The 66,294-nt window shown below is 53.8% G+C and overlaps 1 protein-coding gene across 1 annotated transcript; it reads right to left on the reverse strand.

Annotated features, from left to right (window-relative positions):
* Window positions 1–234: 234 nt before the first annotated feature.
* Window positions 235–50,707, reverse strand: LOC133358284 (electroneutral sodium bicarbonate exchanger 1-like). Its single transcript, XM_061576520.1, has 23 exons — window positions 50,596–50,707; window positions 40,350–40,521; window positions 39,787–39,946; window positions 37,940–38,100; window positions 30,885–31,106; window positions 30,097–30,185; window positions 28,835–28,994; window positions 27,630–27,718; window positions 26,921–27,067; window positions 22,275–22,375; window positions 20,229–20,403; window positions 18,364–18,497; window positions 16,740–16,985; window positions 14,943–15,048; window positions 13,002–13,163; window positions 11,966–12,079; window positions 10,874–11,035; window positions 10,108–10,359; window positions 9,488–9,556; window positions 7,318–7,491; window positions 4,616–4,756; window positions 3,335–3,429; window positions 235–316 (listed from the first exon to the last, which is right to left on the reverse strand). The coding sequence occupies exons 1-23, from the start codon at window positions 50,683–50,685 to the stop codon at window positions 235–237; spliced, it is 3,303 nt and encodes a 1,100-aa protein (XP_061432504.1). The 5' UTR covers window positions 50,686–50,707.
* Window positions 50,708–66,294: the final 15,587 nt, after the last annotated feature.

Genomic DNA, 66,294 nt, shown 5'->3' on the forward strand with positions numbered 1-66,294 from the left:
ACCACACTCCCACCCCAACCACACTCCCACCCCGGCCTCGCTCCCACCCCAGCCACACCAATCCCACAAGGCCGTAAATCGACCCCCCCCCCTTACCCACATCCTCCAATAGCAACATCGCTACAGAGAAAGCGCTGCATCTTATTGCAAATACATTCGGTGGAAGATAACGGGGAAACACGCAGCAGCAGGTCCGTGTGCGCGCTTCGCGGGCATCACGTTGGGTGCGGAACTTCACGCCGTGGCCTTGCACGCTGCCCGGCAGTCCTGGTCACCTGAGTTTGATACCAGGCTGCGGCACACATCAGCGCTGCCGCTAGCAGGAGGGGTGGGGCTGAGGTGGGCCTTGTGCCACCAAACATCCCCCCCCCCCCGTTCACTCTTCTTAGTGGGGTATCGCTGCTATAGTGGCCCCCCACACACCTGTATGGATATTGAACCTCTTTTTCACCGTACGCAGCCAACCGTGCTAATCGGAGGCACGGTGTGTGTACGTTGAACTTCTCTCGCACCGTACGTAGCCAACCGCGCTAATCGGAGGTGCGGGACCTGCAGCTTGACTGGGCCCCCTAATCCGAGAGGAGCTGCAGCGGGGCCTCATAGGTATTTGGTCATCGCTACCCGAGCCGAGCCTAGGTACGACTCCACTCTGGAGGGCAGTGGAATCTCATGGCTCACGAGGTTGAGACGGCAACAGAATTCACTGCTTTGTTTTACAATTTCGCGGTGCCTCGTGTGGGTGAATACAATGCACTGGGCTCGGGCTTCCTCGTGACAGTCTGAGGACCGCCGTCTCGTACTCGCGTGCACTGCGGCTCTTTGAAATATCGAGGTTTTTTCCGGAATTCGTAATAAAATGTCAGACCCCCTGGTTGAATTCTCATTTATGAATACGCTCGTTAACCCGGGAAGTCTGAGTCTCAAGTTTTTTCCAGGAGGGTCCTGGAAAGTTCTCCACGTAGTGGGGGAGCGACGTTGCTGTATGTGATCCCAATTTAGTCACTGCAACAACAACAACAATTGCCACCATTGGGGATGTTCAGGCCGAAATACAGTTTGGACTGCATGCCTGATTTCACTTTGGGTGCAAACCAGAGAACCCGGAGAAAACCAGTGCAGAGCTGCATGGCGTGATGGATCGCTGCGATGCATCGTGGAGAGGAGCAGCAGCAGGAGGAGCAGGAGGAGCATGAGGAGCAGCAGCAGGAGGAGGAGGAAGAGCAGCAGCAGGAGGAGCAGCAGGAGGAGGAGGAGGAAGCCGCAGGAGTGGGGGGTGAATGGTGAGCGGCGCTCGGTCCCGACTGCCGAGACAGCGCCGCGTGATGCTGCTGCTGCTGCTGCTGCGGCTGCTGCTGCTGCTGCGGCTGCTGCTGCTGCTGCTGCGGCTGCTGCTGCTGCTGCTGCGGCTGCTGCTGCTGCTGCTGCTGCGGCTGCTGCTGCTGCTGCTGCGGCTGCTGCTGCTGCTGCTGCGAGCGGCGTCGCTAGAGGCCGCTCTCCGCGTGCCGTGCGGCGGCGGTGACGGCGGCCGTCCCGGGGGCCGCACCGTGCCGAGCCAACGTCCCCTCTGCGCAGGAGTCGCTGCTCCTGCTTCTGCTGCTCCTGCTGCTGCTGATGGTGATGATGATGGTGATGATGGTGGTGATGATGGTGATAATGATGGTGATGATCGTAGTGATGGTGGTGATGGTGATAATGGTGGTGATGATGGTGACGATGGTGACGATGATGACGATGATGATGGTGATGATGATGGTGATAATGGTGGTGATGTTGACGATGGTGATGGTGATGATGGTGATGATGGTGATGATGATGACGATGGTGATAATAGTGGTAATGATGATGAACGCAAAGAAAAGCCGCATCAAGTTTCAAGTTATTAGCGTGTAACCGGGTGAGAACTCGAGAGAGAGCAGGACGAGTTCGATCTGCACGATCGATCTGGGCCATCGAAGTAACAGAAACAAAACTGGAAATGAAATAAAGCAGCACCGCGACGAAGCAAGTAGCGATGTGGACAAAAGAACACAAAGCACCCAGAAGAGTGCACGTGAACCGCAGCCAGAGATTTCAACCATCTCGGCCGCCGTCCCTCGCAACGTCTGTCCCGACAGCCTTTTGGTTTCTGGGCACCAGGGTGGCGGCAGTGGCTGCCAATGCTCGCGACTCACAGCAAGAAGGGGTCTGAGTTTGATTTGCCAACTCGCGCGGCTTTCTGCGTGGAGTTTGTACTTTCTCTCTCTCTCTATCCCTCTGCCCTGCATGAGTTTCTTCTTCATGTTCTCCGGGGTTCCTCCCGGAGCTAAGAAAACATTGCAGTCGGTATTGGATCAAAACATTTCCTGAAAATGACTCAATTGGCATCACACAGAGCAGCAACATCGGCCCCTGTACTTGCGAACACCTGGCAGGACCCTCCTGAACAAAGGAGTCTTGAGACTCGGTTGAGGCTTTCATGCGTCACTCTTGCAAAGGAAACTTCTATCCTGGTCGCTTGAGAGTTCTCACGCTTGCGTACGGACTACGAGAGCTCCGTATCCACGACACGACGTCCAAAAGAAGCCAAACGTAAACAACGTTAGGAAAGGATCCAATCGACAAATAACTAAATAGGTAAATGTGAATCTGAATAATAAGAATAGGTTTTACCCTTTAAGTTTTGCAGCCAAGAAGGCTGCTGTCTCTGGTGTAGGCCAATCAGTCTCAACGACAATGCCATCTATTATCAGAGCATGTTTTTTGCATGTTCACCACACGGAGTTGTGGTTAATGCAGCAACGTGATTCCTTGCAAAAGGTTTCTATTTGCTGTTTGAACATCTTAACACCTGTTTTATTGCCAGAGAGAGTAATCACCTATTTTTATTTTTTATTATTTGATACTGGTAAAACGGCCCCATGCTATAAATGCTCTGACACGTGCATTGTCTTTGTCCTATCCGCCTTTTGGCGTTCTCTGGTCTGACACCGGTGAGACATGGCCATAAAGAAGGCTGCTGTCTCTGGTGTAGGCCAATCAGTTTAAAAGACAACGCATTCACTATTTTCAGAGCATGTTTGTTTGCATGTTCACCAAAAGTACCGTGTGGTTAATGCAGACTGATTCCTTGTAAAATGTTTCTCTTTGGTGTTTGAACATCTTAACTCCTCTTGTTTTATTGCCAGAGAGAGTAAACACCTATTCTTATTTTTCATTCTTTGATACTGGCAAAAAAGGTCCCATGATAAATGTGAATCTGCGGACATTTACAGGATTTAGAATATCACCGTCCAATATTGCGACTACTGCCCCGACGTGTACACACATGGGCAGACAGCCGGCAAGCCTGTGGTACCTGTCATTTATGTGCTGCTGGTGGACTTGCTGGGATTTCTCTCCGCTCCAGACGTCCGGTGCTATGACCGTCACCCCCACGACCGGCTCAGGAACCTGCCAGAAGCAGCGTCAGGGCGACAAACGCAGTAACGCAGGAGCCCATAGCATGACCAGTTAAACTTGCTAGAAACTCTTACGAAGAATCATTTTCATTGTTACCAGGTAAGGGCCCACTGAGCTATGTAGCTCTTTTTCAGAAGCGACCTGGCAATCACAAATGATAGCCAAGATAGGCGGTTAATCACGTGGAGATTTCTAGTAGCCAAAAACTCTAAACACGTGAAATGGGGAGGGATAAACCGGAGACCCAGAGAAAAATCCACGCGATTACGGGGAGAATATTCAAACTCCAAATATACAGGTGTCAGGGTTTGGCTTGAGCCCACGACCTCCTGTATACCAGGCGAGGTAGTTAACATCTCCTAGCCACCGCAGATTACCGGCGAGGGAGAGAGCGGTCCCTACCATCTACCTTGCATAACCGCGTCTCCTTCCATTCGCTCATACGCACTCTCTTGATCTACAGGAATGGCGCGAGACTTTGCCCAGCCTAGGAATTGTTCCCCCGACGTTAGGGGTGGGGGGGGGTACGAAGCCTTCTCGAGTGCAATCGCAATAAAGATGCCTGCCTGCCACCGGACGTCGGGAAAGCGCCAAGCGTCTCTCAATCACGAGGTCTGCACACGACGCAGCTGTTCACACTCGCCTTTCCCTAAAATAAACAAGGGGGAAAACAATATATACGTTTCTTGGCTTATTATTCATGTTCTTATCTTAACGGAATTTATATATAGCGCCTTAACCAAGACGCTTTACAAAGAATGTAAATGTTGGAGATGAGGTGAATTAACTAGATGAGAGGATGCAATGGGGGCGAATCTGTGATGATGCGTGAATTCGGTGAAAGCGAAATTGATGACCGTAAATGACGATGAATGGATTGGATCAATGGGAAATGAGTGATAGCCATTTTATTTAATACTTCACCGCTATTCGTAGCGCAACAGTCAACTTTATGTTGCCCACGATTTCGATTTACTTTGCTCGGTCGGCGCTAGCCGCTGAGGTCACGCCGAGTTTCTATCTTCATCCCCGTTTGCTGCTCCGTGTCCCCCCCCCCGGTATCGTTCACGTGTCTGCCGTAACGCGCACCGATGCCCCCTTTATTGAGGTGCAATGAGTGGCACACAGAATAAAGACCGACCGACCGACCGACTGAGCGAGCGATCGATTACCGTACCTTTCCCTTCACCTCCTGGCTTTTACCGTCGGCCGCTCTGCCGCTCGTGGTGCTCTCCGGCATGAGGTCGTCGATCCAGCCGAGTTCCCGCTTGGAGAAGCAGAGCTCCATGAGCTTGCGCACGAACACCAGCGCGACCACCTGCGGCGGTGGGGGGGTGCGGTGGGGGGGGTACACGGCACACAGCGGTACGGGGATTGGTAGGGCGCCGTACCGCACGCGTTGCTAATTGGATGTGCGGTGTACGTATGTTGAACTTCCTTCGCACCGTACGTAGCGAACTGTGATAATCCCCGGTTTACGCGCTTTAGTGGTACGCCCTTTTGGAATAACGTGCCGCTTTGTATTTAGATGTTTTTTGACATCGGCGAGACAAATTTCGGAGTAACGCCATCTCCATCGCGACATACGCGCCACCCTAGCCTGGCACCGCGACCCAATGCCACGGCGAGCAGCCAGTGCAGCGTGATACTGGTAGGAACCTCCTGGTTCCACCAGCCCACAGCGGAGTATTGTGTCCGTCCGTCCGTTGTGCATCCAAAAATGGGAGGGGTCGGGCTAGGTGGAGAGGGGAGAGTGGGGAGGGGCTGGGTGGGGAGGGAGGGGCAGGGTGGGGAGGATAGGGTGGGGAAGGTGGGGCTGGGTGGGGAGGGGAGGGTGGGGAGGGGCTGGGTGGGGAGGGTGGGGAGGGGCTGGGTGGCGAGGGTGAGGCTGGGTGGGGGGTGGGAGGGGTGGGGCTGGGTGGGGAGGGGCTGGTCACCCCGTGATGCCCTTATAAAACTCAACGTTTAACCTACTCACGCCGGCTTGTGCCCGCCCTCACAGTAGGGCATATTTGAAAAATACACCACGCCGCCGTTGACCCTGGCCATTGACCGAGCAACCCAACGTTCCTACCAGCTCCCTCCGCAGGAATGTGTTAAGTAGTGTGCTATACTGTGCAGCATCTCGCCGTGTGTACACCGGCGCGCCTCCCTTTTGTCTACACAACGCAACTCTGCCGTGCAGTAAGTCCCCGGGTTACGGAAGACCCGACTTACGGAAATCCGACTTTACAGAATTGCTCCGATAAATCATGTCAACAAATATTTAAATGTGTGGAAATGTATGCGTTAGTTACGTAAGCGCAAAGTAGTGCAGCGCAGTGAGGTTAAGGATGAATACCGCCGAGCAAGCATTCAGGTAAATGTAAATTTTTGTAGCGTTACGTAATTCTTATTCTTGCGTAGCGTTTCGTAATTGTTTGTTTTCTATCTTTTTTTCCCATGTTTCTATTGCTAGTTTCTTCATTTTAAGTTTATTTCATGAGGTATTGGCTGTATGTACTTTATTTAACACAATTAAAATTCGATTGCTTATAATCTCAGCCAACAGCGATCTGAGAAGTCTTGGCCGAGACTAATGCACGGTGAACGAACATTCGGAAGTGACTGCTTTCTGTTAACAATTAATATAAAAATGTTTCGTGGTATTCATAAACAACTGGATACAGTATATGCTCCATTAGTTTAATTATTTTGTAGTGTTCGGGTAGATATTCGATTAAATTAAATAATCATAGGAAGTGCAGAGCGTATGTACAGCGATATACGACACAGGGAGTGATGGAAAACGCGACGCAGTACAGAGAGAAGACGGTAGGGGAGGCACAACGATTCCCGGGGATGGGATTCTCTCGTTGATTTATGGGGGAAATTGTTCAGTTTCCGACATACGGAAAATGCGGGTTACAGATCGTTCTCGGGAATTGTAACCCTTCCGTAACCCGGGGACTGCCTGTAGTTACAATTGTAGGGGACTAAATGGAGAAGAATCGTTACACGGAGCTACTAAAGATTTATAAAATGTTAAGAAAGCAAGCGCTGAGAGAAGTTAGAAAGAGAACAGGTGGTGAGGGATAATGAGGAACACAGGTGGCTGGATGTCTCACATCCGGAGAGGAAGGGGCACAGGTGGTGAAGGGATAATGGATGAGAGAGAGGGGACTGTCGCAAGGGAAGAGGTAGTGAAGTAATCATTAATGAGAGGGTGCTGTAGCAAAGGAACACATGTAGTGAGGGGGTAATTAATTAGAGGATGCTGTAGCGAGAGAACCACAAGTGGTTAAGAATTAAGGGCCCAGAGGGAGATACAAAAGGGGAGTGTTGCTGGTAATAGGCCTATTGATATATGCTAGGATAATTTCGGTGATTATGTCTGCGAGTGCCAGTGAAATCCCCAAACCCCCTTCTTTACCATTAGTTCTTATGGGAAAATAACATTTGACATGCGCGATTTTTAAATACGCGCGTTTTTCAGGAACGCATCAATCGCGTATGTCAAGGTGTGCCTGTATGTGTTGAACTTCTTTCACACCATACATAGCCAACCGTGCTAATCGGAGGTGCGGTGTATGTGTGTATGTAGAACTTCTTTCGGACCGTCAAGCATGACATCGTCCAGCATGACATTGGGATCTCTTGTATTTCCATCGATTGCTGTTCCATACCTCCTCATATGGGCACGCACATGTCCAGCGCAACCCTGTTTGGGCATGACATACCTACTTCACATCACCATCACCACCATCATCATAATTTCTGCTTTGATATTTCACGCCCTCGTTCTATCACTTTGCAGCGGCGGGCCCAGTTCCCGCTATGGGGGAGGGGAGTTGGTGGTGCACCCGCCCCATCACCCCCCCACCACCCCCCCAACCTCACCATGATGGGGAAGATTACGGCGGCGGGGGAGGCCTTGACGGCCCAGAGCAGCGCGAGGCACGCGAGCTGGATGAAGGTGAAGAGGTGCACCTTGCGCAGGGGCACGTGCCGCAGGTAGGCCACGTCCGGCTGGTGCTTGGCCGGCATGCCGTACAGCTTGAGCCGCTCGAAGAACTGCACCGCCGCACGCCACGGTCACTCGAGTTCGATTCCCCGCCCATAGTGCACGAAACTTTTGTGTGCGTGTGTGTGTGCGTGCGTGTGCGTGTGTGCGTGCGATGTGTGTGTGCGTGTCTGTGTGTGTGTGTGCGTGCGTGCGTGCGCGTGCGTGCATGCGTGCGTGCGTGTGTGTGTGCGTGCGATGTGTGTGTGCGTATGTGCGTGTGTGCGTGCGTGGTGTGTGCGTGCGTGTGTGTGTGCGTGTGTGTGTGCGTGCGTGTGTGTGTGCGTGTGTGCGATGTGTGTGTGTGCGTGTGTGTGTGTGCGTGCGATGTGTGTGTGCGTGCGTGTGCGATGTGTGTGTGCGTGACGTGGACCCCCCTGGTGGAGCATCTTCGCCGGTTGGAAACATTTAGGCTGGCCTGCCTACGATCCATCCTGGGTTTAACCAGGCTGGATTGTGTGAGGAGCTCACAAATCCTTGAAAGATCTGGGCAAAGTCCCATCAGTGAGCTCCTCCGGCAGGCAAGGCTGCGTTGGCTGGGTCATGTAGCCCGCATGCCCAGCCACCGCATGCCTAAACAGCTTTTGTTCGGCCGGATCGAGGGGGCTAGACGGGCGCGGCACGGGCTGGAGAAGAGATGGAGTGATGTGGTACAGGAGGACGTGGAGCTGAGTGGACTTGCCGATGACTGGTACCAGCGGTGTCAAGATCGGCCTCAGTGGAGGAGGCTCGTGAAGGACGCTACTGGGCAGTTGGAGGCAGTCGCCCTCCAACAACAACGGAGGGCGGAGGAGCGACGCTCACAACAACGAGCGGAGCGCCGGGTGGCTAAAGCACAGCAAGTTGGCACAGTAGGGGGCACAGGTGGTGCATCAGCCAGTCATCTCGGTCATCTCGGTCAGTCGACCAGTGGCACCTGGGTCTGCCCCGTGACCTCCTGCCAGCGGGCTTTCGACACTTCACGTGGCCTCAAGGTGCACTTGGCCTGGCACAAGCATCGTGGTGACGTCACCGCCACTTAGTGGCGAATGGCGGTTGTTGATGTGTGTGTGCGTGTGTGTGCGTGTGCGTGCGTGTGTGTGCGTGTGTGTGCGTGTGTGTGCGTGCGTGCACGAAAGTGCTCCGAACCCGGCCATCCGAGTTCAATTCCCCTTTCACGGCCAACACCGGTGACAGTTATCTGAAGCGGTCCTGGGCATCCCCTAGGTCGACTCAGCCTCAAATGAGTACCTGGTGTAGTGTGTAAATATCGCCACTGGGGAGACAAAGGCGGCCGTGTGTGGGGTTGGCCACCTCTGTTATTTTTTGTGCGGTGGTGGAAACTTTCCCAACAAATATTTGTCCCAACCCCAACATCAATTCCGCATCTATTGCACTGCGTTGATTGTGTGTCGTTTTTGAAACTGAAAACCTGTGCGTGCACGTGGTGGTTTTCATTTGATTTCACAGAGGCGCGCGAAGCTCACCGGCAAGTGGGAAGGGCAGCCAGAACTGGACACCGACACTCCCCCAAGCTCTGTGGTCCTATATTGGGGTGCTTGGCCAACTCCCTTAACGAGTGCCCATCCACGAGGGAGGTAACCGGAGAACCCGGAGAAACCCAGGCGAGTGAGAGAGAGGGGGGGTAACACTCGATCCCCGTATAGATGGAACACAGATGGCGACTGCCATCGTGCTCTGGCAAGCCAGTGAGGACACGCACAATCCCTCCTCAGTGAGGAGACAAAAGGCTTCCCCCCACCCACTCCCTTGCGTGCCTTGCCCACATTAATAGATGCTCGCCGACAGCACCTGGACCCGTCTTGTGCCCAGCCACGTGCGGAGGGCCAGAGGGGGTTCACGCGTGTCGTGGCGTCTCTTGCCGTGCCGTGCAGTGCCAGACCATGCTGTGGCTCTGTCATGCCGTGCTATGCCGTGCCGTGCTATGGCGTGCTGTGCCGTTCTGCGCCGTGACGTGACGATGCGGCCGTGGCGCACCGCTGTGCACCACGGGGCGAGCGGCGGTACCTGAATGCCCTGCAGGGAGGAGAGTCCCATGTACATGAAGACGCCGTAGAGCACCGGCATGGGGATGAACTGCGGCAGGGACGTTACACAAGCGCGGTGTGAGCGTCAGCGGTCAGCGAGCGTCACTCTGAGCCCAGAGGGAACCCAGTGAGACCAATCGTCCCAGGGCTTCCTCATTTGCGATTCGTCTCTCCCGCAGAATTAGAACACCGACTCCCATAATGTGTATGCCTTGAACGGTGTGCCCGTCCCCTCAGCTACAGCTCCTCCACACAGACGACGCTTCTTCACTCTCCCCCCCCCCCCCCTACTTAACATCTGCAGCTTCGTCTCAGCCCCACCTCCCGGCCCCCATTCACACTCATCTAACCTCCCCCTCCCGCCCTTCTCCCCCATCACCGTTGGGGGAGAACGAGCCCCCCCCCCCAACGTACCGCCCACCCGGCCCCCCACTTGTAAAGCCGGGTCGCCATCTCTCGCGTGGTGGGGCGAGGCGGACCGACGGACGCCGCTCCACCCCGCTGCGCCCCCGCTGCGCCAAAACGCTTCGCTGCGGAGAAAGCGAAAAACCTCTCTGGCGAGGGCCTTCCCTGCCGGCGCCTCCGTACGGCGGCGCTCACCTTGAGCACGCTGGTCATGAAGACGGAGCAGCCCATGAGCAGGAAGATGAGCACCCCGGTGAGGCGCTGCTCGCGCACGCCCAGGAAGCGCGGCTGAGCGCCGGGCGCGGCGCTCTCCGACTCGAGCTTGAGGCTGTTGACGTGCGAGATGGACAGCACCGTGGCCGCCACGAACCACGGCAGCCCCATGACGGAGCACACGGCCAGCATGACGGCCACGCACAGCAGGTCCAGGTGGTAGCCGCAGCCCTTCTGCGCACGCACCGGCAACCCGCCACCACGGCAGTCACCGCCGCAGTCACCATCGCAGTCACCACCGCACCCACCGCAGCCACCACCGCAGCCGCAGCCACCACCGCAGCTACCACTCTAGCCACCACTGCAGTCACCAGCACACCCACTGCAGCACCCACCACCGTATCTACCACCGCAACAACCACCGCAGCCACCGCAGCCACCACCACAGCCACCACCACAGCCACCACCACAGCCACCAGCGGTGATGGTCACCCGGCGAAGATTCACACACGGTGGTGATAGTAACTACTACTACTATGACTGCGAATTTTTCTCTGTAAAGCGCCCTTCATACCATGATGGGTGAGGCCAACGCACACACAGACACACACACACACAGACACACACAGGGATGCACACACACAGGGACACACAAACACACAGGGACACGCACACACAGGGACGCACACACGCGCTCGTTCACTCGGGGACTGCGGGCATTAAACCCACCCGCCATCGACGGCGGTACCTTGAGCTTGTGCTCCTTCCTGTTGATGATGACCGCCGTGATCTGCTGGTCCATGAAGATGAGGATGGTGCAGAGCAGAGCCGGGGCGATCGCCACCAGCGACGACCACCAGGGGTTGGGCCCGATGGGGTCGATGAGCCAGCCTCGGTCGTCTCGAGTCGGCTGCCGGAGTCACGGAACACACACAGGGACGCACGTACACACAGGGACACACACACACAGAGACGGACACACACACAGGGACACACACACACACAGGGACGCACACACACGCACACAGGGACGCACGCACACACAGATTGCCCCCACCTCTAGGGAACGCTGTGCGTTGTCAACAGCCGGGGGACATCGTGTGCTCCCCCCTCCTTCCCGTTGTTTCAACTGCGCTCCCTTCATCCTTCTTGGAACAAAGTCGCCGCCGCGAGGGATACTCTTCGCGGGATAATCGCTGGTGGGGACGCGATTCGCACCCCCAGCCGCCCCCCAGCCACAGCCAAATAAAGTTAAAACACGGATTCCTCAAACACTGCGGAAACCTCAAATCCAAACTACATCTGATAGCGGTGCGGTGGCATGGCTGTGTGGCGGTGGGTGGTGTGGTTGTGTGGTGTGGTGGTTTGGTCGTGTGGCTGTGTGGTTGTGTGGTGTGGTTGTATAGCGGTGTGGCTGTGTGGTGTGGTGGTTTAGTGGTGTGGCTGTGTAGATGTATAGTGGTGTGGCAGTGTGGTGGTGTGGCGGTGTGGTGGTGTGGTGGTATGGTGTGGTGGTTTGGTGGGGTGGCAGTGTGGCGGTATGGTGGTGTGGCAGTATGGTGGTGCGGTGGGGGTAGGGTGTGTCTGGTAGTGGTGTGGTGGTGTGGCAGTGTGGTGGTGTGGCTGGTAGTGGTGTGGCGGTGTTGCGGTGTGGCTGGTAGTGGTGTGGTGGTGTGTCAGTGTAGTGGTGGTGTGGTGGTGTGGCGATGTTGTGGTGTTGCGGTGTGGCTGATAGTGGTGTGGCTGTGTAGTGGTGTGGCGGTGTAGTGGTGGTGTTGCGGTGTTGCGGTGTGGCTGATAGTGGTGTGGCAGTGTGGTGGTGTTGCGGTGTGGCTGCCACCTTGAAGGCGCTGGGCACGTGGAGCTTGGCGGTGGGGATGCCCAGCATGGCGTCCACCAGCACCATGCTCACGATGGTGAGGAACACCGCAAAGTCGCTCACCACGGCACGTACCTACCCCGCCGAGACGCACGGGCACCACGCTCACCCCCACTCACCCGCACTCACCCGCACTCACTCGACACGCTCATCACCCGCATGTCACCCCCACTCAATGCGCTCCTCGTCCCCTTCCGCACACACGACACTCACCACGCGCCCCTCACCGACACTCGCCACTCTTCCCACAAAGGCCATCGTCTCCCTGGGGGTCAACAAAACAAGTGCCACTGAGTGGAGAAGTCGACAGTGGTTGTCCTATGGTTAGACTCGTCCCTGTCATAGAAACGTGGAATTTACACCACTGGCTCAGGGCTGTCAATGGGAGATGAACACCGATGCTTCACTGCTGCTGATTTGAGCAGCAAATCACTCTGGCTTTGCCAGCGTGGCCCGGGTAGGTGTCTGTGTAGGTGCCTGTGTAGGTGCCCGTGTAGGTGCCTGTGTAGGTGTCTGTGTAGATGTCTGTGGGTGTCTGTGTGGGTGTCTGTGTGGGTGTCTGTGCGGGTGCCTGTGCGGGTGCCTGTGCAGGTGTCTGTGTAGGTGTCTGTGTAGGTGTCTGTGCAGGTGTCTGTGTAGGTGTCTGTGTAGGTGCCTTTGCAGATGTCTGTGTAGGTGTCTGTGTGGGTGTCGGTGAGGGTGTCTGTGTAGGTGTCTGTGTAGGTGTCTGTGCAGGTGTCTGTGCAGGTGTCTGTGCGGGTGTCTGTGTAGGTGTCTGTGTGGGTGTCTGTGTGGGTGTCTGTGTGGGTGTCTGTGCAGGTGTCTGTGTGGGTGTCTGTGTAGGTGTCTGTATAGGTGCCCTGTGCAGGTGTCTGTGTGGGTGTCTGTGTAGGTGTCTGTGTAGGTGTCTGTGTGGGTGTCTGTGTAGGTGTCTGTGTGGGTGTCTGTGTAGGTGTCTGTGTAGGTGCCTGTGTAGGTGTCTGTGCAGGTGTCTGGCCTTGGTGGGCAGGTATCTCATGGTCTTGAAGCGCCTGAGGAAGGAGGACAAGAGCAGGGTGGAGAAGAAGAGGAGCACGGAGCAGAGCAGCACGTCCGGCACGTAGGGGCCGCCGGGGCCACACGCCGCTCCCACGAACCCCCCGCCCAGGCGCAAGCATTCCTGCACGCACACACATACACACAGATACACACAGATGATACACACGCACAGAGATACACGCACTCACGCACACAGATATACACACACATACAGATGCACTCACACACACATACATTCACACACACACAGATACACTCACGCACACAGATATATACACACACACACAGATACACACACATAGATACACACAAAGATACACACACACCAAGGCCGTAGCCATGGAGTCAACATGGGGGGGACCAAATCTTCCCGGGTGTCTGGGGGTCCCAACCCAGAAAAATATATACATTTGAAAATTAATTTCCTGCCTAAAATATTTAAAAAATCACGAACACATGGGATGGACTTTTTTCTACAATAATGTCGAATAGTGTATTGTATTACATTGCTCTGTTTTTACTTTTTTTACCATTTCTTGTTTCATTGTATGTAATGACAGAGATTAGGGATTAATAAAGTACAGCCATAACCACAATCATATAAACAGAAATTTACGCATTGATTTATATGAAGACAAGTCCAGATATTGTGGCCAAGGTTTAGCAAATTGTTGTTTTTATTTACATAGCATAGCAATTTTTGCATAGCAATATATTTGGGGGGGGGACATTTTGAGCATATTTGAATATTGGGGGGGATGTGTGTCCCCCAATATATATTATAATTACGGCCTTGACACACACAGACACACACAGATACACGCACACACACACAGATACAACTACAAAATCACCCGTATAACTTGAAGAGACCGTTGGGGCAAGTGCTGTTAGCGAGTAGCACCTATGAAGGCCGGCATGGCACACAAGGAGGTGGGTGGCCAGCACCACGCCCGACCGCCTTTGTCTCCTCAGGACTAATGTGTTAACACACCACAACAGGTACTCATTTAATGCCGAGTCAACCTAGGGGAGGCCCAGGATCGATTCCATTATTAGCTGTGAGCACATAAAAAAATCGAATTTGGGTCACAATAGGTTCATAAAAACCCATTTTAAAACCGATTACTTCAGACTGCCTTCTTTATTGTATTAGTATCATGATTGTGATAACCTTAAGACTCTTCACCACGAGGGTCCTGCCAAGTTTTTCGCAGGAGGAGCCGATAATGCTGCGTGTGATCCCAATAGAGCCATTTGCAGGTATAAGAATATAAGAATAGGTTTTACCCTTTCTGGCAATGAAACAGGCGTTAAGATGACAAAACACCAAACTGAAACCTTTTGCAGGTAGTTATTCAGCACTGGGATGTGTTTGACCAATGCCATATATACATTGTACGTTTAATATTTCTTGTTGTTTTAAACTTGCAGGGGTGGGGAACGTCCGGCCCGCGGGCCGTATAAGGCCCACCAAATTATTTGGTGTGGCCCTGCCAAGGCAACCGCAGGCGGGACTCGAAACTCAATAAATCTCGGAGCAAACCTGGAAAAGCAGTTGCGAGTAGCAGCAACATCATCAATACCAGCTCACATCACACGCCTCGCCAAAGAGAAGCAGTTCCAGCCATCACATTAGGGGTGAGTTATTAAATGTTTGACCAAATATAACAGGATAATTTTTAAGTTGATAATTTTGTATGGCCCGCGAATGATGTTATAAATATACAAATGATCGTTGGCAGAAAAAAGGTTCCCCACCCCCCTGGTCTAAAGCTAGGAGAGGAAGCCCAACCCCCACCCCCAAAGGAAACCCATGCGGAGCGCTGGCGCTGCGCACGTTGAGTGCGGTGAAAATGGTTTGCGTGACCGTGACGGCCACGGCACGGTGCCGGCTCACGCTGACGGTGAGGTTCCCCCAGGGAATGGCGCTCCCCGTCAAGTTGTGGTGCTCCCACAGGCGCAGCGTCTCGTTGCTGGGTTCCGCGGGAGCCACGCACGCGCACCTGCAGCACGTGCCGCACGCAGCAAACATTCAGCACACGCAGCAGCGCACCTGCAGCGCACGCACTGCACAGCACACCTGCAGCACACAGCGCACCTACAGCACACCTGCAGCACACCTGCAGCGCACGCACACCACGTAGCGCATGCATTGCACAGCACACCTGCAGCACACATGCATCACACAACTCACCTACAGCACACGCAGCACACCTGCAGCACACACACCACGCAGCGCATGCATTGCAAAGAGCACCTGCGGCACACACACTGTAGAACGCACGTGCGTGCCGCGTGCACACACGGCGGGGAGCGAGGCAGGGCCGCCCCACGCTGGTCACGCGTCCTCCAACGCCGTCGTTCCGCCGCTCAGCTGGGGAGCATTGAACGGGGGCTGTGGGAACATTCTCCCCCTGCTGTCCGTGCGTAGGGGAATCGCCCAGACATGGTGCCAAACTCGAGCTGTTATTATCCGAGCCGTTGCATTACCCAAGGGTCTCCCAAAGCCGCCGAAGTTCAGTTAATGAATCCCAGTTGACACGTGTCGTGGACGGGCACTGCAAGATCCGACCGTGTCCTTCCGGTGCTCGCTGAGCTAATGACGGCACACCGGACTAGTGAGCCATCGGTGAGTCGGCACGACCATCACGCAAACTGCAGTCATCCTCGCAGCAGCAGCGGCTTTTGGCTAACCATCGGCCACCGCATCGCGCGCTTTCAGATGCACTCCTGCTTCTGTCTGGAACGCTCTTCCATTCGGTATTAAGGAAGCCACGAGAACGATGCACTTTTAAATCATGTAGATTTAAAATTCATTTCTTTACAACTGGCTTTTAATGTTTAGTTTGTTGTCTTCCCCCCGTATCTCCGATTAGCATGGCTGGCTACGTACGGCGCGAAAGAAGTTCAACATGCAGATATTGATTGTACATACAGCTGGCGGTGGAGGTGCACGGGATATCCAAGGGGCTTAGGGGAGAAAAGCACGGGGAGTGGAGCACGGTTAGGGACGGGTGAGGAGGAAGGGACGAGAGCGCTAAGAAGGTGGAGGTGGAGGAGGGCTCGGGAGAACCTTCGGGGAGGTTCGAGAACGAACACGGAGAGAGGGAGAGACAGAGAGGCTGACAAGGGGCAGCCTCGTGCAAACTTCCCTCTCTCTCACAACGAAGACAAAGATCCCCCGTGTAGCCTTAACAGACTGTTGGGGACAAGTTCTGTTCGTGAGTCGCACGGCACACGAGGGGGTAGGGGGCCAACACCACGCCCTTTGTCTCCCCAGTGGCGATGTTTACATTGCACCCAGGTACTTATTTCTGGCCGAGTCAACCTAGGGGAGGCCCAAGACCGGTTCAGATAATCGTCTCTGGTGTTGGCTGTGAGCAGGAATCAAACTCGGGTGGCCGAGTTCGTAGCGCAGCGCGCTGACCGCTACTACACTACCGCTTCACACCAATCGCTACACCCGGAATTCGCCACTAAGTGATGGTGACGTCGGCACACTTTGAGGTCACGTGAAGTGTCGAAGGCTCGTTGACGGTAGTCACCGAGACAGACCCTGCAGGTGCCATGGGGTTGACCGACTGAGATGGCTAGCAGATTCACACCAGCTGTGCCCCCCCCCCCCCCCCCCCGCTACTCACGCGCACGCACAGAGACGACGAGGAAGAGCGTGCGTGCGTCGGCCACCACTCACGAGTAGTGCGTGAGCCGCTGCAGGTCCACGCGGGGGTTCACGGGGTACTCCTCGCCCAGGCGTACGAGCTTCTCCAGCGCCTCGTAGATGAAGATGACGCAGATGAGCGCGGCGAAGGCCTCCTCGGTGAAGCGCGTGATGTAGCGCACGAGCGAGCTCGCGTCCGTGGCCACGAGAAGCAGGCAGAGGAACGCCGTCCACAGGCCGATGCACGCGCGCAGCGACAGGTACGACCAGCCGTGTGCCCTACACGCACGGGGGGGGGGGGGGCGACAGGTACGACCAGCCGTGTGCCCTACACGCACGGGGGACGGAGCGACAGGAATGACCAGCCGTGTGCCCTACACGCACCGGGGGGGGGGGGGCGACAGGTACGACCAGCCGTGTGCCCTACACGCACGGGGGGGGGGGGCGACAGGTACGACCAGCCGTGTGCCCTACACGCACCGGGGGGGGGGGGGGGAGCGAGGGGGGCGGAGGGCACACGTGGAGACGCAGGAGATGCACACCCCCCTGGTCAAGGGTGCCGCGGTCACTAGGAGATGTTAACTTCCTCGCCCGGAGGTCGTCGGTTCGATCCCAACCCTGACGCCTGTTGTACATTTGGAGTTCGCGTGTGCTGTCTCTCTCTCCGCGGTTGTGTGGAGTCTTCTCCGGTTTTTCCCCTCTTTGTTTAGAATCAACGTCACGCGTTTAGAGTGTTTGGCCGCTATACATTTTTCCGCGTCATAAGCCACTTCATTGAGCTGTCATTTGTGATAGCCAGGTCGTTTCTGAAAATAGATACATAGCTCAGTGGGCCTTAGATGGTAAAATAAAACATTGTTAATATTCTTTGGGTCTTTCGGTAAAGTCACGCAGATAGATTAAAAAAAGAAACAAGCTTGTGTTGCGATCGAAACATCGTAGTTTTTGGTTATTTTCTTTGAACCTATCTACGTGACTTTACCGAAAGATCCAAAGAATATGAATTCCTGCAGTCTCGAACGTTTTAAGTCAAGATAAAACATTGTTTAGTTTTAGTAGTTTAGCAGTTTAAGGTGCAAAGCTCCGGACTTTCCTGGTTTTTCCTCCGTCCATGACCCCTCTCTCTCTCTGCCCCATGCAACCACCCCCCGCCGCCGCGAGAATCCACATTATGGTGCGGTATGGTACGTTGCATCACCACCATCACCACCACCATCATCATCAACAACATCAGGAGAGAGGTATGAGCAAAGTATCATCTTCACCTCTGCTTCCTCCTCCATCACCACCTACTCGATCTCTACTCTGACCTTTAACATCACCATCTCACCTATACTGACCACCATCTCAACTCTGACATGGACGTGATAAATTGTCACCGTCTCCACCCTCACCTCCATCTTCACCCTGAACATCGTCTCCTCCACAGCCTCTTCAAGCTGGTGACGATGGTGGTGGTGGTGGAGATGGTGGTGGTGGTGATGATGATGGTGGAGGTGGTTATGGTAATGATGGTGATTATAATGGTGTTGATGATGGTGGTGGTCATGATGGTGGTGATGATGATGGTGGTGGTCATGATGGTGGTGATGATGGTGGTGGTGTTGATGATGGTGGTAGTGGTGGTGACGGTGGCATTCATTATTGAGCGACTCACTTGCAGAATCCGAAGAGGATTTTTTCAAAGACGAGTACTGGGCCTGTGCTGCCCAGGATAGTGAGAGGCTGCCCCGCGAATATGGAGAAGGCCAGGCCGGTCATGGAGGCTCCCAGGAGAGATTCCATGGCACTCTAAAAAGACAAAGACCAAGATCCCCCACCGGGAATGGTTAACAGACTGCCAATGCTCTCACTCCTCTCGCTTTCTTTAGAACTGCAGCTTGTTGTTGTGTTCAGTTTGTGGTCCTTCCCCCGCACCTCCGACGAGCACGGTTGGCTATGTACGGCGCGAAAGAAGTTCAACGCACACATACAGCTCAACATAAGAACCTTATGGCGGGACCTCGGGGTCCCATAAGCCCCCGGCTCTCGCGTAAACATTATATTATAATGTAAACAAAAACTTCGCTTTTTTCACCAATGGGTTTGAATGATGGTGGCAAGTGTTGTATTTTAAACTATGCATAATAAAACTGAAAACTACTTAGCTGGAGTACCTCTATTTAAATACACTATTTAAAAATAATTTACACCCCTCTGTCAATCATCGTGTTTCTCTGTGTGGATATGTGAACACACTTTGTAAACAGTACATAAAATAGTACGCATCTTCAATGCGCTGCTTATATTGTAACAAGCGTTTATACCAATGTTACTCTACAGATGCATACGGACAAGATAAGTATTATCAAACAGGAGGAATTAACGGTGCAACGCATCTCATCTGTTAAATATCTGAAGGTAATAGGATTGTCATCGATTGATCCTGCCTGTAGACATTGGTAGGTCACAAATAATCATGAAGATTAGAGAGCAGATTCACTGTATTGTGCAAACCGTGATGACAAATTAAGGACTTAAATATTCTTAGGTTTTTCGGTTAAGTCACGTAAGTAAAACATCAAAATAAAAATAAAATAAAAATAATAAAAATAATAATTGTGATTTTTATTATTTTTATTATTTTTATTTTATTTTTATTTTATTTTGATGTTTTACTTACGTGACTTAACCGAAAAACCTAAGAATATGAATCTTTGCAGTCACGAAAGCTTCAAATCTAGAATTAAGGACTTAAATCGTGTAGGCAGTTTGAGCAGCTTTGGATAAGACTTATGATCCTGCTCATAGCCGAGCATGGAGCGCATTCGCTTGTTCAGCTCTTCTGCGCATTCGTCCTCGCTGCTGCTGCGCTTGGACACGACAATGACAACAGAACTATCCGCGCCACGCGGGTCGCGGCGTTTTCGTGCGCGGTGGGACGGAGTCGCCAAAAATAAATTAATTATTAATCTCACTTCCATTTATCCCGCCATAAGGTTCGTATATACAACATACACACAACATCCATAACACAGGTTTTTTGGGTTCGATAGCGTAAATATATAAATGTGTCGTTAAACCCGCCACCACCTGCCAATTAGTAAGGTTTGTCACATAAACAGAATATGGCAATTACTAGCAGAGCACCGGTGTTGTGTTGGAGAGTAAATCCACAACATTTACAAAGTACGACGTTTCGTCAGGAATGACAACAAACTAAATCCTCCTGTTTCGTTCTATAAATAGAGGGATAGATGTGATGGCCAACTTGTGAGTCCTTCGCATGGGAAGGTCAAAGGGGGCCGGGGTGGATTCATGAATGCATATATACACACAACGTACATACAACATTCGTACAACATACATGAACGGGAAAAAGTGACGAAGCCTCACTGCGTGTCCGGACAGACGTGGCGCCGTGACTGCCTGGCCCCGGGGGGTGGGGGGGGGGGGTCGTGGGGTGGGGGTCACGGGGTGTTGGGGGGGGGGTCATGACCTCGTGGTGCCACCGTGCACCACTGCGGTGTGCGTGCGACTCACGATGGAGCCGTCGGTGGCCTCTCCCAGCAGGCCGCCGAAGGTGATGACGGGCGACATGCAGGCGCAGTAGAGGAAGAGGAACGAGGCGACGCACTGCAGGCTCGTGCCGTCGCGCACGTCGCTCCAGTACCACGGCGCCTTCCGCCGCACGTCCCCGACGAGCCCCCCAAAGAGCCTGGCAGGAACGAGAGCCGCTCACGCCGCTCGCGCCGCTCACGCCGCTCCACGGGGCCCAACAGAAGCCAGGAGATGTTAACTACCTCGCCTGGTTTACTAAAAACTAATGAAAACAATTTTTTATTTGACCAGGTGATGGCCCTCTGGGCTCTGTAGCTATTTTTCAGAAGCGACCTGGCCATCACTAATGATAACTCGACCAATTGGATTCTCATCGTCATCATCATGTCGAAATTTATAGAAGTAGCCAATTACTCAAAACGCGTGATGTTGATTCTAAATGTGTGGGGGGGGGGGGGGGACTGCAGGACCTGGAGAAAAACACGACCACGAGGAGAACATGCAAACTGTAAATATACAGGTGTCAGGGTTGGGATCAAACCCACGACCTCCTGTATACCAGACGACGGAGTTAACATCTCGCGCCCTGACGCCTGCTGTAAATTTGGAGTTTGCGTATCTCTCTCTCTGTGGTCATGTGGATTTTCCTCCGTGCCCTCCGGGGTTCCCCCTCTACATTTAGAACCAGCGTCACGGGTTTCGAGTGTTTGGCTACTGCTATACATCTCCACGTAGTGATGATGATAAGCCACGTGGTCGTGTTATCATTATGGCCAGGTCGCTTCTAAAAATAGCTACACAGCAGGTCAGCGGGGCCTTACACCTGCACAAATAAAACATTGTGTTTATAGCCTCGTGGTAGTTTAGCTCCGGCCTCGTTGCCGCACTTGCGTTTTACTTCGCGGAACCGTTGGGGGTTTTTTACACGTTTTTATTTAACTCACTCCGTCTGTTGTATCCTCAACTCTGTCTGTTGTCGTATCCTCAAATCTTGTGACTCAATTTTAACCCACTTCCCAATGTCGTATCGACTGAAAACTTGGAATACGCATGTCATACTGATGACAATTCTGTATTGTATAATAAAAAAAGAAAATTTAAGCAATATTTTTTTTATATGTTATGTTTCGGCTTGGGTCTAATTGTCCACGCTCAACTCACGTTGGCTGTAAATCACCACGGTCCCTTACGTTATGGCAAGCCTCGGGGACACTTCCTGGAGTCGTAGAGTTCTGCTATTACTTGTACGGTACATTTCATTAAAGCGTGTTTAAAAAAAAAATATTTTTAAACATTACTTATTTTGTCCCGTCTACTTTCGCTCACGGGGTTTGTCTGCGACCGTGCTGTCAAGGCCGTGAGGTTAACTCCCACAAGGCAGTGCGCTGCCCTATCTCTCTCTCACTCTGCGCGTGTTGAAGAACGGCCCGCGGAAATGGACGTGTCAGAACTGCTTCTTGAGATCCCGTCAAGTAGCAATTTCCCGCACGCCCCGCTATAGACAACAACCAATGTTATAATTGGTTTTTTACCCTTCTATCTGGCAACAAAACTGACACCTTTTTTACAAGGAGTCATGTTTGCATAGACCACAATACCTGCAGTCATAATGCAAAAAAAAACATAACTCTGATAATGTGCACTGTCCTTGAAGTTGATTGGTCCACACCCGAGACAGCTTTCCTTAGAGCCTAGTCTCACATGGGTTGGACCATATGACGCCAAATGTTGGGTTAGATCGTGATCTAACCCAACAAACTTTCTGTTGAATTATGTTGTTGTTGTCTGATTGTATTACTCTGTCATTATTATGATTATTATTGTAATTCGCTTTTATCATAGTTCTTCATTTAATTGCAATTTCGAGTGTAATCCTTGATATTGTTATCATCGGCTTTCTATGCCGCTTAATCCATACTTGTGAGCGTAGCTTTATGTTTACGTGCAGTGCTTTGAGATAACTTCAACATGAAGGGCGCTTCATAAATAGAGGTTATGGTTGTTAAGTATTATAATAATTGTTATTACCTGCCCGTGCGCTGGAGCTCAGGTCCCAGGCTGTGCTCGGGAGCTTTGGGCTCCACCCCGACTCCGGTTCCATTGGTCACCGGCGAAGTTTTCCGTTTCTCCTGTCCCATTCACCCGGGAGCAGTGAGAGACGTGGAACATAGACCTCCGTTCACGCGCAGCGCGCTCACCCTGCCTGCCGGCATCGGGGCTTTACGTTCCACTGAACAAATCGAGCAATCAGACGAGTCATCAAAACCAACTCGGCACCAACATGCCAAAGTAGGGCCAAAGTTCCACGCTTACTGGGAACCAACCAATGACACGGATGAAATCTAACCGACCGGTAACAATCATCAAAGAACTCCATAAGTCGAAACATCAATCATTCCATCCAATCGGAAATTAACCTATCTGTTTACCTGTAAAATAGTCCAATCAATCACTCAGCCAATGCCTCAATCACTCCATCAGATACATTAATCAATCCATTCATCAATCCATCAACCAATAAATCCGTCATTCAATGGCAGCCGCCCCCCCACTCCCATATCCTGCCTCCCGAAGGGGGGAAACCCCCAACAAGGCGCCTCCCGTCTCTGTCCCAGGCATCTTCTGCCACGGGGGCTGCCCTTGGCCTCATTGGTGCTGACCCTGGGGCTCGCCGTTGGTGGTGTTGTGGTCATTATTGTTGACGCTGTTGTCATTGTTGTTGTTGTGGCCGTTATTGTTGTTGTCGTTGTCATTGTCTTTGTTGTCGTTGTTGGTGCTGGGCCCACGTTGCTTGGTCCCGGGCCATGCTGCTTTACCCTCCTCTCTACCCTCGCGCGTCTCCAGGGCCCTAACCTCAACCCCCAGGTCCCTGACCTCCACCCCCAGGTCCTTGACCTCCACCCCCAGGTCCCTGACCTCCACCCCCAGGGCCCTGACCTCCATCCCCAGGTCCCTGACCCCCAGGTCCCTGACCTCCACCCCCAGGTCCTTGACCTCCACCCCAGGGCCTTGACCTCCACCCCCAGGTCCCTGACCTCCACCCCCAGGTCCCTGACCTCCACTCCCAGGTCCCTGACCTCCACCCCCAGGGCCCTGACCTCCACCCCCAGAACCCTGACCTCCACTCCCAGGTCCCTGACCTCCACCCCCAGGTCCCTGACCTCCACTCCCAGGTCCCTGACCTCCACCCCCAGGACCCTGACCTCCACTCCCAGGTCCCTGACCTCCACCCCCAGGACCCTGACCTCCACCCCCAGGTCCCTGACCTCCACTCCCAGGTCCCTGACCTCCACCCCCAGGACCCTGACCTCCACCCCCAGGTCCCTGACCTCCACTCCCAGGTCCCTGACCTCCACTCCCAGGTCCCTGACCTCCACCCCCAGGTCCCTGACCTCCACCCCCAGGTCCCTGACCTCCACCGCCAGGACCCTGACCTCCACCCCCAGGTCCCTGACCTCCACCCCCAGGTCCCTGACCTCCACACCCAGGTCCCTGACCTCCACCCCCCAGGTCCCTGACCTCCACCTCCAGGACCCTGACCTCCACCCCCAGGTCCCTGACCTCCACTCCCAGGTCCCTGACCTCCACCTCCAGGACCCTGACCTCCACCCCCAGGTCCCTGACCTCCACTCCCAGGACCCTGACCTCCACCCCCAGGTCCCTGACCTCCACCCCCAGGACCTTGACCTCCACTCCCAGGTCCCTGACCTCCACCCCCAGGACCCTGACCTCCACCCCCAGGGCCCTGACCTCCACCTCCAGGACCCTGACCTCCACTCCCAGGTCCCTGACCTCCACTCCCAGGTCCCTGACCTCCACCCCCAGGTCCCTGACCTCCACCCCCAGGTCCCTGACCTCCACCCCCAGGTCCCTGACCTCCACTCCCAGGTCCCTGACCTCCACCCCCAGGTCCCTGACCTCCACCCCCAGGTCCCTGACCTCCACCCCCAGGACCCTGACCTCCACCCCCAGGGCCCTGACCTCCACCTCCAGGACCCTGACCTCCACTCCCAGGTCCCTGACCTCCACTCCCAGGTCCCTGACCTCCACCCCCAGGTCCCTGACCTCCACCCCCAGGTCCCTGACCTCCACCCCCAGGTCCCTGACCTCCACTCCCAGGTCCCTGACCTCCACCCCCAGGTCCCTGACCTCCACCCCCAGGTCCCTGACCTCCACCCCCAGGACCCTGACCTCCACTCCCAGGTCCCTGACCTCCACCCCCAGGTCCCTGACCTCCACCCCCAGGTCCCTGACCTCCACCCCCAGGTCCCTGACCTCCACCCCCAGGTCCCTGACCTCCACCCCCAGGTCCCTGACCTCCACCCCCAGGTCCCTGACCTCCACTCCCAGGTCCCTGACCTCCACCCCCAGGTCCCTGACCTCCACCCCCAGGTCCCTGACCTCCACCCCAGGTCCCTGACCTCCACCCCCAGGGCCCTGACCTCCACCTCCAGGACCCTGACCTCCACTCCCAGGTCCCTGACCTCCACTCCCAGGACCCTGACCTCCACCCCCAGGGCCCTGACCTCCACCTCCAGGTCCCTGACCTCCACCCCCAGGTCCCTGACCTCCACTCCCAGGTCCCTGACCTCCACCCCCAGGACCCTGACCTCCACTCCCAGGTCCCTGACCTCCACCCCCAGGACCCTGACCTCCACCCCCAGGGCCCTGACCTCCACCTCCAGGACCCTGACCTCCACTCCCAGGTCCCTGACCTCCACTCCCAGGACCCTGACCTCCACTCCCAGGTCCCTGACCTCCACCCCCAGGTCCCTGACCTCCACCCCCAGGACCCTGACCTCCACTCCCAGGTCCCTGACCTCCACCCCCAGGACCCTGACCTCCACCCCCAGGGCCCTGACCTCCACCTCCAGGACCCTGACCTCCACTCCCAGGTCCCTGACCTCCACTCCCAGGTCCCTGACCTCCACCCCCAGGTCCCTGACCTCCACTCCCAGGTCCCTGACCTCCACCCCCAGGTCCCTGACCTCCACCCCCAGGGCCCTGACCTCCACCCCCAGGTCCCTGACCTTCACCCCCAGGTCCCTGACCTCCACTCCCAGGTCCCTGACCTCCACTCCCAGGTCCCTGACCTCCACCCCCAGGACCCTGACCTCCACTCCCAGGTCCCTGACCTCCACCCCCAGGACCCTGACCTCCACCCCCAGGACCCTGACCTCCACCCCCAGGTCCCTGACCTCCACCCCCAGGTCCCTGACCTCCACCCCCAGGACCCTGACCTCCACCCCCAGGACCCTGACCTCCACTCCCAGGTCCCTGACCTCCACCCCCAGGACCCTGACCTCCACCCCCAGGTCCCTGACCTCCACTCCCAGGACCCTGACCTCCACCCCCAGGTCCCTGACCTCCACCCCCAGGTCCCTGACCTCCACCCCCAGGTCCCTGACCTCCACCCCCAGGACCCTGACCTCCACCCCCAGGTCCCTGACCTCCACCCCCAGGACCCTGACCTCCACCCCCAGGTCCCTGACCTCCACTCCCAGGTCCCTGACCTCCACCCCCAGGGCCCTGACCTCCACTCCCAGGTCCCTGACCTCCACCCCCAGGTCCCTGACCTCCACCCCCAGGGCCGGCGCTAGGGGGCCACTGAGGTGGGCCCTGCACCACCCAGTGTCCCTGTGTTCCCCCTCCCTCCCAGCAGGATCTCACTGACATGGTGCCCCCCACAATTAATCTCTGCAGGCCCCCAGTATCCCACCACCCATCTTACTCGAATGTAATGAGAGCATTGCTCTTTTTTCATTTATATTATTCGAAGTCGTTGTTGTGCCATTTGTTTGTTTATGACTGTTGTGGTTGTTATGGTTGTTGTCGTTGCTGTTGTGGCGGCGGTTGCTGTGGATGTCGTGGTTGCGGGCTGTTGTGTGTTTGTTGTTTATTGCTCTTTTGATTGTGTTTCTTGTTGCTTCTTGTTGTGTTGTTGTTGTCGGCACAGTAGGGGGTACAGCTGGTGCAACTGCCATCATCTCAGTCAATTAACCCATGGTAACCTGGCTCTCTCCTGTGTGACCTCCTGCCAGCAGCGAGCCTTCGACATTTCACGTGGCCTCAAAGTGCACCGTGGAAATGTCACTGCTGCTTATTGGTGAATCGCGGCTGTATTGGTTGTCATTGATGTTGCTGTTGTGGCGGTGGTTTATGTGGATGTCGTGGTCGCGGGATATTGTTGTTTGTTGTTTATTGCTCTGGAAGTTGTGTTTGTTGTCACGCTCCCTTGCCCACACTGCAAGGGACCGGCCTCTTCAGCCATTTGAAGATCCACAAACAGGATCCGCCAAAAGGACAATCCACAAACTTGCATACCTGTCAACCCCTTATCAGTGCCCACCTTATTACAGACCAATTAAGATCTTCGTGGTCACCGCGTGCCCTTATAAATCTCAACGTTCATCGTACAAAGTGCCATCACAAATGAGAAACACAAACAAACAGACATTTATTTTTGCCCGTATTGAAACGGCCGTATGCCTTATGGACCTAAAAACTACATTTCCCTGTAGAAGAATACGGGGTGAACCATATGGCTTGACAACTATGTGCTCGACCCCGAGTGATCGCCGGTGATGACGATGTTGTTGTCGCGTCGTGGTGAATGGTGGCTGCACTGCTATCGGTGTTGCTTCTTGTTGTTGATGACGATGCCGTGTGCTCACCTGCGATGGCAGGTGTTTGGGGGGCTCGATGCGGATGGACGGGTCCCACTCGCCGGGGGGCAGCACCAGCACCTGCTCCATGAACTCGTCGATCCCGAGCAGCAGCTCGTGCCGCCCCTGCGCCCTGTAGGCCACAGCGTGGAACACCTGGAGGGGGGGGGGGGGCAGGTGAAGCTGAGGCGTGATAGGGACCAGTTGAGGTGTGATTCAGACAACGCTCGGACATGTGACACCTGTCTGAGACCAGGTGATGAGCCCAAGTAATGAGGACCTGCCTGAGATCCGGAGGCGGAGATGTCACCACGATGCTTGTGCCAGGCTAGGTGCACTTTGAGGCCAACGTGTGTAAATGTGGAAGGCTTGCTGCTGGCAGGCGGTCACGGGACAGATCCGGGTGTTGTCGGTCGCCATCGTCATTGTCGTCATCATCATCGCCACATCCATCGCCGTCGTCATATCACGACGCAGAACCGCGTGTTCCTCGCCTCCCCGATAATGTCCAGCGAGTTTATCGAGCAAAACTTGATGAGTGAGGGGTCGTGTTGCGGCAGCGTTGTCGTCAACGAAGTGTACGACGTGGCGGAACACTCCTCCTCCTTCTCCTCCTCACACCCCTCCTCCTGTGTGCGTGTGTGGTGCGTGCGTGGTGCGTGCGAGGTGCGTGCGTGGTGCGTGCGAGGTGTGCAAGGTACGGGAGTGGTGGCCCCACCTCGTCCGACAGGAGCGTGGCGATGGAGCGACCGATCTCACGGTAAGGACGGCCGCCTCGTACCGGCGGGCCCAGCAACAGGAACAAAATCTACGCATGCGCACGCACGAGCAACGATTCGTGCGGTTGGCTGCATATGGTGTGAGAGAAGTTCGGCGTACAATCTGTTCTCCTATAACGCGGTAGATGCGTTCATGAAGAGCACCGCGTTATAATAAATAATATATAGTATAGGGGTAGAGGACAGTCCGCGAGAATGAGTGAGATGCGTAACGCAGGCTGAACAAATACTACTGTGCGTGGGTAGCATCTAGAAGCATCCAGCAGCATCCCGCCTTGTGTGATGATGCTACGCCGAGGCAGCCAGACAATTGCTTATTCGCGTGACGTAGTTCCGCTTGTTCGATCGCGTTACATCCAATTGGCATCAGAATTATAAACAAATATGTTCCCTAATACATTCACCGCTTTATATCCAATTCGTGTTGTGAAACAACACACGGCACTATAGGAGAACAGACTCTACATACATTCGTACAACGCACACGGACATGAGCATGAACGTGCTTGTAAAGACAAAGATCCTCCCCTCCTTGTATAGCCTTAACAGACTATTGGGGCAAGTGCTGCTAGCGAGCACCTGTGAAGGCCGGCACGGCAATATGCCCGGCGCCTTTGTCTCCCTAGTGGTGACTTTTACACAACGCACTAGATACTCATTTGAGGCCAAGTCGACCTCGGGGAGGCCCAGGACCACTTTAAATAATCGTCACTGGTGTTGGTGGCCGTGAGCAGAGATCGAATTTGGGCGCCAGGTTCGTAGCGCGGACTCGGGGAACATGGGGACTCGGAGACACAGGGAACATGGGGGACACGGGGACACAAGGGATTCATCTTCAAGGGAAGACACAAGGGATGCGGGGGATGTGGGGACACAGGAGATGTGGGGGATGTGGGGACACAGGGGATGCGGGGGACACAGGGACACAGGCGATGCGGGGGACACAGGGACATGGGGTAGTTGGGGACACGGGGGATGTGGGGACACAGGAGATGCGGAGGACACAGGGACATGGGGTAGTTGGGGAAACGGGGGACACGGGGGATGTGGGGACACGGGGGATGTGGGGACACAGGAGATGCGGGGGACACAGGGACATGGGGGACGCGGAGACCATTGGGCCACAATCGCCGGTGGGACTCGTACCGCGTGGGCAGCGGCACCTCAGTGAGACCGGGGATGAGGGCGGCCCGGGAGAGGCGCACGAAGGCCACGAGGGGGCTTGCCAGGGCGTCCACCTCGCCCACCATCACGTTGGCTGCCTCCGCCCCCGGTGGGATCTTCCGCAGGAAGCTGAGATCCACCTGGCAGTCGGCGAAGGGAGGTGAAGAAAATAAAAGAGGTTTAATATCGCAAGCGCTCCACGCGCGTCATTGGCCGCAACCTGCTCAGGGCTGAGGTCGCCAGGCTGGGTCACCACTGCCTGGGGCATCTGGTCAGCTGCAGGCCCCAGGAAGAGCCTGGTGGCTACAACTATTCACAGAGCTATGAATCTCTTGTTGACAAGCGACTTGGCTATCACAAATGAAAGGAGCTCAACACAGTGGCTTTTCATCGTGCGAAAATGTATAGTAGCAGCCACATTTTTAAATAAACACGTTATGTTGATTCTAAATGTGGAGGGAAAAATCGGAGGACCTGGAGAAAAATCCACGCAACCGCGGGAAGAGAGACACACAAAACTCCAAATATACAGCATGCGACAGGGTTGAGATCGAAACCACGACCTCCTGTATACCAGGCGAGGTAATTGATATCTCATCACCGCGGCCGCCCAATCGGATGTGCAGCAATGTGTTATGTTGAACTTCTTTTGCACCGTATGTAGCCAACCGTGCTAATCGGAGGAAAACAAACACAACACAAAAAGCAGTTCTTAAGTATTTAGTTTTCAATTGAGATTTTAAAGTGCATAGCTCCAGTGACTTCCTAATATTTAAAGGAAGAGCATTGCAGACGGCCGCAGAGGCACATCTCAAAGCGTGTGATGCGGTGACCATCTCTCTTCGATCGCCAGACAAAAGCCGCTGCTGCGAGGATGGACTGGAGTTCGCTTGATGATGGTTTATTACTCCATGACGAGATCAGCTAAATAATTGTGGTTCATTTGTGGCAAGTGCTTGTGTGTGTAATGAGTGCAACCTCATGACGCATCCGTTCGGCAACCAGAAACCAATGCAGCTCGGTGAGCGCTCTTACAGTGTCTCGGCGGCCTCCCGGCATGGTCATCAAGCTGCCGTTTGTCTGCGGAGACATTCGTAACAAGAGTACGCCCCTCGGCGGCCCTACGTCCGCATCATCGCAGGGTCTCTCGAGAGACGGCGGAGAAGGGGGTGGAGGGGGGGCTCTCGGCCCTGTGTGGTTGAGCACACGCGCGCGTGAGCTGCTCGACCCGCACGCGCGCACCTTGCTGAAGTCCACGTTCGAGTTCTCTCTGCTCACGCCGCTCCGCGTCTCCCCATCCACGAGGGGCGACGTCAGCAGCGCCGCGTGTCCTGCTCACGAGAACGTGCGGCGGGAGATGAAACGCAGCCGGCGGGCACGATGCCACCGGTGACCCAGTCTCAGACCCCGCCCGTGACTCGGTCTTGGAACCCGCACGTGACCCGGTCTCTACCCCGCCCTTGACCCGGTCTCGGCCCCGTACGTGACCCGGTCTGTGACCCCGTACGTGACCCGGTCTCTGACCCCGTCCTTGACGCAGTCTCAGACCCCGTCCTTGACCCGGTCTCTGACCCCGCCAGTGACCTGGTCTCTGACTCCGTCCTTGACCCGGTCTCAAAAATTATCACGCTTGTACCGCGAGTGTAAGAATCGATTTTAATAATTAATAATCATTAAATTTACATTGTGGCTTTCGTCCAGGATCTCAAAGCACTGTACCAGACACAATAGCAGCAGCAAATACTCAACGTAAAAACAACTCGTGATTATGATGATGACTGTGATTTTGGATGGTAATGATGATAACAATGACGATAATGATGATGATGACAATGAAAATCATAAGAAAAATTAAGCTTATGATGATGAAGATATTGATAATCATGACAATGATGATACGGACCATAATAATGATGATGACAATGATGAAGATAATGATTATTATGGTGATGAAGATAACATTGAAGCTGATGATGACGACGACGGCGGCGAGTCGCCCTGCTGACCCCCCTCACGACGACGAGTCCCACCGCTGCGGTCGAGGAACTGGCTCTCCGAGTACTTCTTGCCGATGTCCGCGATGGAGCGCACAATGGGGATCCTGCTGCTCAGCCTCTTCTCGCTCTGGTGCCGCGGCGGCCTGAGGAGGATGCCGAGGAGCCGCTCCCGAAGCGCCTTGTCGCCCGCCACGCACCCCACCCCAACCACCCCCTCCACCGCCGCCGCCGCCGCCGGGTCGCCCAGTATCGCCCCTGTGGGGTCACGGACACGCAAACGGCGAGGCCTCGTCGTGACGCCGTTCGCGAGTGATTGCGACTAGGAGCCCACTAGGAACCCACTAGGAACCCACTAGGAACCCACTAGGAGCCCACTAGGAACCCACTAGGAGCCCACTAGGAGCCCACTAGGAACCCACTAGGAGCCCACTAGGAACCCACTAGGAGCCCACTAGGAGCCCACTAGGAACCCACTAGGAACCCACTAGGAGCCCACTAGGAACCCACTAGGAGCCCACTAGGAGCCCACTAGGAGCCCACTAGGAGCCCACTAGGAACCCACTAGGAGCCCACTAGGAGCCCACTAGGAGCCCACTAGGAGCCCACTAGGAACCCACTAGGAACCCACTAGGAACCCACTAGGAGCCCACTAGGAACCCACTAGGAACCCACTAGGAACCCACTAGGAGCCCACTAGGAACCCACTAGGAGCCCACTAGGAACCCACTAGGAACCCACTAGGAGCCCACTAGGAACCCACTAGGAGCCCACTAGGAACCCACTAGGAGCCCACTAGGAACCCACTAGGAGCCTACTATGAGCCCAATAGGAACCCACTAGGAACCCACTAGGAGCCCACTAGGAGCCCACTAGGAGCCCACTAGGAACTCACTAGGAGCCTACTAGGAGCCCAATAGGAACCCACTAGGAGCCCACTAGGAACCCACTAGGAGCCCACTAGGAGCCCACTAGGAACCCACTAGGAGCCCACTAGGAACCCACTAGGAGCCCACTAGGAGCCCACTAGGAGCCCACTAGGAGCCCACTAGGAATCCACTAGGAACCCACTAGGAACCCACTAGGAGCCCACTAGGAACCCACTAGGAGCCCACTAGGAGCCCACTAGGAGCCCACTAGGAGCCCACTAGGAACCCACTAGGAGCCTACTAGGAGCCCAATAGGAACCCACTAGGTGCCCACTAGGAACCCACTAGGAGCCCACTAGGAACCCACTAGGAACCCACTAGGAGCCCACTAGGAACCCACTAGGAGCCCACTAGGAACCCACTAGGAGCCCACTAGGAGCCCACTAGGAGCCCACTAGGAGCCCACTAGGAACCCACTAGGAGCCTACTAGGAGCCCAATAGGAACCCACTAGGTGCCCACTAGGAACCCACTAGGAGCCCACTAGGAACCCACTAGGAGCCCACTAGGAGCCCACTAGGAGCCCACTAGGAGCCCACTAGGAACCCACTAGGAGCCTACTAGGAGCCCAATAGGAACCCACTAGGTGCCCACTAGGAACCCACTAGGAGCCCACTAGGAACCCACTAGGAACCCACTAGGAGCCCACTAGGAGCCCACTAGGAACCCACTAGGAACCCACTAGGAGCCCACTAGGAACCCACTAGGAGCCCACTAGGAGCCCACTAGGAGCCCACTAGGAGCCCACTAGGAACCCACTAGGAGCCCACTAGGAGCCCACTAGGAGCCCACTAGGAGCCCACTAGGAACCCACTAGGAACCCACTAGGAACCCACTAGGAGCCCACTAGGAACCCACTAGGAGCCCACTAGGAACCCACTAGGAACCCACTAGGAGCCCACTAGGAACCCACTAGGAGCCCACTAGGAACCCACTAGGAGCCTACTATGAGCCCAATAGGAACCCACTAGGAACCCACTAGGAGCCCACTAGGAGCCCACTAGGAGCCCACTAGGAACTCACTAGGAGCCTACTAGGAGCCCAATAGGAACCCACTAGGAGCCCACTAGGAACCCACTAGGAGCCCACTAGGAGCCCACTAGGAACCCACTAGGAGCCCACTAGGAACCCACTAGGAGCCCACTAGGAGCCCACTAGGAGCCCACTAGGAGCCCACTAGGAACCCACTAGGAGCCCACTAGGAACCCACTAGGAGCCCACTAGGAGCCCACTAGGAGCCCACTAGGAACCCACTAGGAGCCTACTAGGAGCCCAATAGGAACCCACTAGGAGCCCACTAGGAACCCACTAGGAGCCCACTAGGAGCCCACTAGGAACCCACTAGGAGCCCACTAGGAACCCACTAGGAACCCACTAGGAGCCCACTAGGAACCCACTAGGAGCCCACTAGGAGCCCACTAGGAGCCCACTAGGAGCCCACTAGGAACCCACTAGGAGCCCACTAGGAGCCCACTAGGAACCCACTAGGAGCCCACTAGGAGCCCACTAGGAGCCCACTAGGAACCCACTAGGAGCCCACTAGGAGCCCACTAGGAACCCACTAGGAGCCCACTAGGAGCCCACTAGGAACCCACTAGGAGCCCACTAGGAACCCACTAGGAGCCCACTAGGAACCCACTAGGAGACCACTAGGAGCCCACTAGGAGCCCACTAGGAGCCCACTAGGAACCCACTAGGAGCCTACTAGGAGCCCAATAGGAACCCACTAGGAGCCCACTAGGAACCCACTAGGAGCCCACTAGGAGCCCACTAGGAACCCACTAGGAGCCCACTAGGAGCCCACTAGGAACCCACTAGGAACCCACTAGGAGCCCACTAGGAGCCCACTAGGAACCCACTAGGAGCCCACTAGGAGCCCACTAGGAACCCACTAGGAGCCCACTAGGAGCCCACTAGGAACCCACTAGGAGCCCACTAGGAACCCACTAGGAGCCCACTAGGAACCCACTAGGAGACCACTAGGAGCCCACTAGGAGCCCACTAGGAGCCCACTAGGAACCCACTAGGAGCCTACTAGGAGCCCAATAGGAACCCACTAGGAGCCCACTAGGAACCCACTAGGAGCCCACTAGGAGCCCACTAGGAACCCACTAGGAGCCCACTAGGAGCCCACTAGGAACCCACTAGGAGCCCACTAGGAACCCACTAGGAGCCCACTAGGAGCCCACTAGGAACCCACTAGGAGCCCACTAGGAACCCACAAGGAGCCCACTAGGAACCCACTAGGAACCCACTAGGAGCCCACTAGGAACCCACTAGGAGCCCACTAGGAGCCCACTAGGAACCCACTAGGAGCCCACTAGGAGCCCACTAGGAACCCACTAGGAACCCACTAGGAACCCAATAGGAACCCACTAGGAGCCCACTAGGAGCCCACTAGGAACCCACTAGGAGCCCACTAGGAGCCCACTAGGAACCCACTAGGAACCCACTAGGAGCCCACTAGGAACCCACTAGGAGCCCACTAGGAGCCCACTAGGAGCCCACTAGGAGCCCACTAGGAGCCCACTAGGAACCCACTAGGAGCCTACTAGGAGCCCAATAAGAACCCACTAGGAACCCACTAGGAGCCCACTAGGAGCCCACTAGGAGCCCACTAGGAACTCACTAGGAGCCTACTAGGAGCCCAATTGGAACCCACTAGGAGCCCACTAGGAACCCACTAGGAGCCCACTAGGAGTCCACTAGGAATCCACTAGGAGCCCACTAGGAACCCACTAGGAGCCCACTAGGAATCCACTAGGAACCCACTAGGAGCCCACTAGGAGCCCACTAGGAATCCACTAGGAACCCACTAGGAACCCACTAGGAGCCCACTAGGAACCCACTAGGAGCCCACTAGGAGCCCACTAGGAGCCCACTAGGAACCCACTAGGAGCCTACTAGGAGCCCAATAGGAACCCACTAGGAGCCCACTAGGAACCCACTAGGAGCCCACTAGGAGCCCCTAGGAACCCACTAGGAGCCCACTAGGAGCCCACTAGGAACCACTAGGAGCCCACTAGGAACCCACTAGGAGCCCACTAGGAACCCACTAGGAACCCACTAGGAGCCCACTAGGAACCCACTAGGAACCCACTAGGAGCCCACTAGGAACCCACTAGGAGCCCACTAGGAGCCCACTAGGAGCCCACTAGGAGCCCAATAGGAACCCACTAGGAGCCCACTAGGAACCCACTAGGAGCCCACTAGGAGCCCACTAGGAACCCACTAGGAGCCCACTAGGAACCCACTAGGAGCCCACTAGGAGCCCACTAGGAACCCACTAGGAGCCCACTAGGAGCCCACTAGGAGCCCACTAGGAGTCCACTAGGAACCCACTAGGAGCCCACTAGGAACCCACTAGGAGCCCACTAGGAACCCACTAGGAGCCCACTAGGAGCCCACTAGGAGCCTGTGAGGAGCCCACTAGGAACCCACTAGGAACCCACTAGGAGCCCACTAGGAGCCCACTAGGAACCCACTAGGAGCCCACTAGGAACCCACTAGGAGCCCACTAGGAGCCCACTAGGAACCCACTAGGAGCCCACTAGGAACCCACTAGGAGCCCACTAGGAGTCCACTAGGAACCCACTAGGAGCCCACTAGGAACCCACTAGGAGCCCACTAGGAGCCCACTAGGAACCCACTAGGAGCCCACTAGGAACCCACTAGGAGCCCACTAGGAGCCCACTAGGAGCCCACTAGGAGCCCACTAGGAACCCACTAGGAGCCTACTAGGAGCCCAATAGGAACCCACTAGGAGCCCACTAGGAACCCACTAGGAGCCCACTAGGAGCCCACTAGGAACCCACTAGGAGCCCACTAGGAACCCACTAGGAGCCCACTAGGAGCCCACTAGGAACCCACTAGGAACCCACTAGGAACCCACTAGGAGCCCACTAGGAACCCACTAGGAGCCTGTGAGGAGCCCACTAGGAACCCACTAGGAACCCACTAGGAGCCCGCTAGGAGCCCACTAGGAACCCACTAGGAGCCCACTAGGAACCCACTAGGAGCCCACTAAGAACCCACTAGGAGCCCACTAGGAGCCCACTAGGAACCCACTAGGAGCCCACTAGGAGCCCACTAGGAACCCACTAGGAGCCCACTAGGAGCCCACTAGGAGCCCACTTGGAGCTCACTAGGAGCCCACTAGGAACCCACTAGGAGCCCACTAGGAATCCACTAGGAACCCACTAGGAGCCCACTAGGAACCCACTAGGAACCCACTAGGAGCCCACTAGGAGCCCACTAGGAACCCACTAGGAGCCCACTAGGAGCCCACTAGGAACCCACTAGGAACCCACTAGGAGCCCACTAGGAACCCACTAGGAACCCACTAGGAGCCCACTAAGAACCACTAGGAACCCACTAGGAGCCCACTAAGAACCCACTAGGAACCCACTAGGAACCCACTAGGAACCCACTAGGAGCCCACTAGGAGCCCACTAGGAACCCACTAGGAGCCCACTAGGAGACCACTAGGAACCCACTAGGAACCCACTAGGAACCCACTAGGAACCCACTAGGAACCCACTAGGAGCCCACTAAGAACCCACTAGGAACCCACTAGGAACCCACTAGGAACCCACTAGGAGCCCACTAGGAGCCCACTAAGAACCCACTAGGAGCCCACTAGGAGACCACTAGGAACCCACTAGGAACCCACTAGGAGCCCACTAGGAACCCACTAGGAGCCCACTAGGAGCCCACTAGGAACCCACTAGGAGCCCACTAGGAGCCCACTTGGAGCTCACTAGGAACCCACTAGGAGCCCACTAGGAGCCCACTAGGAGCCCACTAGGAACCCACTAGGAGCCCACTAGGAGCCCACTTGGAGCTCACTAGGAACCCACTAGGAGCCCACTAGGAGCCCACTAGGAGCCCACTAGGAGCCCACTAGGAGCTCACTAGGAACCCACTAGGAGCCCACTAGGAACCCACTAGGAGCCCACTAGGAACCCACTAGGAGCCCACTAGGAGCCCACTAGGAACCCACTAGGAGCTCACTAGGAACCCACTAGGAGCCCACTAGGAGCCCACTAGGAGCCCACTAGGAACCCACTAGGAGCCCACTAGGAGCCCACTAGGAACCCACTAGGAGCCCACTAGGAGCTCACTAGGAACCCACTAGGAGCCCACTAGGAGCCCACTAGGAGCTCAATAGGAACCCACTAGGAACCCACTAGGAGCCCACTAGGAGCCCACTAGGAACCCACTAGGAACCCACTAGGAACCCACTAGGAGCCCACTAGGAGCCCACTAGGAACCCACTAGGAGCTCACTAGGAGCCCACTAGGAACCCACTAGAAGCTCACTAGGAACCCACTAGGAACCCACTAGGAACCCACTAGGAACCCACTAGGAGCCCACTAGGAGCCCACTAGAAGCTCACTAGGAACCCACTAGGAGCCCACTAGGAACCCACTAGGAGCCCACTAGGAGCCCACTAGGACCCCACTAGGAACCCACTAGGAGCCCACTAGGAGCCCACTAGGAGCCCACTAGGAACCCACTAGGAGCCCACTAGGAACCCACTCGGAGCCCACTAGGAGCCCACTAGAAGCCCACTAGGAGCCTGCTAGGAACCCACTAGGAGCCCACTAGGAACCCACTAGGAGCCTGTGAGGAGCCCACTAGGAGCCCGCTAGGAACCCACTAGGAGCCCACTAGGAGCCCGCTAGGAACCCACTACGAGCCCACTAGGAGCCCACTAGGAGCCCACTAGGAGCCCGCTAGGAACCCACTAGGAGCCCACTAGGAGCCTGTGAGGAGCCCACTAGGAGCCCGCTAGGAACCCACTAGGAGCCCACTAGGAGCCCACTAGGAACCCACTAGGAGCCTGCTAGGAACCCACTAGGAACCCACTAGGAGCCCACTTGGAGCCCACTAGGAGCCCACTAGGAGCCCACTAGGAGCCCACTAGGAACCCACTAGGAGCCCACTTGGAGCCCACTAGGAGCCTGTGAGGAGCCCACTAGGTACCCACTAGGAGGCCACTAGGAGCCCACTAGGAACCCACTAGGAGCCCACTAGGAACCCACTAGGAGCCCACTAGGAGCCCACTAGGAACCCACTAGGAGCCCACTTGGAGCCCACTAGGAGCCTGTTAGGAGCTTGCTCAGAGCCCGGCCGGACCCCGGTGGTGGCAAGCGCTCACCGGCCAGTTCTTCCATGGTGGACGCTGTCGCGTCAAGCACGACGATGCCGCGCTCCAGGCACCGGCGCAGCTCGAAGAGGCTGTGCAGTGACAGCGTCGCCACGAAGGGCTTGCTCCAGCGCTCGCCACCATCCTCCACGTCCTCTTCGAACTTCAGCCACCTACATCGCCGTCGCCATCATCACCCGTTAACAATTCGCTGTATGTTGAACTTCTTTCGCATGGTACGTAGCCAACCGTGCAAATCAAAGATGCGGGGGAAGGACAATGAACTAAACACAACAAAATGCAGTTATAAAGAATGAGTTTTCAACCTAGATGATTTAAAAGTGCACAGCTCCAGTAGCTTCCTAATACTAGTAGGAACCTCCTGGTAACACCAGCCCACAGGGGATTATTGCGTCCGTCCGTCGTGCAGGGAGGGGCTGGGTGGGGTGGGAGGGGCTCGGTGGGGAGGGGAGGGTGGGGAGGGGCTGGGTGGGGAGGGTGGGGTTGGGTGGGGAGGGGAGGAGCTGGGTGGGGAAGGTGGGGAGGGGAGGGTGGGGAGGGGCTGGGTGGGGAGGGGGGGGCTGGGTGGGGGGTGGGAGGGGTGGGGCTGGGTGGGGAGGGGCTGGTCAGCCCGTGGTGCCCTTATAAAACTCAACATTTAACCTACTCACGCCGGCAGGTGCCCGCCCTCACAGTTAGCCATATTTACGGAATACACCACGCCGCCGTTGACCCTGGACATTGACCGAGCAACCCAACGTCCCTACCAGCTCCCTCCGCAGGAATGTGTCAACGGAAGGAAGAGCATCCCAGACGGCCGCAGAAGCACGTCTGAACGGGCACAGTGCAGTGACCGTCTTTGTTCGACGGCCAGCCAAAAGCCGCTGCTGCTGTGAGGATGACTGCAGTTCAGGTGATGATGGTTTACACTCCATGCTTCATTTGTGGCAAGCACTTTGTGTGCAATGAGCGCAACCTCAGTCACCCAGTCCTATCACAGCCCCCTTTCACCCAGTCCCATCACAGCCTCCTGTCACCCAGTCCCATCACAGCCTCACGTCACCCAGTCCCATCACAGCCTCTTGTCACCCAGTCCCATCACAGTCCCCTGTCACCCAGTCCCATCACAGCCTCCTGTCACCCAGTCCCATCACAGCCTCACGTCACCCAGTCCCATCACAGCCTCTTGTCACCCAGTCCCATCACAGTCCCCTGTCACCCAGTCCCATCACAGCCTCCTGTCACCCAGTCCCATCACAGCCTCCTGTCACCCAGTCCCATCACAGTCCCCTGTCACCCAGTCCCATCACAGTCCCCTGTCACCCAGTCCCATCACAGTCCCTGTCACCCAGTCCCATCACAGTCCCTGTCACCCAGTCCCATCACAGCCTCCTGTCACCCAGTCCCATCACAGTCCCTGTCACCCAGTCCCATCACAGCCTCCTGTCACCCAGTCCCATCACAGTCCCCTGTCACCCAGTCCCATCACAGTCCCCTGTCACCCAGTCCCATCACAGTCCCCTGTCACCCAGTCCCATCACAGCCTCCTGTCACCCAGTCCCATCACAGCCTCCTGTCACCCAGTCCCATCACAGTCCCCTGTCACCCAGTCCCATCACAGTCCCCTGTCACCCATTCCCATCACAGTCCCCTGTCACCCAGTCCCATCACAGTCCCTGTCACCCAGTCCCATCACAGCCTCCTGTCACCCAGTCCCATCACAGTCCCCTGTCACCCAGTCCCATCACAGTCCCCTGTCACCCAGTCCCATCACAGTCTCTTGCATCACACATCCACGATCCACGCCATGCTTCACCAGTTCCAAGGGAAGTAGTTCAACCCTCGCCTGAGTCCCCTACCTGGCGGTCTCCTGCCACTCGCCCTCGTGTCCCTCCTTACAGCTCAGCTCCAGCATCTCGATGAAGAGGTCATGATGCTGCTGCTCCTCCTCCTTCTGCTGCTCCTCATCCTCCTCATCCTCCACGCCCAGGATGAAGTGCACCCTCTGCGACGGCACATCTTCACGAAGGAAGAACGCAGCCCCACACACGACAATGCGAGGCGTGACGACGGCAGACAGAGCTGCAGTGGCTAGGAGATTTTAACTACCTCGCCTGGTATGCAGGAGGTCATTCGTGGGTTCGGTCCCGACCCTGACGAGCGCTGGAGTTTTGCGAGCCTCTCTCTGTCGCGTGGATTTTTCTCTGGCCCCTCCAGTTTTTCCCCTCCAAATTTAGAATCAACATGCATACTGTCGTTTTGCTGCCTTGTGTTACATTTTTAGTGATTTGCTTTCCTGTCGTTTTTTATTGTTTACGGTTGTAACTTTCTGGCCCGGTGCCCCTACAAAGAGCTTCATAGCTCATCGGATTCCTCCCAGAAAAAAAAGGTCCAATTCTGATTCGCTCACTCACTTACTCACCATGCGCGTTCCGCTTCTCCCGCTGTGACGACGAGGAGGTGGACGACGACGACGACGACAACGAGGGCGCGGAGGACGAGGAAGGCGCGGAGGAGGAGGGCACGGAGGAGGGCCAGGGCTTCCTCACCCACGGCCGTGCTGCTTCGTGGCCCGCGGCAGTCGGATGTCTTCCCTGCGCGCCACACAACGCGACGTGGATGCCGTGGCAAAAAAAAATGCAATCGGAGTGTCCCGGGACCAATTTATGATTACATACATTTTTATTTGTACCAGATAAGAAAGGCCCATTGAGATATTAGCTCTCTTTTTCAGAAGCGAGCCGGCCACAAATGAATGTTGAACTTCTTACGCACCATACGTAACACAATCAGAGATGGACAACAAACTGACCAGACAAAATGCCAGTGGCTTCCGCATAAATGGTAGCTCAACAAAGTGGCTTATCACGTGGACATAATCTGAACGCACGTCGATTCTAAATGTGGAGGGGAAAACCCGGAGGACCCGAAGAAAAATCCACGCGACCACGGGAAGAACATGCAAACTCCAAATATACAGCAGCAGGCGTCAGGATCGGACCCACGACCTCCTGCATAACAGGCGAGGGAGGTAACATAACACACATTGTTTGCCGCATTTCACACAGGTTTCAGGACACTTATATAACAATAATCATCATTTATTTTTAGCCACAAATTATTCAGTCGTCATGCGTGGGCGCTATCACGTGTCAGCGAATGTTCCGATTTCTTTACGGTCCGTTCAAGCGTTTGGTAAAAGCAGAGCTGCCTGAGAAGACTGTAATTTAATTTCGATGACAACTGCTTTCTCTCAAGTGAATGGCCCTTCTGGTTACGTGGCCTGGCCCAGGCAACAAACCGTTGGAGTAATCGATGCTTTGTCTTTGAAAAAGCAGGTGATCAATTTTAGGCAACTGGGCATATCACGAGGCTACAAGGCACACGCGATCACTGAGGCTCTCAGTTCAAATCCAGGTTTCAGACACCCAAGATTAGCCGGGTAGTGGTGGCGGTGGTGGCCACGCTACTGCATCACGTGACTGCTGCCTGTAGCGCAGGGATGTTTGGAGGCAGCAGCGAGGGGGTTGGTGAATCACCGCACACACACACATGTTGCGAGACTCCCTTCACCTTGGGCGTCGAGGAGGAGCCGTATCCTGGCCGTGCCGGGAGACGGCGGTACAGCAGCAATGTGGACTCGGCATGTTCCGTCTGTATGAGATAGAGGATTTCCCCTTCGCACGTGCACGTGGGTTTTCTCCAGGGGCTCAGGTTTACAGTGGGCGCCACGGTGGTGGGATGTTAACTCCCTCGCCTGGTATGCAGGAGTTCGTGGGTTCGATCCCGACCCAGATGCCTGTATATTTGGAGTTTGCGTGTTCCTCTCTCTCCCCGTGGTCACGTAAATTTTTCTCCGGTTTTTTCTCTCCACATTTGGAATCAACATCACGAGTTTAAAGTATTGGCTGCTGTACATTTCCACGTGACAAGCCACTTCGTGTCCATGTCGCTTCTGAAATAGAGTTACATAGCTCAGTGGGCCTTTCCTGGTAACATTTAAAATAGGTTAGGAATAAGTTCGGTTACTCCCACGTGTAAACGCTCATTGAATTGGTCCATAACAATTTAACATATAGAGGACCCCAGAGCTGCCTCTCTGCTTTGCGTGCGGTTCCACCTCACACCTCCGAGTCGCCGTCTCCCTCTCTCTGTTTTCAACTTGCGAATATTGCAAGTTGAAGTTATCGTAGACGGTTTCTATCGAGCAGCTTCTCAATCAGGAGTGGGGGGAGCTGGTGGTCTCAGACCAGTTGCCGATTGCCTGCACAAACGTCGGATTAGATTTGCCTCTGACTTGGTTTGGCTGTTCCCAGCTGCAGGGTTGTGCAGACTAATAAGGGCCATTTATGTAATTACGGGGGGGAAAAAACTCTTTCGTAACAACGATATTAAATCTCATTGAGAATTCTGTTAAGAGGGGACTATTATTATATTGATGCTAACACGCCTCGACGAGCCTCGAGACCCTTTACCATGAGGGTCCCTAACAAGTTTATTTTTTATAGTTGGGGGCGATGTTGCTGCTTCATTGTGTAATCCCAGTCGAGTAATTTGCACAAATATCATTTTCAGCACTAGGACGTTTCGACCAATGCTAGCTCCGTCATGTGTTTGTTTCAGCAATGTTGGGGGGGCAAAGCAACAGAAAACCCGGAGGAAACGCATGCATGATGAGAGGGGGAGGGGAGGGAAATACAGACTCCAGACAGAAACCTATCCCCATTCGAGATTCGAACCCAGGCTCCGTTCTTGTCGTGAAGAGCCCCGTCGACCGCTCTGCCACTCGGCGTGTCGCTGTGCCCGCTTCTAACGCGATGTTCAAGCACTCCGTCTCCATCACCCAGCGCAATAATCGTCGCGGCCATTCACCCTTTCCCGTTCCGATGACGTAAGCGTACGCGCGTGGACGTTGTCAGAACGGAAACGGAAGAAAAAACCTCAAATGAAGTCACTTTGTCGGTACCGAGGCTCTCACAAGGCCATGCGGGAGGGTGTGTGACGCAGTTTGGCGCCAGCTATCGTAGAGTGGCGGCGGTCGTGTCGCTACGGTTCTCTGCGGCGAGTAACGTCTTTACAAAGCAACGGCGCTGCTACTTCTCCCCCCCCCCCTCTCTAAATAAAATCAACACCGAACCGGTTTGCACGTTCCAAGATTCGGTAGTGAACGTGACACACGCACACACCCCTGCAACTTGCAGTGCGTCTCGTGTCAGGAAAGGGGTTAAGATCCCACGGGTATAAGCCACGACTCGCCCAACCCGCGCGCCCTTCCACCTTCCACGCCATCCAACTTCAAATTCGTCCCCACAATATTCCCGGGGCATGACGTGTGATGCGTTTGTCACCGAGTGCCGTTTCATTCGAGGCTCTCACAATTGCCACCTCTGTTGCGCGTGCCAGGGGGAGGGGGGAATTGTGCCTCCCCCCTCCCCGTGATATTGTGCCCCAGCAGCCTGAAGCTCGGGCCCCCTGTCCGTCACGCACTCGGTGTAATAAGGCAACGGCGAGCCGCCTGCTGCTGCTGCTGCTACGTCCTTTAGCTGATCTTCAAACATCAACACGAGCCACCGGAACATCCATTAGCGGGAACGTAATGAATGCAGTCATGTGTTCAGCAGCAATTGTTTTTTTCTCTCTCTCTCTCTAATGTTAATTAAATATCGTTTCTGAGAAAAATCCCAAGATCCTGAATCATGTGCATTCAATTAGTTTCATTATGGGGCAGTTTTTTTGTTGTTGTTGATAGGGTCACCGTATTTAATGATTGGCTGACGACACATGGTTGATTATGATGACCAACGAACGTGAAACGGTGGAAGGAATCGGCAAAAAAATTCATCTCGGGATAAATATCGGCGATGTGACAGCGATGTACGTGCGGCCAGTGTGCTGAAACAAAAACCCACAATATTGGAGCGACGCAACACTCATTACACGCAAAGTGCTCATCACGAATGAACCTCGATGCCTTGGACGATCTCGTCAAGGAGCATAAACCACCATCACGCAAATTCCGCTCATCCTCGCAGCCAATATTGGCTGACCGTCGAACAATGACGGCCACCGCGTCGCGCGCGTCCAGATGCTCTTCTGCGTCAGTCTGGAACGCTCTTCCATCCGTTATTAGGAAGCCACCGGTGCAATGCAATTCTAAATCATCCACATTGAACACGAATTTCTTTAGAAGTGCTTGCTGATGTGTTTAGTTTGTTGTCCATCTCCCGCACCCACGAGTAGCGCGGTGGGTCACGTACGGTGTGAAGGAAGTGCAGCCTTAACAGACTGCTGGGGCAAGTGCTGTTAGCGAGCGGCACCTGTGAAGGTCGGCACGGCGCACTAAGGCGTGGGCGGCGAGCGCCACGCCCAGCCGCCTTTGTCTTCCCAGTGCTGATGTTTTACACACCACACCAGGTACTCAGACTTTATAGGCATACAAAGGAACATGTCATCGGTGCACGCAGAGACTCTCCCTTCCGATAGCACGAGCCACCTTTGGTTAGGTTTGGGGTTATATTTGTTGTGTGGGTGTAATGTCAATCACAGCTATGCAGAATCTTTACCTGGTCAAAAATAATAAACTTTGTATTTGACCAGGTAAGGCCCACTGAGCTATACAGCTTTTTTTTCAAAAGCGACCTGGCCACAAATGATAGCTCAACGAAGTGGCTCATCATCATGTGGGAATTTATAGCAGCCAAATATACTCCCAATGCGTGATGTCGATTCTAAATGTGGAGGGAAAAACTGGAGGACCCGGAGAAAAATCCACGCGACCATGGGGAGAATCAGAGTGGTCACGTAGGCAAATGCTGAAACACAGAAAAAGAGAATCAATTGTGGCAAATTTGCCCACGTGACAACTCGATCCGTATGGCTCTCGTCGGGTGGTGGAGGGTTCTGCATAGAACTTGACTGACTTGATAGTAAAACGATCTAAGCCAACATAAAACTACTTTGAATGAATCCGTGCACATTCACCTGCTATGACATATCAGTCAGAAACATTCTCGTTGTGAAGTTTTCGTGACTGCAAGAATCCATATTTTTTACCGAAAGAACCAAGTCAGAAACATGCCCGTTCTTCTTATTTCGTACGGGCTGCTGATGTAGACGCAGAGCATCGACTACAGTTTCACATTCACGCGGTTAAGCACAGACAACCGCTTCATCAGCGGCGTATTTGTGGATCGTGGCATTGCGTCGTTACACATCGTACGGTCCTGTGCTGGATGACCGCGGTCGCACCGCGACTGGCGACTTGAACACGACCGGTGACGCACAACATTGAACAGCGGCTCAACGTCTACAAAGACGAGGAAGCGTGGCATAGATGGGCGCTGGGAATTATTGCTGAGAGACGGAGACAGAGAGGGGGCGACGCCGGTCAGAGGAACAACGGCAGGGCGAGAAAGAGAGAAGAGAGAGACACACAACCAAGCTGACTGCTGAGGAGTGCGCGGGGGCTTTGAGCGGCCACGACACGGAGATGATGATGATGATGGGCCGACGGTCAGATGAGGAGGCAGCACACGCCAGGGGAGAGGGTCCACTGAGGGAGATGGAGCGATGTGATCGGCTCTCTCGCGTACGAGCGAGACGGATTGTGGTGTTGCCAACCCGTCTGGAACGCTCTTCCTTCCGATATGAGGAAGCCACTGGAGCTCCGCGCTTTGAAAGCAATCACCTTCATTGAACACTCGTTCCTTTAGTGTCTAGTGTATTGCCCTTGCCCCGCACCTCCGATGAGCACGGTTGGCTACGTACGGCGCGAAAGAAGTTCAACATAAACACATTCCTCCTGCGGAGGGAGCTGGTAGGAACGTTGGGTTGCTCGGTCAATGGCCAGGGTCAATGGCGGCGTGGTGTATTCCGCCAATATGGACGACTGTGAGGGCGGGCACAAGCCGGCGTGAGTAGGTTAAACGTTGAGTTTTATAAGGGCACCACAGGGTGACCAGCCCCTCCTCACCCAGCCCCACCCTCCCCACCCAGCCCCTCCCCACCCTCCCCACCCAGCCCCTCCCCACCCAGCCCCACCCTCCCCACCCAGCCCCTCCCCACCCTCCCCTCCCCACCCAGCCCCTCCCTCCCCACCCAGCCCCTCCCTGCACGACGGACACAATAATCCCCTGTGGGCTGGTGTAACCAGGAGGTTCCTATCAGTAAAACACACACTGGCGACCTTCATTCAGCAGTGTATAGGCAATTGCTGTTTGATGATGGTGATGATGATACGGATGGGATCACCGTTAAGTGTAGAATTGTAGCCATTGTTTGCAGAACAGATCAATGACGAGCAATGTGGAGCACACAATGAAAAAGATCCCCCGTACAGCCTTCACAGACTGCTGTGAAGGACGGCACGGTACACGAGGTGGGTGGTCAGCACCACGTCCGGCCGCCTTTGTCTCCTCAGTGTTGATGTTTACATATTGCACCAGATACTAATTTGAGGCTGAGACAACCTAGGGGAGGCCTAAGACCGGTTCAGATCATCGCAACTGGTGTTGGCCGTGAGCGGGAATCGGACTCGGGTGACTTGGTTCGTAGCGCAGCGTAGCACTAACCGCTACACTGCCGCTCCCCAACGTACACACACACTTACGTGTACTGTTTGGTCGTAGCTTCACGGTTATTGCGATCATAGTCATCATCATCGCACAGAGGTCAATCGAAATCAATCAGTTCCTGTGATTAGATAGCATTATGGGTAAATATATCTCTGTGTTGTCGTGTCCTCGTAAGCACACTCATCTAAAGCAGCTCACGCCTCCCGTGACGTCTGTGTCGCCACCCCCACTCGGAGCCCCTCCCCTTCCCCCGCCCACTGTGAAAACAGACGCCGCTCCTCCATGCAGCAGAAGCAGCAGCGCTGAGGCCTTGACGCAGCCTCTTCCTCCCGATCCTTCTCATATTTTACATTTCATTTTTCTCCATTCATTCCACAGTGGTGAGATGTTGACTTCCTCGCCTGGTATATACGACGTTGTGGGGTTTGTTCCCGACCTTGACCCCTGTATATTTGGAGTTTGCATGTTCTCCCTGTGGCCGTGTGGGTTTTTATCCGATTCCTCTGGGTTTTCCCTCTACATTAGAGACACGTGTTTAAAGTATTTGGCTCCTGTTATACATTCCCATGTGATAAGCTACTTCGTTGAGCTATCATTTGTAGTAGCCAGGTCGCTTCTGAAAGAAAGCTAAATAGCTCAGTGGACCTTACCTGGTACAATAAAAAATTGTTTATTTCTAGATTCTACTCCCCTGCCCCTGGATGCGAGCAATCGTCACGTTGGGTTTTATTAACCGTGGCCGTCTTTCATGCAAATTGCACCGCTCACAGTTTGTTGAGGAAGCACAGAGACAATGCTGGGATCCAGCACTCCGGCGGTCAGCCGGCACCACCAACAGTTGCCCGAGCTCCGCAGTCCTCTACATGTTAAGATGTTTTCAGACAATAAATGAGTGTTTACGCACGCGCGCGTGCGAGAATATCGGAGCACTTGGAGAAACCCCCCCCCCCCCCCCATACGTGTGAGGGGGAAACACTTTATCCCACACAGAAGGGACAGGTGACACGGAGTCGCCAGCACTTTGCTGCACCGCCTTCTCGTGTCGAGCCAGGGTACAGCACCTCCTCTGTCACCTCGACTCCCACGGTGAAGGGAGTCTCGCAACATGTGTGTGTGCGGTGATCCAGCAACCCCCTCGCTGCTGTCTCCACATCTCTGGACTTCAGGCAGCAGTCACGTGTCCAGTAGCGTGGCCACTACCGCCACCACCCGGCTAATCTTGGGTGTCTGAAACTTGGATTTGAACTGAGAGTCTCAGTGATCACGTGTGCCTTGTAGCCTCGTGAGCTGCCCAGCTGCCTAAAATTGATCACCTGTTTTTCCCAAGACAAAACATCGATTACTCCAACGGTTTGTTGCCTGGGCCATGCCACGTGACCAGAAGGGCCATTCACTTGAGAGAAAGCAGTTGCTGCCTCCGCAGTGCTGTTTTACAGGCAACATTCGCGTGCGGTGTAGCCACCAGCACCACCACCAGCACTCGGATAAGCTGTGTGAGTTACATTGAACGTGGTACCCCAAACGTGAACACCTGTACGGTATAGCAGACCCGTCACGGCCATATCTCAGCGCGAGAAGAGCGCAACATTTATATTTAATTGACAGTGTCGCCACGTTTGACGCGATTCAAAGGTCGGGTCGGTCTACTGAGACTCGCTAAAAAAGGATCAACATTGAGCGTTGAGTTGGGTCCCCTTGAATCGAGGAGGGGACCGTTCCGACCAAGTCGCCGTAAAGGCACGAGCACAAATCTCGCCGCCTTTGGAACGCGAAGCCAGACAATCGTCGTCAGGGCTGGGTGCTGCTGCTGCTGCTACACGGCAACAAACTGCATGGCCCACCGCGAAGCTTCTTCGCGTCTCAGCCAGACGCTCATGTAAAACCGAGGCCGTAATTATAATAAATATGGGGGGGGGCGGACATCCCCCCAATGTTGACTCCATGGCTACGGCCTTGATGTAAACCCTTCTGTCTACTGACCACTTCCATATCACGAGAACCGATTTTGACGCAAACCACCACCACCCCGCACGAATTTCTCACCGGGGTTTGCGATTCGCGGGGGGGGGGGGGATCAATATGTTCATATTTCCTAATACACACTATGCAGTGGATATGTCTGTATTTACAAATATACGCACGCATCCATGCAATACTATTAATAGTGTAAACACACCCATGCGACTACATATCCACCAGCACTGTACACAGAATCCCCTCGGCGTGATGATCTATATATACAGGCTGTTGGCGCAAGTGCTGTTAGCGAGCACCTATTAAGGGGCCGTCCATAAATGACGTCACGCGATTTTGTATGCTTTTTGACCCCCCCCCTTCGTCACACGACGTCACAAAAAGTCAGACCCCCCTCAAATATGACGTCACAAAGCTTTGCCCCCCCCCCAAAAAAAATAAAACATGCTTCAAATCGCTTTAAACTGTTGTCGTTGTAGTGCGTATTTAATGTGGCGCTGCACTCTGATGTTGTATGATAAAACATGAATTAAAAAGTCTATTTAATTAAGTAGAATATGTTGTCTATGTTTATTTAAAGTTGCGAATTTTGATGTGACGTCACATTTCTCACCCCCCCCCCCCAGGTGCGTGACGTCATTTATGGACGGCCCCTAAGGCCGGAACGGCGCACGGACGGAGTGCTGTGGCCAGAAACACAGCCGGCCGTCTTTGTATCTCTCTTCTCAGTGCCGCTGTCCTCACGTAGTCACAGGGAAGTCGGCCTCAGGCGGAGGCTGGGAACAGGTCTGATATCATCTTCCCTGCGTCTTTCGGTAAAGTCACGTGGATAGTTCTAGATTTGAAGTTTTCGTGACTGCAAGGATTCATACTCTTTGTTTTTTTCGGTAAAGTCACGTAGGATAAATAAATAAATGAAAAACAACTAAATTAAATCACGACGTTTCGGAGGCAGATAGGTTCAAATTAATAAAAATAAAATAAACAAAAAACAACGACGTTTCGATCGCAACACATGCGATCGTCATCTATCTGCGTGACTATGAACTCCTGCAGTCACGCGAGCTTCAAGTGAAGGTTTAATATTCCGCGTGTCACCGGCGCTCCGCCGTGGTTGGCTATCGGACTCGGAACCACCCGGTGTGGAGTGCCACTTGAACAAACCAGTGTACATCTACCGCCCCCTCCCCACTTATATTTGTAGAGAAGAAAAAAACACCTTTGTGACAAGGACAAAGATCGCCCCTTTTAGCCTTTTAACAGACTGTTGGGGCAAGTGCTGTGAGCGAGCAGCCCCCATGAAGGCCGGCACGGCTCATTTAGGGCGGCATTTGCCTCCCCAATGCTGATGTCCAACACGCCGCGCCAGATATACTGTGCTCACTTAAGGCTGAGTCGACCTAGGACTGGTTCAGATATGCGTCACTGACGCTGTTGGCCGTGAGCGGGAATCGAACTCTGGGGTCGCCGGGATTCGTAGCGCACGGCACGGCACAGCACGGCACGGCACGCATGGTACGGCACGGTACACACGGCACGGTACGGCACGGTACACACGGCACAGCACGGCACGGTACGCACGGTACGCACGGTACACACGGCACGGCACGGTACGCACGGCACGGTACACACGGCACAGCACGGCACGGCACGCACGGTACGCACGGTACACACGGCACGGCACGGTACGCACGGTACGCACGGTACGCACGGTACACACGGCACGGCACGGTACGCACGGTACGCACGGTACGCACGGTACACACGGCACGGCACGGTACGCACGGTACGCACGGCACGGTACGCACGGCACGCACGGTACGCACGCACGGTACACACGGCACGGTATGGTACGGCACGGTATGCACGGCACGGCACGCACGCACACGGGCCACGTGCGCGATCACCAGTGGATATACACTCCCCAAAGACAAAGACCCCCCGTATAGCCTGTCCCAGACTGTTGGGGCAAGTGCTGTTAGCGAGTAGCGCCCTATGAAGGTCGTCACGGCACACGAGGCGGTGAGTGGTCAGCACCACGCCCGGCCGCCTTTGTCTCCCCCGCGTAACGCACGCCACGCTGGGAGGGGGGGGGGCACGCTGCGTGTGCGGAACGCTCACGGTCTCCGGATCCGCGCTGACAGGCGCGAGCTCCATGACCCCCACCAGCACCACAGCGCGCGCGGCAGAGGCGAGAGCGCTCCGGGGCATCCGCCGCTCGCTGCTTCCAGCACTCCGTCCGCCCTCGCGGTCTCCTCTCTGCAGCCCCAGTGAGAGGCAGGCGACAGAGGCAACCTTCCACTTCACTCACTCACTCCGACCGACTCACTCCTCCCCGACATGCAGGCGAAACTCGTGCAACACGTGGTCAGTGTACAGAGACCACTCCCCTGTCACACACACGCGCGCACACCTATGGCACATGTGTAAGTGGCAACGGGCTCATCGTTCACAGGCTGTTTGTCGTTGGTTCGCGCGCTGCTGCGCTACGAATTTGGCGACCCGAGTTCGATTTTCCGCTCACGACCAATAACAGCGGCGACAAGTTGAGCCGGTCCTGGGTCTCCCCCCCCCACCCCATAAGGTCTACTCAGCCTTAAAATAAGGACCTGCTGCAGTGGGGTAAACATCAAAATCTGGAGAGACAAAGGCGGTCCGGCGTGGTGTAGTTGCGCTTTCCCGGCCTTCATAGATGGTCGCGAACAGCACTTGCCTCGACAGCCTGTTACATGTCATCGGGGGATCTTTGTCTTTGCATCACATTCACACACACACGCGTGTGTGTCACATTCACACACACGCGTGTGTGTTACATTCACATACATACGCGTGTGTGTCACATTCACACACACGCGTGTGTCACATTCACAGACACACACGCGTGTTTATATCACTCGCAGACACACACGCGTGTGTGTCACACACACAGCCGCGTGTATGTCACAGACACACGCGTGTCACATTCACAGACGCAGACGCGTCCGAATAGCTGGCACAGCACACGAGATGGGGTCGGTGGCTAGCAACACGCCCGGCCGCCTTTGTCTCCCTAGTGGCGATGTTTACACACTGCACCAGGTACTAATTTGGTGCTGAGTCGACCTAGGGGAGGCCCAGAACTGGTTTAGATATTCGTTGCTGAGATAGACACACGCAATGCCCTCCACCACTGCCGCCACCACCGCCACCACCAACATCACCGCCACCACCGCTGCCGCCGCCACCATCACTGCCACCGCCACCACCACCGCCACCACGACCATCGCTAACACCAACCACCACCACCGCCACTACCATCACCACCACCACCATCACTGCCACCACCACCGCCGCAGCCATCACCACCACAGCCACCGCCACCACCACCGCCACCATCACTGCCACCACCACCACTGCTGTCGCCGCCATCACCACCAAAGCCACCACCACAGCCATCACCACCACCACCACGACCGCTAACACCACCATCACTCACCGCTGCCACTGCCATCACCACCACAGCCACCACCACAGCCATCACTGCCACCACCACCACCGCTAACACCACCATCACTCACCGCTGCCACTGCCACCGCTCTGATTTCCGTTTTCCTCTTGAACCCATCATTACAACCCGCACAACTGAAATCTGTTTCCCTGGATATCTTGACAGACCATCACTGGGCTGTCTTCATCCTAAAGGTCCTCTCAAACAAATTCTCCAATCGCCTATAGGACCCCTCAGTTCCACTAACTCTCTCTCATATCCTCAGCAGTGCCTCCGTATTCCTAATGCAACATTCGATTTGCAAAAAACTTCGATAAAAAAATATTTTCGCGTTGCTGCTCCACGTTTTTGGAATCCCCTTGGCCGCTTCACCTACAGCAGCCCCCCCCTTCACTCCCCCTCTTTACGTCCTAATGAGACCAAAACACATACGGAGAGCTTCCTTGCGCCTGCAACTGCGTTATTCTTCTGGCGCCTCTTGCTCCCACGTGTTTGCGCCGTCTTACTCGATCCACGTGTGTTGATGTTACTCTTACTGGAAACTCTTCCTCTCGTGTTGTATTAAACAGTTTTTTTTATTTGCGTGTGTTTCGTTTACTACCGTCAAAAACCTCGTTTGTGAGTTGTGATATATCTCTTAAGAAGCCAGCACTCGTTCTCTGCAATGTCGATGTGTCTGTTGCTGCTGCTGTGCTCAGTCATCATGGATCTCCCGTGTAAAATAGCCGGACAACGAAATAAACTCAAGCTCACCACCGCCACCACTACCGCCACCACTACCAGCGCTACCACCGCTATCACTGCCACCACAACCACCGCCACCACCAGCATGGCCACCACCGCCACCACTACCGCTCCACGTAATGGAAAATGGATCTGATTACGCGCGTGGGACCAGGAGGCGCTCTCCTCCTGCTGCTGCTCCTCCTCCTGCTCCCCCTGCTGCTCCCCGCCTCTCGTGGCGTTAAAACCCTGCGCTCCCACTGTACCGGATTAATAAATCAATGACAAAACTCATCACACCCGTCAATGACGACGTGGCCTCAAACAAAACAAAAAACCCATATGCATCATAAACGACGTTCCGGGCAATGCCCTTCTCGTGCTATGAAGGATTGTTGAATATGTTGTGTTGGTGGCTTTGGTATCCATGCGTGTGCACCACCTGTGTTTTTATTAAACGTGCCCCGTTTTTTTTAGTTGAATATTGTTGAGCCGGGGTAAGGACTCAAGAGACCAGGGGTGAGTCTAGTTCCCTGGAGTGACCTGGGCCATTGAACTGCTGCCAGTAGGGAGGTGGTCATTGCTGTCGCTGCTGCTACTTATGCTGCTGTGTGTGATGGAAATTTAGTGATTTGCAGTGATACAGTATTCAATTTGGCAAATTTGGAACTGGCAATAATTAGTCAATTTGTTGGCATAAAAATAGCCTAACTTTTGCTGATGACGTCAGGGGATCTTTAACGTCCGCTATGAAGTAGATGGCGCGTAGTAATGCTATTATTGTTGCTATGGTATTACACAGCCGCAACAATAATAATAATCAGGTCGGCCACTGGCTTAGAACCGTGACACCTTCGCAACAAGCGACGAACGCGATACCACCCCATCTGCTTCACTGACATGACCGTGTGCCGCCATCATCAGGTAGTGCCACTCGCTCATTTCCAAAACACCTCTCTCACGGAGAGGAGAGGAGTGCAGGAAAAGGGTGGGACGTAGAACTTCTTTCGCACCGCACGTAGCCAACCGTGCGAATCGGAGGTGCGGGGGATGGACAAAAAACTAAACACAACAAATAGTTCTACAGAAATTCGTTTTCAGTCTAGGTGATTTACAAAGTGCATAGCTCCAGCGGCTTCTTAATATCGGAAGGAAGAGCGTTCCAGACGGCCGCGGAAGCGCATCTGAAAGCGCACGATGCAGTGACCACCATCTTTGTTCGATGGTTAGCTAAACACCACTGCTTGGAGGATGACCGGAGTTCGCATGACGGTTTATCCTCATTGACGAGATAAGCGAGGTATTGTGGTTCATTTGTGGGAAGCACTTTATGTGTAATGAGTGCAACCTTATAACAATGCATTTCTTCGGTAACCGGAAGCAAATGCAGCTAGGCGAGCACTGGACTGACACGGTCGGATCTTGCAGTCACAACACGTGGCAGCTTGGTAATGTTTTTAGCAAGACGTCTAGTATGTTATAGATGTCCAGAGCTTCAGAGGAACTCCCCCTCTGTGTGTGTGGGGTTCATATGTGGTGTGTCAATGACAGACTGGGACAAACAATCGGCCCGGGAATGTGTAACACACCGTGCCCAAATTCGGGCTATGGACGATTGTTTTGTTTCACGGGTTATTATTGCGATCATAAATCGTTTAGTGGTAGTAGAACTAGTAGCTAGATGATAGTAGTAGTGTAGTGACTTTCGGACAACTTGAACTGTAGAGGTTTATTTATTTATTATTTAACTTGGTCAGGGATGACACGCTGATAACTTGAACAGGGATAACGCACTGATAACTTGGGCCAGCATGGCACGCAAGCAGGGACGATGCGAAGACATCGACGGCCCGAAGACAGCGACGGCGTGAAGACAGCGATAGCGTAAAGAAGTCGACCCCGATCCCACGGCAGCCTCGAACCTTGCCTCTCACCTCCTTTTATTCCCGGCGTGGCCCTCACTCTGTCCCCGGCCACGCCCCCTTTCTCAAACTCTCTAGCCCAATCCCGAACTTCCCAGATGGTTCTGGTGGAAGCATATTATATATTTTTTACGACATAGAATTGTAATGTATTACTTACTGTTAGTAACTCAGCTTATTGTAGCGTATATTTAGTATACTGATGATACTATGTAGTTTATACTTTAGTTGTTTATGTGGTGGCTTTAGTTACTGCAGCTACATACTATTAACACTCATTTCCTTTATAAATGCTACCCCTATCCCCTCCCTTTGATGTTGCTAATCCTGCATAATGCACGGGCATAAGTAGTACTAATCACATACCTGCATTTCCCATATCCCTTCCCTTTGATGCTGCTAATCCTGCATAATGCACAGGCATGAGAAGTACTAATCACATACCTGCATTTCCCATAAATATGCTAAATGCCTCTTGATATGCATATTCTTTTGTCAAGGTGCCCTTGTCCCCCCTTCCAACCCAGCTTATATATATGTGCTCCAAGCACGTGTGCTGTTTCATTCAGACGCTGTCGCCTCGACAGACCTGGTTTTCACCTGAGGACGGCTGCTTGCGTTGTGGCCGAAACGTAGTGAGAATTGTTTTATTATGTTTTATTTTTATTATTTTATTACTTCCCTTCTACGTGACTTTACCGAAAGAACCAAGAAGATGAATCCCTGCAGTCACGAAAGCTTTAAATCGAAAAATAAACTGTGTATTAGTAGTAATAGTAGCTAGATGATAAACAGTATAGTAGTACTAGTAGCTAGATGATAAACTGTGTAGTAGTACTAGTAGCTAGATGATACACTATGTAGTATAGGTGCTAGATGGTAAACTGTGTAGTAGTAGTACTAGTATTAAGATAATAAAGTGTGTAGCAGTAGTAGCACTAGCATTGAGGTGATAAACTGTGTAGGAGTAGTACTAGTAGCTAAATGATAAACTGTGTAGTAGTAGTGTAAGGACAGTACAGGATTATGAAGAGACAATACAGCTCCCCGTGACCATGGTTACTAATTAACATAACAGGAACAGACACGGTCACTTTAGGGTAATGTGGGATCTAAGTGGTTGCTTGACAGGAAGCACAGGACCTAACGGTCGTAAATTGTAATAAGGGCAGAGACAGACAGAGCCAGGCGCGGTGAGAGAGGATTTGGGAATAAGGGTGTGGCCGGGTCGTGAGGGGCATAAGAGCTGGCGCAAATCGGGGCGCTGGACTGCTGTTGTGGGGGGATTGCCGTCGCCGTCGTCACCTGGTATTCGACCAGATGACGCCAAAAGGCGCATTACGTAGATTGGTAACCATGGCCACGGAGAGCCGTACTGTCCCTACATCGCCCCGTACTGTCCTTACACGTATACAAAAAATATAAAGATCCCCCGTGTAGCCTTAACAAACTGTAGGGGCAAGTGCTGTTAGCGAGCAGCACCTATGAAGGCCGGCGCAGCACACGAGGGGGTGGGTGTCCAACACCACGCCCGGCCGCCTTTGTCTCCCCAGTGGTGATGTTTACTACACACCACGCCAGGTACTCATTTGTGGTTGTTGTTGTTTGACTTGCATCCCACTGGGATTTTTGCACACAGTGTTGGTGTACGGTGATTTTTCTGCAATATTTTGCTGTCTTTTCTTGGATTTTCTGTTTGCACTCAGTCACATAGTCACTATAAGATGTATTCTTGTTCATGTTTTTTGTTTGTTGTGGTTGCACCCGATTCAAGAGCCGAATGGCTCACAGGGCTATACCTAATAAATAAACTTGAAACTTGAAAACTTGGGAGCGGGTCGTCTTCATCATCCTGGAGTGGGCACCTTGTAGTCTTGGAAGGCTAGAGTTATGTTGTCTCAGAATAGATCTATCTAAGTTACCCAAAGGTATATAGTCACTCGTGGTTACTCATTAAGTTATCAGTGAGTCAGCGGACTTTATTCATAATAAATATATATAATTGAACACGATGGTGTCTCAGAGATACATTACAGTGGCGTCAGAAGTGGCTTGTATAATGCTGAAGAAAGAAAAGAGTAGAAACCCACCTGTAGCATCTTCAGAAGAGGAGAAGGAAGATGATTAAGGGATCCCTCCAGCAGCCCCGGGAGCCAGGGTCCCGGTGACGTAACCCGCCAGCGCAGAGAAAACGGCGCCGGTGACAGAAGAATGGCAAGAACTGGTGGCGGAGGCGGATCGGCTTCACTCGACAATCGCTGAGTTAGTGGCGAAAACGGGAGCGGCAACTTTGAGGGCTGGCGCAGCCGGAGACGAGCTGCAAAGTCGCGCAAGGATGGTGGAGCGGCCGCCTGTGGTCGAGGTTCCCGCGCTGGGGACCACGCGGTCGGGGACGGCCACCATTTGGGGTCCTGCACATGAAGCAGCAGAGGCGGTGTCAACTCCGGCAGTGAGGTGTGGTGCCGCCGATCGACCATGAAAATTGGAGTACCTTCACCTGCCGGTTTGGAGCACCGGACCGGTCCATCGGCTGGACGGAGGATGAGGCGTTGAGAGCTTTACCTACGGCTCTCGACGATGATGGCCTTGCAGTGTTCTGGGCCATCCCTGAGGAGAAGAGGGCTACGCTTCGGGATGCCTACAGGGAGATGTCTGCAGTATATGACCCACCATCGGCCCCGCGTGGTGCCTGCAAGAGTACGAAACCTTGCGAAAATGGACTTGGGTGACTGCGTGGACCAGAAAGTCTTGGAGTGGGGATGAGTAGACCGGCCGACCATTTGAGATTGTCTTGGAGCCGTTGGAGGAAAAAATGGAGTCTACGGGGGAGGTGACAGCAATGGATTGTGGAGGGGACCGGCGGCGAGGAGAGACGCCGGGACAGCACCGGGAATCGGCACCTTTGCCATGGGCGCCCAGGCTCGCCTGCTCCGCTGCGGCTAACTTCAACACTTCGCGCAGGGATGCCAAGATTCATGGGGACATCGTGGAGCCCCTTGCATCCACTGCCTCGTCGACAGCCACGGCCCGGTCCAGGTGAGTCACGATGCACCAGACACTCAACCGCTAAAAAACACCTTACGCATCAGGGTCATCGGGTGTCGTAGAGGCCAAACTGGGGCACACAGTGGCGAAAGCTGGCGTGCCGAATAGTAGGAATGGCGGCTGGTTTATCAGGAATAGTCGGATTTTGTGTAAGGTGTGGAATTTTGTGTGTTAGGGGACACGGGTAACTTGGCTACTTTGATTCTGAAGTTGTATTTTGTTATGAGGCCCTTTAAAATAAGGGATCATTGTGGTTCACTTATGGTGATTGCATGTGTAGCGGCGAATGGGGGAGTTGGGGTATCGTAGCCCGTTTCAGATTAAGGGGAGATTGAGATATGGAGCCAGTTGGGGTTAAGACGCTGGATGTGTCCTATCTCTTGGGGCACGGGTTTCTGGGCAGGATGCCCCTGTAAATAGTTGCCGACCAGGGTTGTGGTCAGATGCCGTCCGGACCACGAATGTTATGTAAACTCTCCATATCGGCGAGCAGAGTAATTCGGTTCAGGTTATGTTCAAGGAATCTCTAGAGATCCCGCCTGACAAGCAGGTAGTGGTCCCGTTATGTTGTAGCAGATGGTTTGACCTGGCAGGCCGGAGGCAGAGGTCCTCCTTGGCCCCTCTGGAGCAGTGGCCCGTGGGCTCACACTGCTCGGGGGTAGTGGTCCCGTTGCGTTGTTGTGGACGGTTTGACCTGGCGGGCTGGAGGCGGAGATCCTCCTTGGCCTGTCTAGAGCGAAAGGGCCGTGGGCTCCCACTGCTCGGGGCACTAACACTGTTATCAGGAACCGTTCTTGTAAGTCCTAATGTTGTGTAGAACTAGCGGTGGTTCAGACGGGAACAGTGTTAGACCGTGTGATGTTAGCGGGGAGCGACGCGTTCGGCTCCACCGCGGAGTTTGGTATGGGAGAGGTAAGGCATGCTGTGAAAGCTGACGAAGCATGGAGAGAAGATGTTGCGTGACATAAAACCTAAGTTGTCCAGGGCGCAATGGGTTAAGTGCGATCCCTGTTGAGTGAAGTATGGCCGTGGGAGTACACCCCTAGTGATGTCCGATGAAGTCCGGCCTCGGGAAGGAAGAGACTTCTTTGCCAGTAAACCTACGGGTTATGCTGGATAATGTATCGGAAGTATGCGAGGCAGATAAGGGGTAGTAAGGGATAGAGCATGGCTAAACTTTTGATGAGTGCCATTGCACACATCCCCGAAATTGCACCGGCCATAGAAATGGCCGGTAGAGGTCGTAGAAATTTGATGGCCGTGGTGTGTGCGAGAGCGAGTTGAATGTCACCGCTGGGTTGTCTGCGAGTTGCGCTGAGGACCGTATGTTCATCACTGAAATGGGTTATTCATCCCCAGTGTTTGGGGTCTGGGGTGTCGGAAGGGCCAGGGTGGTTGGCCGGAGTAATCGGACGCCGAGGGAAATGTGTTGTACAACCCGCAGGTTACGAATCCCGGGGAGAAGGACCGACGTCAAGAACTGGACATTTTGGTGACAGATCACCTGTGGAATTGTGTTTGAGTTGTGTGTTGAAGGGTGACCACATGTTCGAAATGTCCGTTGCTTGTCTGGGGCTGCGTTGCATGCATTGTATGGATTTTGGCGTTGTTGTTGTTCGCAGTGCTTCTGAAAAGTAGGATTATTCCTTTTCCTGCTCTCCGATCTTAAAACATTGGTTACGCATTGCATTGTGTTAAGCGTATCATTTGGCCTGAAACAGGTTAATTTGAAATTGTATTAGCCGGGTCGGCTATGTTTTTAAGAGAGGGGGGGGGGTGATGTAAGGACAGTACGGGGTGATGCAGGGACAGTACGGCTCCCCGTGACCATGGTTACTAATTAACGTAACGGAAGCAGACAGGGTCATGTGAGGGTAATGTGGGACCTAAGTGGATGCTAATTGCTAATACTGGTAGGAACCTCCTGGTTACACCAGCCCACAGGGGAATATTATGTCCGTCCATCCGTAGTGCAGGGAGGGGCTGGGTGGGAAGGGAGGGGCTGGGTGGGGAGGAGCTCGGTGGGAAGGGTGGGGCTGGGTAGGGAGGGGAGGGTGGGGAGGGTGGGGGGTGGGAGGGGTGGGGCTGGGTGGGGAGGGGCTGGTCACCCCGTGGTGCCCTTATAAAACTCAACGTTTAACCTACTCACGCCGGCTTGTGCCCCTCCTCACAGTCGACCATATTTGCGGAATACACCACGCCGCCGTTGACCCTGGCCATTGACCGAGCAACCCAACGTTCCTACCAGCTCCCTCCGCAGGAATGTGTTAATGATTGATGAGACATGCGTTGACATGTCTCATCAATCGCGTGAGGGGCAAACCGGGGCGCTGGGCTGCTGTTGTGGGGGAACTGCCGTCGCCGTCGTCACCTTGGAGCGGGTCGTCTTCATCATCCTGGAGTGGGCACTTTGTAGTCTAGGAAGGCTAGAGTTATTTCGATTTAAAGCTTTCGTGACTGCAGGGATTCATCTTCTTGGTTCTTTCGGTAAAGTCACGTAGAATGGAAATAATATTTTATTATTTCCATTCTACGTGACTTTACCGAAAGAACCAAGAAGAGGCTAGAGTTATGTTGTCTCAGAATAGAGCTATCTAAGTTACCCAAGTGTATATAGTCACTCATGGTTACTCGTTAAGTTATCAGTGAGTTGGCGGACTTTATTCATAATAAATATATATAACTGAACAAGACGGTGTCTCTGAGAGCTATATTACATATTCAGATTCCAAAGAACACAGGATGAGATGTTACTATCCTTTGTGCAAGCACTTCCAAAAGTTCATGAACAGTGAGCCTGGTGAAATTTGGGGAGCGCATCGTTAGTAGTGAACCTTTGGTTCCTAGGGTGTTTCGGCCTTTCATACTATACACCCTCCCCAAAGGCGGCCAGCGACAGGGTGATCAATCCTACGCTTGCATCCCATTCCCAATTAGTCATAGGAGTTGCCTTGTTGGTGATAGCCAACATCCCATGGGGCTATGCATGGCAGGGGTGTCCTCCTCCCTGAGTCAAGCATTGTTGACTACATACCTCCTGGCCCTCTCACTTTGGGGCCCAGCTGGGGTCTTTCCTCTTCATCCAGAGCCACTGACTGCTGCCTTCTGCCGCCTCCGATATAGCTCTGATTGCCGAACGCTGGCTCTGGCCCTTAATTCCCAGGTCTCTAAGCAGTCTGGTTGTAGATGTTGCCACTAGCTAGATGTTGCCACTAGCTAGATGATAAACTGTGTAGTAGTAGTACTAGTAGCTAGATGATAAACTGTGTAGTAGTACTAGTAGCTAGATGATAAACTGTGTAGTGGTAGTAGCTAGACGATAAACTGTGTAGTAGTAGTTAGATAATAAACTGTGTAGTGGTAGCTAGATAATAAACTGTGTAGTAGTACTAGAAGCTAATTAATAAACTGTGTAGTAGTACTAGTAGCTAGATAATAAACTGTGTAGTAGTAGCTAGATGATAAACTGTGTATTAGTAGTAGTAGCCAGATGATAAACTGTATAGTAGTAGTACTAGGAGCTCGATGTTACAATGTGACGTGTTGGCGTGATTTTGCCGTGCGGTCTCATTGGCCTATTTGGGGCTGGGTCCAAAAAATAAATGGGGCCGGTGAGGAAGAATCTTTGGTGCTGCCCGAATATACTGGGACTCATTGTCAACTGAGAGTGTATATAACCAAAGAAGCATACGCATAAGAGTCAATTACATATTTTAATTACAAAAATTATTTTGCAATTTTCCCACACAAAGCAGCCCGCCGACCCTCGGAATGGACTGGCCCCAATGGGGCATTTGCCCCATGGACTGGTGCACAATGAGGCCAGTCCTGGCCTGGCTTTTGGTTAGCGTGCAATGCTCATGGCCACATGTGCGCATGGCTCCTCCTCGCAGGTCTCTTGCAAGTGAAACTTCTCATCTGGTTAAATACGTAAGGTCTGAACAGTTTCAAGGACAATTAATATGTTATCGACAGCGCGTTTGTTTGCGTGCATGTTTTGCCACAAGCATGATTGCGTGGTTCATGCAGAGTTGATGCCTCGTGATAATAGGTACCGTGTCTATTTGGTGTTTGAACATCTTAACACCTCGTATATTCTTGCCAGAATGGGTAAAGCCTCTTCTTTTTTCATCATCTAGATGCTGGCAAAAAAGGGTCCCGTAGATATCGAACTTATCTGACCACATGATACAACTCTAGTGCGCTGAATGAATGTCTGACCCGAGTTAGGTTCCAGCTCACAGCCAACCAACCGATCCTGGGCCTCCCCTAGGTCGACTCATCCACGAATGAATACCTGGTGCTGTGTGTAAACATTTCCACTGGGGAGATAAAAGCGGCCAGGCGTGGTGCTGGCCACCCTTGACCTCGTGTGCCACAGTGCCGGCCTTCACAGTGCTCGCAGGGGCGCAACTATGGGGAGGAGGGGGGGGGGGTTATGGGGCAGCATTATGCGACGCATCGGGACCCAGTCGGCCACAAGGGAGGACCCCCGAATCAACAGGTTAACAAGTGCAGTGTTTAACATGGAGGCACAAACTCTGGACTGGGAGGCAACACTTTCATTTAACAACTTCCCTAGCGGGTAACAATGAACGTAACTCAGGTTCTATAGTCGGTAATGTGGCTAACTATGTGAGTAGCGCGTTAACTCGAGACGAAGACCCGGAGACGACGAGACGCGGGACCCAGGCTTGACTCCACAGACGAGCCCAGAACACGCCTGGGACTGCCCCGTGATGCTCCTGGGCGTGGCCTCGCTCCGCCTTCGGCCACGCCCCCTTTCTAGACCTTTCCCGAAGGATCTCGACCGAGCATCACGTGCCCCACTCAGGCTACCATGTCCTCACTTGCCCTCTCTCTCTCAGGCCATCACCGGGACTATGCCCCCTAGGGCTGGCTGACATGCCGTACTTACTCCGGTGCTAGAGAGAGGCTCCGGATGCACAGTTGCACCACTTTAACAGTAGCTGGCGCGAACACCCTAGTGGCACCATTTACGCCACTACACAAGTAACAAAATCTTGACTTAAAGCTTTCATGACTCTTCCTGATGACGAACGCTTGTGTTGCGATCTAAACGTCGTAATTTTTTGTTATTTTATTTGAACCTATCTACGTGACTTTACCGAAATACCCAAAGAATAAGTAACAAAAGGTAAATAAAAAAAAATGATTCAAAATAACATGGGGTCAACCATGGACCAAGCCCGACTAATGCATCTGACTATAGAATCAATAGAGCAGTGTAAAGTTGCGTGGTCCACCCCCTTTGTGGTAATCCTAGAGCGGTGGGGCCGCATGTAAGCAAGACGCATTGATAACTTAATTGTGAGTAGCATTGTACCTTTACATATTTTTATTAATACTGTCACTGTGAGACTATGTTCCTCTAAACCAATACACGGTGCAACTAAAATAATAAATATAGCTATAGCCTACATACTATTGTATACGTCGTAGCAATTTCAGTAGAAGTGAGCCGGGAGAAAGGAGGGGGGCCCACAGTCGGATCTTGCATCGTCCCCTCCATTAAAATTGGTCGTTGTGCCCCTGGTTGCTCGCTAACAGCACTTGCCCCAAAGAGGCTGTATCGTAGAGAAATGAAAGTGCGTCAGTTTGCTCTGAGCCCATGCTCCGTTCCATGAAAGCGCGCGCTGTGGCCGGAGACATGCCAATGGGGTGACCTTGCACAGTCGAGGCCATGAACCGCACCGGTATCGCCACGCTCTGCGCTCGCGATGAAATGCAACGTGTGAGCGTGGATCGTGCGAATCTAAATTCCTACCAGAGGCTCGGGAGAGGTGAGCTTATTTGAGCAAAAAAAATAATAAATCACGTTGACCTTTTTTTACTTTGTCAACAGCACTGGTGCCGCCGCCGCTCGTCTTTGGTGGCGGTGAGTGTGCTTGTTTGAAGACAGGTGTTGGGTTTTACAGTGGCCTGTGTGTGTGCGCGCCCGTGCGGTGGTCCGGTCACGATTGACCGCGAGCTTTCGCCGTCCTTTTCCGACCGCTAAATGCCAGAGGTCAGCCGTAGCCAGGGCAACAGCGCTCACACGCAATAGCATCTTTCAACGCTGTCACATCTCTCAACCGGTCCGGTGCTCAGCCCGCAGAATCTGTCAACCGCGCGTACGCGACTCAATTATGGTACTGACCCCCCCCCTCCCCACACTTTCCCAACTAACTTTGCCTTTCTCCATCCAGCACTGTAGGATACACAAATAGAGGTTGCAGAATGTGCAACTTGCTATACTACACTTCTCAGAAATCATATTGGTCTGCATCGCACTCGTTTTGTCTGTGTCAATCTGGTTTCACTTCTAATTCGGAAGGGAGGCAGGGGGGGAGAGGAGCGGTGGCACAGTAGTTAGCATGCAGCACCATGAATCAGGCCACCTCAGTTCGATTCTTGGGCCACGGCTGCTAGCGCGAGTGCCGAGTAACAACATCTGACCTGATCCTTCTCTCCTCTCCTCTTGCACTTCACCAACACACCCTGGTCAACGCGCCGTGGGGAGGAGTAGGCCTTCATCCAGCAGTGGATTGACAGATAGGTGTGCAATGGTAACACTATTATTGTTTTTAAATCGATTCTAAACCTTTTTATCATTCAGAACTGGATGTTCCAGTATATATGTCCCTAGGCTCCGGGTCTTAATATTCGTTCCACAGACGCAGGGTAGTAATAGGCTTAGCCTACTCCTGGTCCCTCAAGTTTCTTGTCCCGTTTCACGGATCAATCCTCAACTCCCCACTTCTAATCATGCACTCTCGGTCCATCCATGATTTTAGTTTTTTTTAATGACGTCCGTAGACATTCACTTGAAGAGTACACTGGCTTCATTGGTGTAAGTGCAATTTCATTCAGTGCTGAGTGTTAAATGCAATCTACTTATGCTCGATAGCTGAGTTTCTTAACAGTTGTATTAGAGTTTGTGTGTGTGCATGTGTTTTAGATTATGGGGAGCGGTAGTGTAGCGGTTAGCATGCTGCGGTGCGAACCCAGCGACCCGAGTTCGATTTCTGATCACGGCCAACCAGTAACGATTATCTGAACTAGCCCTGGCCTCCCCTATGTCGACTCAGCCACTGGGCAGACAAATGCGATAGATCGGTAGTGGAGCTGGCCACCCACCCCCTCGTGTGCCTTGTCAGTCTTCATAGGTGCTACTCGCTATAATCGCTTGCCCCAAGTCTGTTGAGGCTAAAGCGGGGGATCTTTGTCCTTCCTTTAGAGTATACGATGTCTCGTGACGACAACTCGTTGTGAAAGGCGCGATCATCATCAGCCATGATCATCACTCCGCTAGCAGCGAATGGAGTGCGATTGTAGCCATGCAACTCAAAGCTATGGACGACATCGTCACACCACTTTGGTCTGTCTCTTTCATCGGAGGAGGAATTTCACAACGACACAAACTCTCTCTCTCTGCTGAAGCCCTGTCCTCGTGACCAGGAGCAGACCTCGACATTGGTCTTCGACTCCTGAACTAAACTAAACAATGTTTTATCTTACCAGGTAAGGCCCACTGAGCTATTAGCGTCTTTTGTCAGAAGCGACCTGGCTATCACAAATGATGGCTCAACGAAGTGGATATACACGCAGCAGCCAAATACTCTAAGCCAGGGGTGTCCAAACTTTTTGCAAAGAGGGCCACATTTGATAAAGTGAAGATGCCCGGGGGCCAATAGATAATTTTGACATTGTTTTAACCACAAAAGTTACATGGAAATACACACTGTTATAAAAATAATTTCATTGTCACAATTACCTTTATTTTTCAAATGACAATGTAACCAAATATAAGCCACTCAGGCAAACGTGAACAACTCTAAAAACGCAATTTTGCCTTTCATTCAGTCAGATAACATTGAACAAACTGTATAGAATACCTTAAATTTTCATGAGTTTTATGATGTATTTATTCTGACGGAGCTAGCGAGCCATAAATAACACATTATAAGACCGAAGCTGCGGGCCGTATGAAATCTGACCGCGGGCCATCTAGGCCCGCGGGCCGGACTTTGGACATGCCTGCTCTAAGCAATCCCAGAGGCACGCGATTCCACTTTCGTTGTCAATGTCCAACGTTTACGATCCATGTCAGAGCACAAAACAACCACTCGCGTCGTTGTGCAGAACATGAGTAACAAAACACGGTAGACAAAGAGAACATACGCGCCCTCATATATCTGTCTGGTAACTGGTTATTTCCTCTTCGTGTGGTAACCATGGCTACTTAACTTCCACATGGTAGCTATGGTTATCGCGCCTTCACCTAATAACCATGGTTACCTCGCCTTCACCTGGTAACCATTATTTAACCTTCACCTGGCAATAATGGTGACTTAACGTTCACCCGGTAACAAAGGTGACCTCGCCTTCACCTGGTAACCACGGTTACTTAACCATCACCTGGTAACCACGGTTACTTAACCATCACCTGATAACCACGGTTACTCAACCTTTACCTTGTAACCACGGTTATTTAACAATCACATGGTAACCACGGTTATTTAACAATCACCTGGTAACCTAGGTTACTCAACCTTTATCTGGTAACCACGGTGCCTCTACCATCACCTGGTAACCACGGTTACTTAACCATCACCTGGTAACCACGGTTACTTAACCATC

The sequence above is a fragment of the Lethenteron reissneri genome, chromosome 61 (genome assembly GCF_015708825.2).
Source record: "Lethenteron reissneri isolate LAM-NWPU_2019-01 chromosome 61, ASM1570882v1, whole genome shotgun sequence".
Taxonomy (NCBI): domain Eukaryota; kingdom Metazoa; phylum Chordata; class Hyperoartia; order Petromyzontiformes; family Petromyzontidae; genus Lethenteron; species Lethenteron reissneri.

What these genes read in the sequence shown, in the direction of transcription:
- LOC133358284 (XM_061576520.1), bottom strand. Translation starts at nt 50,685, where the DNA reads ATGCCCCGGAGCGCTCTCGCCTCTGCCGCGCGCGCTGTGGTGCTGGTG. An exon ending in CGAACGTGGACTTCAGCAAG is followed by an intron (nt 28,995 to 30,096) that starts GTGCGCGCGTGC and finishes GCCGACTGCCAG; the next exon opens with GTGGATCTCAGCTTCCTGCG. An exon ending in CAGCGGCTCACGCACTACTC is followed by an intron (nt 15,049 to 16,739) that starts GTGAGTGGTGGC and finishes CACGTGCTGCAG; the next exon opens with GTGCGCGTGCGTGGCTCCCG.